Source organism: Ranitomeya imitator, chromosome 4 (assembly GCF_032444005.1).
Source record: "Ranitomeya imitator isolate aRanImi1 chromosome 4, aRanImi1.pri, whole genome shotgun sequence".
Lineage (NCBI taxonomy): Eukaryota > Metazoa > Chordata > Amphibia > Anura > Dendrobatidae > Ranitomeya > Ranitomeya imitator.
Window position 1 is genome coordinate 247053327 of NC_091285.1, and position 72089 is coordinate 247125415.

A 72089-nucleotide genomic window follows, 5' to 3' on the forward strand; every position below is an offset into this window, starting at 1 on the left:
CCAGCCGTAAAGCAGAGCGGTGACGTCACTACTGTGCTCTACTTTACGACCGGCCGGCGCTGACACAGGATGTAGGAGGAGTGCAGGGAAGCGGACGCCGGGGGACGTGACAGGCACCGGAATGTGAGTATGTGTTTTTTTTTTTTTACATTTACAATGGTAACCAGGGTAAACATCGGGTTACTAAGCGCGGCCCTGCGCTTAGTAACCCAATATTTACCCTGGTTACCAGTGAAGACAATGCTGGATCGGCGTCACACACGCCGATTCAGCGATGTCAGCGCGTGATCCAGCGACAAAATAAAGTTCTTCTAGCTCCGACCAGCGATGTCACAGCAGGATCCTGATCGCTGCTGCGTGTCAAACACAACGATATCGCTATCCAGGACGCTGCAACGTCACGGATCGCTATCGTTATCGTTGTAATGTTGTTCAGTGTGAAGGTACCTTTAGGGTTAGGGTTTGGATCACTTTATCACCTTGATGGTGGGGGGTGGCTTATCAGTGTCTAGACTTGTTTTTCTCTATTGAAACGCATGCGTTCAAAAACGCATCCAAACGCATGTGCTTAAAAACGCATGCGTTTACATAGACAGCAATGTGTTTTTTTGACGCAAACCGTGCGCAACCGAACACATGTGTTTCCTTGCGGCAAATAGATGCCTCTAGAAATTACTACATGTTGCATTTCCGCGCCAAGCCGCAAGCGACAGACAGACGCATGCGTCGTCAAACGCGACAAAACGCGAACAAAAAAACGCATGTTTTTAATGTTAAATATAGGAAAACACGACGCATGCGCTTATATGCGGTACAAACGCTGCGGCAAAAAACGCAAATGTGAAACCAGCCTAAATATAAGTGCAATGCCTAGGTGTGCATTTACTCCGCAGTGCTTTGACGACATCATTAACACTGTCCCCAGAAGAGAAGTAGAGAAGTGGCATCAGACTCATGAGAGCAGATCCTGCCAAGGTTTACTGCAGTCATAATCCAAACTAGCAGTACACTTTTTAAAATATCAAGACGTTTGTGATCATATTTAATATTTGATACTCCCCAAAAATGTATATATTTTTTAATTAAAGAATAACATTTAACATTTTTACAATTGTTTTATTTTTGGGGGAAGATACATACTGTTTAATTACAACAGCTATATGTTTGGGGTTGTTGCCTTACTGCTAAATATATTTAGATCCAATCAGATGCTTCAATGACGCTATTGCATGATGGATAAGTATCTGCAGGGTCAGACTGGCCCAACGGAGAGCCTAAGCATTCTCTGGTAGGCCCAGGCACTGACATCTGCTGGCATACAGGGCCGGCAGCTGCCTAGGGCCCCCCCTGCCCCAGGGGTTACAAGCCACTGATGTGTCACTAATAGCGGCACACCACGTAGCTGCTGGGGGGCCCGCTCGGAGCAGCGGGTGACAGGAGGCAGGAGCCGGCTACTGCAGCTGAAACCTGTGCTCACTGCTAAAGAGAAATTAGTATTCTCTGCTCTCCATGCCTATGGGCATGGAAAGCAGTGAATATTCATTTCACGTTAATAGCGGGCAGTGTTAGCCACAGCCGACGATTCCTGCAACAGCTTGGCGACCATGTGTGCCCGCTACTAAAAAGAATAAATATTCACTGCTCTCCACACACATGGGAGTGGAGAGCAGTGAATATGCATTCCCTTTAGTAGTGGGCACAGGTGACCTCCCAGCAGCACGAAGCCTAGGCATTAGGGGGCTAGCATAAGGGACAGGCAGACTATGACCTCTGCTCCCCCAAGGGCCCACAGCCATGGCCGCACATAGATGCTGATATAGTTGGAAGTCATAATGGAGGAGAGTTCATCAGATGACACTTCCTCCCTGATCATTCCCCTCTGACACAGTGGATACACAATTACATCACTTTATTGCGCACTTTGCTGTGTGTCAGGCAGACGGCAGTGCAGCTGCTGAGACCGGAGCAGGGCCAAGATCAGAGGGGGAATGCGAAGGAGAGAGGAGTTTTGTTTTATATATATATATATATATATATATATATATATATATCAGTGACTGAGTAGTGGTAGCCATAATACTGTGGGGATGGATTATACTCTAAGGAGGGGGCTACATTATATTCTATAGGTGGGCTGCATTATACTACATGAGGGGGCTACATTATACTCTATGGGGGGCTACATTATATTCTATGGGGGGGCTGAATTATACCCTATGAGGGGACTACATTATATTTTATGGGGGGCTGCATTATACCCTATGAGGGGGCTGCATTATATCCTATGAGGGGGCTACATTATATTTTATGGGGGGGTTACATTATACTCTTAGGGGCTGAATTATACGTTATGAGGGGGCTGCATTATAATCTAAGGGGCTACATTATATTCTATGGGGTGGCTGCTTTATACCATATGAAAGGGCTGCATTCTAATCTATGAGGGGGCTACATTATATTCCACTGGGGGACTGCATTATACTATATGAGGGTGCTACATTATATTTTATGGGGGGGCTGCATTATCCTCTGAGGGGGTTACATTATATTCTATGATGGGCTGCATTAGACTCTGAGGGTCTACATTATATTCTATAGCTAGGCTGCATTAAACTATAAGATGGTGCTGCATTATACCCTATGGGGGCTACATTATATTCCATGGGGGCTGCATTATACCCTATGAGGGGGCTCCATTTTTTTATGGGGGGATGAATTATACCCTTTAAGGGGACTGCATTATACACTGAGGGGGCTACATTACATTATATTCTATGAAGGGGCTACATTATATTCTATGAGGGCTGCATTATACCTTAAGAGGGAGCTGAATGATACTCTATGAGGGGGCTACATTATATTCTATGAGAGGGGCTACATTATATACTATGAGGTGGGCTACATTATATTCTATGAGAGGATCTACCCAAACCCTTGCTTTATCATTAAGATGCCTACTACCTTATATTATACCCTAATATTAGCATGTTGTACTGCACAATTGGTAGTCTTGTATTTTTTTCTATGTAGCTACATATTGGGCTCCAAGAATGATTTTCTCTGGTGAGCCCAAGGTGCTACAGTCTGACGCTGAGTACTATATTTCTCAGCCTTGACCAGATTCCCAACTCAATTTGCTGAAACACACCCCCAAACTTGCAAGGAACATCCACCATGCTTCAGTACAACTGTCCAGCCCTTACACAAATAAGCTGAGTATCTTTTTGTGAATAGCTGAGTCACTTGGTCTTGTTTCCTTGATAAAAGGTATTATTTTTTACCAAAATTTTTCCATACGAACCACTTTAGGTGAGACTAGTTGTTGCCAGTTCTGAGCTGATGACTCTACTGGACATCTTCCGATTTCAAAGGGACGTAAGCTTGACATGTTTTTTATCTACTAAAATAAGTTTCATTGGTTGACAACTACAGTACAGACCAAAAGTTTGGACATACCTTCTCATTTAAAGATTTTTCTGTATTTTCATGACTATGAAAATGGTACATTCACACAGAAGGCATCAAAACCATGAATTAACACATGTGGAATTATATACTTAACAAAAAAGTGTGAAACAACTGAAAATATGTATTATATTCTAGGTTCTTCAAAGTTGCCACCTTTTGCTTTGATGACTGCTTTGCACACTCTTGGCATTCTCTTGATGAGCTTCAAGAGGTAGTCACCGGGAATAGTCTTCCAACAATCTTGAAGGAGTTCCCAGAGATGCTTAGCACTTGTTGGCCCTTTTGTCTTCACTCTGCGGTCCAGCTCACCCCAAACCATCTTGATTGGGTTCAAGAGAATGCCCAGTCATCAAAGCAAAAGGTGGCTACTTTGAAGAACCTAGAATTTAAGACATAATTTCAGTTGTTTCACACTTTTTTGTTAAGTATATAATTCCACATGTGTTAATTCATAGTTCTGATGCCTTCAGTGTGAATGTACAATTTTCATAGTCATGAAAATACAGAAAAATGTTTAAATGAGAAAGTGTGTCCAAACTTTTGGTCTGTACTGTACTTCTATAGTCCTCAACGTTGTCCATTTTTTAGTGTTCTCAATTATTATAAATATAGACAGATATGTATCCCTCATCTAATATCAACAGAGAGATATCTGTTTAGCTTCAAATTTATCCTGCAGCATGACAACGACCTCAAACATTCAGCTAATGTCATTAAGAACAATCTTCAGCATAAGGAAGAAGTAGTCCTGGAAGTGATAATATGGCCCAACAGATGTCTGATCTCAACATCAAATTTGAGATTACATGAAGAATCAAAGGGATTTCCACAAGGTTATATTTACAGAAGATCTGTGGTTAGTTCTCCAAGATGTTTGGAAAAAATCTCCCTGTCGGGCTGTTTCAAAAACTAATATTAAGAATTTATTTTATATAATTCCATAATATTTTGTGACAGTTTACAATTAAGCCAAAAATGTACAAGATAACCTAAAAGAATTTATGTTTTGATGCTGTTCTGTTTTGAAGGCAAAAAAAGTGATCACTTCAAATATTGATTTGATTTAGATTTATCTTATGTTCATTCCCTTTGCAATTTGTGAATTGATAAAAAAAATAAACTATGAACATGATTAATTTTTGAAAATTCAGCAAGACACATTCAGCTTCAGTACATGATACAAAACAGCTGCCTACACAGTACAAACAATGTCATGTGTCCCAAACAGCCTCAGGTGGAATCACAGCTCTTAAATGCAGCTCAATCTGTGACAGTGCCAATTAACTCGCACTTACAGGAAGCGCATCACAAAACCTGCCCATCAGCACCTCTGTCGCATGATCACCGGGCGCTGATGGGTTGACTTGATAACCTGGGCTCCGCAAAAGACCCCCGTGCTTGTAATTGCAGACTTCCTATGAAGGCTGGCCCGTGGCCGGTGTTCACATCTACAAATCACCCCCTTTTTGCCCCATTCAAAACAAATTTAAAAAAATCAAAACTACACATGATCCATAAATGGTAAATATAATAGTAATTAAATAAGTCTAAAAAGAATAATAAACAAGATAAATTGTGGAGTGTGGTTTAATAGGCAGTGGAGACCACTAAAATACAAAGTACAAAACACAGAGAAAGGAATTCATGGAAAGAGAAAGATACAAGCAAGGAGTTCATATAAATGTATCTTTATTTAAGCAGCAGCAAGACAAAATACAGGAGTCAATAATATAAAAAGTAAATCAAAAAATTATTATAAAAGAAGTGCAACACCAGACAACCAATAGAGGTACAATAATTAATCTATATAGAGAAGCCAGATGTTTTATATATTATATATATATATATATATATATATATATATATATGCCATATGTTCGGAGTAGAAATTTATAAAAAGATCACAGGACGTGCACAATAAAAAAGTGAAACAAGGATTACTTAAAATATATATATGTTTTAAAAATAACTGTATAGTGCAATACCTAAAAGTAAATAAAGTGCATAGGTGCCACAAAAAAAGTGGGAAGAAACAGTCTATGTTGATAAAGCATAGAGTCCCATAATGTGCTCTAAAAAATGAGTACTGAGGTATATATATAACAAAGTGGATAATGTGTCACAAAACAACCGCTATAAGTTTAGCAGTGCCAACAAAATCAATATAGTCCCATAGTGTCACAATTTAAACGGAAGGGGATAGGGGAAATAGCGATGTAAATATAACAAAGCTATCCCAGACGTGCCGCCAATCTTGGGATGGAAAAATAGTTATAGTGGTCCGAACATATAGAGTACCTTGTAGAGTGGGTGTCTGCATGCACTCGCGCCCCGACGCGCGTTTAGGTAAGATTCCTTCGTCAGGCATATGGCACTTTATTGATTTTGTTGCCACTACTAAACTTATAGCGGTTGTTTTGTGACAATTGTCACACACATTATCCACTTTGTTATATATATACCTCAGTACTCATTTTTTAGAGCACATTATGGGACTCTATGCTTTATCAACATAGACTCTTTCTTCCCCCTTTTTTTGTTGCACCTATGCACTTTATTTACTTTTAAGTATTGCGCTATACAGTTATTTTTAAAACATATATATATTTTAAGTAATCCTTGTTTCACTTTTTTATTGTGCACGTCCTGTGATCTTTTTATCAATTTCTACTCCGAACATATGGCATTTTTAATATATAAAACATCTGGCTTCTCTATATAGATTAATTATTGTACCTCTATTGGTTGTCTGGTGTTGCACTTCTTTTATAATAATTTTTTGATTTACTTTTTATATTATTGACTCTTGTATTTTGTCTTGCTGCTGCTTAAATAAAGATACATTTATATGAACTCCTTGCTTGTATCTTTCTCTTTCCATGAATTCCTTTCTCTGGGTTTGGTGTTTTTACTCGGTGCAGAAAAAGAAGCTCTCGCCCAGCCCCAGATCATGTTTTGGTTTTTTTACCACTTAAATAAAAAAGAACCTATACATGTTTGGTATCTACGAACTCGTAATGACCTGGAGAATAGTAATGGCAGATCAGTTTTCTCAGTTTGTGAACATGGTAAAAAAAACAACTTAAAAACAATTGTTGAATTGCACTTTTTATAATACCAGTTTTCCCGTACACTATATGGTAAAATTAATGGTGATATTCAAAAATACAACTTGTCCCGCCAAAAAAAGAAGCCTTCATACAGCCATACTGGAGGAAAGTAAAAAAAAAAAGTTATGGATCTAGGCAGAAGGGGAGCAAAAAATAAAAGTGCAAAAACAGGAAATCCCAAGGTCGTGATGGGGTTAAAATAATTGCACTGGTCTATAGAGGTGAAACTATGAAAATCCTGTTATTGTGCAAGACACTTCTTCACATAACTATATATTAGTGAATTTCTCAGCATTCGGGACAATCTTGAATATATATCATGAAGACCCAATATTTTTCTGTTTTTTTTTCAACCTGAATCTATATATTTTGCTATTGCAAATCTAGTTTACAGATGAAAGACACCTGCCTCACCACTATTCAGCAGTTATAAGCAATTACACTTCCGTCTGACTGAGCTACATTGCAGGTGTATGTCTCTATGCCATAAACTGAGTGGCCTAAGCAGAATGTAATATAACTGCTAACCTCACAAGTTAATTCAATGTCTGTATAAAGCTGCCACCATTCCTTGAGATAAATTTCTCCATAGTTCAGTATGCAAATTGCCTCTCCAGAGAGAAAGAGAACTTAAACTCTATAGCGCCACCTGTTGGAAGTAGCGATCCTACAAGTCACAATCAACCCTTTAACGAGTTGTGCAATATGACTTAGGATAAAAGCCAAATCAGTTTCTCAATTTGCAGACACGGTGTTTCGGGCTGTTGGTTCTCGTCAGTGCTAAGCAATAGAACTAATTTGGCTGGGTGGGTGAGAGGCTCTGGACCGAGGTCTAAGAGGTAAGGTTTCTCCTTGTGGAGAGTGACACACCAGCTCTGGCTTCTCCATAGTACAGATAACTTTAGGGTTACAGGGTAACTTTGGCTATGACAGGTCGAGCAGCCAAAGATTGATTGCTACTGTTGCTACAGCACAGAGAAATGCTCAATGAATGAGGTTTCATTGTAACCTGCAAAGTACTGTGAAAAGCAGCAAGCAAGTTGCACAAAATCAAACTAGTTCTGACTTTTTGTTGTTAAGAACAAATGTAATTTCCACTTGCATTGCAAGATCCATGTTTCAGTGGCTAATCGTACTTAACTGTAGAATAGGCACTCCTAGAAAATATTTTATAGCCTCTATGCCTCATCTCCAGAAAGCCACAGGATTCCGAAATGATGCATTTGCTGAATCAAAGTAGCTGCCATATCTTCGGCACTGTCAAATACAACAAGATGAGCTCCGTAGCTAAAGATAAAGAACGGAGATGAAGTTTACAAATAAAAAGTTTGCGCTATTCGATTCCAAGAAGAATATAAGTTCATTCCAGGCTAAGGCAGGGTTCACATTGTGTCAATGGCAATGCGCTGATGGCATCTGTTACACAGCGGCACTAACGCTATGTAATGGATGCGTTAGCACACCCATTGGCTGCCATTATGTAGTGCATCGCTAACGCATGTCATAATCGGCATGCGTTAGCGTTGTGCCGTCATTCTGTGACGGACCCTCGGATGTGGTCTGCAGCATTTCCGGGTCCATCACTGATAGTGTAGGTGGAGCATCTGCGCTATCGCGATCGCATAACGTGATCTTTAAAAGGCACTATCGTTGGTGCAGTACATTTAACGCATGCGTTGAACATACTGCACCAATGCAATGTAAACCCAGCCTTATACAAGTACTGGAGAAGGCATCAAACCAGAAGAATTATTGACTGAAGCAAAGATCTTCAAAAAAAGTAATTCTTTCATCTGCCATGAAACCAAGGGAAAGGGAATAATTGGACTCTAGATCTATTCAAAAAGAGGAAAGGGTAGAAACATTTTGCTCACTCAAAACCATCACCAAAATAAACTATAACCCTAAAACAATGGGAGACAGACTCTCCAAATGTGTCTCCCAACGGCAAAACTTTTCTTCATACCAGAGGGTTATGGAATCAGTCACAGAGAAGCTGAAGATCGTATTCTCCTCCTACCCTCATGGAGAATCTAAAGATAACTTTTATCTCCAAAGTTACAAGATGTCCTGATGTCCAGTCTCCAAAACTTGCAGTCTTTGGGGGGTTTTTCTCTGGTCCCCAAGATAGAACAACACAACAGTCATTATTCTGATCTATTCTTCACACAAAAAACAAATGGAACATACAGTCTAATTAAAAAATTGAAACGGTTCCCTTGATAGCGAGAAACTTTGATATGGCTTGGCTACCATCAACTAACAGTACATTTACTACCACATCAAAATCTATCCATTTCCAATTCACAGTTCTACCATACGGAATATCCTCAGCACAATGTATTTTTACAAAAATCATGGGAGATATGGTGGCATTTATCAGAAAGCAAGACATTTGTATCATTCCTTATCTAGATGATTTGACTAGAAAGAATTCACCAAATCCTGACATGTCTAGGGTGGCTAATCAATCTTCAGAATTCAGACTTTATACCATCCACCCAAAATACCTTCCTAGGTATTCTTTGGGATTCTCAGGAGCATACATCCTCTTTCTAATAAAGAAAAACAGATGAAGTTCAAATATCTATTCTACAAAAACAGGAAACTAAGCGCTTGAGGTTTGCAATGTCCTTCCTGGGTTTCATGACTTCCTTTATCCAGATAGTAGCCTGGTCTCAGGTCCAGAAAAGGATTTTACAAACTCACATTCTTTCATGTTGGCACAGATCCCCCGGGTTTCTGAATAAGAAGATTATTTTGCTTAACCAAGTGAAATCTTCAATCCTTTGACTAATTCCAAGAAATCTAAAAAGATCAATACCATGGAATCTATTTCCTCTAATAATAATTAACAAGGGACACCAGCAAGAGAGGATAGGGAGCCATGGTCTCCTGAACCTCATTCCAAGGGACTTTGCCTTAAAAGCCTTAAGACTTTACCTTAAAAGCCGTGGAACTCTCTCAAGACTATGGAACCATAATTCAAGGGACTCGTAAGGATTTATTTTGACAATATAACTATGGTGGCTTGCCTTCACTATTAAAAAAGCACAAAATACAAAAATCTAGAGTACATTTTCAGTCAGTATCTTCTCTTGCCTATAATGTCATCTCTCAGATTCAGCACTCCATCTAAAAGGCTCTGCCAATATCCAAGCAGACATCCTTAGTAGGAAGTACTTAAATCCAGGGTATTCAGAGCATGGAAACAGCTTGTAAATGCGTGAAGAATACAGAAATGAGGAAAATCCAGCTCTACAAACTGTGATTAATCATGATTAAGAGTGTGCAGACACCTGAAACGCATTGATGCCGCGTGTCATGTAAAGTTGTATTGCTGACTCTGTATGTCCTCCATATATTTCGTGTGAATAAAAGAGTCACAGTTGGTGGAGCTGGATTTTCCTAATTTCTGCACCGTACTTCTCTCCCTGCAGAGGTGACATCACAGGACATTAAATTTAAAAAGGAGCAATGACCAGTTCCAAAGTGACCAATGACCAGTTTTTACGCTTATTTTATTGCTGCTGTGTTCCAATTTTTATTACGGTACTTTGGAATCGTCTATACAATTCCAGAGATATTGGCCTTTTTGTTTAGTGATAGTTTTATAATTTTCACCAAGGGGGTGTGCTACACAGGATTCTCTGAAGCTGTGTTTTTAGGTTAATCTGCATTATTTCCATGTGAGCATCCCATGTTGCTAATGCACATTAAAATAAACATTAAAAATATTGGGAATCGTATGGCGGACTCAAAAAATAAAAAACGGAATACTTAGGGGATCAGCATGGATAGAATAAGAGCAAAAGCTGCGAACATTTGACCTGGTGACAGGTCCTCTTTAGGCAGTTGCTAACAGACTGCTCATTGCTTTTAAGAGGACTGTGATGAGGAAATGAGGAATAAGTAAAGGAGAGTTGTGTTGTGGTTAGAACCTCCCAGGCACTTTATGGAGGTAAGCTGTGGGAGCTTAATACAGACCTCATCTGCAAAAAGGTCAATCAATGCTTAGCATGAAATATCTGCAATGCCTTTCAGAAAATATATTATTATTTTCTATAAGGGTATGTGCAAACGTTCAGTAATTGGCAGCGCACATGTCCGCTGCATCCAAAGCGCTGCCGGCTTTTGAACGCAGGTGATTACACAGGTGTTCATTGAACCATGCGGAATTATGGCATCCAATACATTGTATGGGTGATATTTCTCTTGCGGAGACTCGCATCTTCGCAAGATAAATTGACATGCTGCGGTCTGGAAAGACGTGCCGCATGTCCTTCTCCGCGAGTGAGCCACGGGCGTCGGTGCATGCATAGTGGACATGGGATTTCTTGAAATCCCATCCACTATGCTGCTGTAACATCTGAATGCTGCGGGTTGGACGTTGCGGATGTATGCAGTGTCCAACCCGCAACGTTTACTGACCGTGTGCACGTACCCTTATTGTTTTATATTAGCAATGAATTTGTTGTGTCCTACTAATTACCCTGGAGTGTGCGTCTAGTCTAACATTCAGATAAACTGACCTATTCTCCAATAAACGAGAAATCTGTAGAATATTTTGAAATATAGGTTGTGCTGAAGCTAAAAAGTGAGAGCAGAAAATGAGAATTAGGATGAGAAAGTAATAGCGTATTAGTAAATGGTAGCAATATAAGATTTTCATAACTACAGATGAACATGCTGGAGCTGGTCTGCAGATTATGAGAGAGGAAAAAAGAAGATAATTCAGCTCACCCCTGTTGTAGGCTTGGTAGTCCATATGAAATTTGAGCAGGGAAAACGTCACTGCTCAACGTTCACAGATTCATGTGTAGAAAAGGAAGAAATCCAGCTCCGGAATAAAATTCAAAGTTTTATTTCATCATCCACAGCGTGGATTAAGAGCACTGTGAGTGCTCGAAACGCGTTCAGCGATTATATGGCTGTTCTTTTGTAACAATTTTGTCGGCCACATGCAAGCAGCTTTTAAATTTTTAAAGATGATGAAATAAAACTTTTTTGAATTCTATTCCTGAGCTGGATTTCTTCCTTTTCTACAGATTGTGAGAGTGCAGCAGGCTACTACTGGAAACTAGTGTCTGTGTGGCTGGTGGAACTTGTAGTTGTAAATAAATTTGTATAAAAAAACTATACCCCTTCAAATGGCCCTCAAGTTTCATCACCAACCTAGGGATTAAGATCGGGAGATCGACGGGGGAGCTTCTGGAACTTAATATCATCCCCCTGTTGAAACAAGCTACCTCCACGGTACAGTCCTGGAGAGCCCCCTTCCTATCTTGGATGGGCAGAAAAAACCTCTTGAAAAGTATTATCTTACCCAAATTCTTATATTTATTCCAGATGCTCCCCATCTACATCCCAAAGCACTATCTATCGAAGATAAACTCTTTTTTCATTAACTACATCTGGAATGGCAAACGCCCACGAATCAATGCCAATTCTCTTGCCATGCCGAAGTCAAAAGGAGGAATGGGGGCCCCGGATATCTTCAAATACTACCGAGCAGCGATGCTCACTAGAGTAGTAGATTGGATTAGAAATCCTTCAGAAAAAGTGTGGATACCAATTGAAGAACATCTAGCCCCTATTCCCCTTAGGACATTAGCCCTTCTGCATAACCACACAAACCTAGACCAACTGCTACTCAACGAAATTACAACTGCTATTCTCAAAATTTGGAGAACAGAATTTCCCAAATTAACCCCGCCTACCTCCCCAATTCTGACGATACAAGACATCGCGGGCCCCATCTCCTTTAAATTACCTAAAGATCCCCCCAGCTCCACCAGTGACTTTCTTAACTCTCCTATACCACTTGACACTCTTTTTATCGACGGGTCCCTAATGAGCCTCGCTGAATTCCAGGCCTCGAAACCACAATTAAATATTTCTTTTCTTCACTACAAAAGATTAAAAGATTACTGCCATAAGCACAAAAGACAGTTAGATTTGCTCCGCCCACTGACTCCCTTCGAACAATTGTGCGCCCACAAAAACCCACCCAAAAAAGTCCTATCAAAAATTTACAACCTTCTGTTGATGGACGGCGCCGATGTCAAAAGAGCCTTCATAGGTCTCTGGAAGAGAGATCTCACCATCTCTTTCACGGACGACCAGATTGCCTCTATCTACAACAAATCTCACGGACCCTCACAATGCGTAAAAATACAAGAAAACTCATATAAGGTAATATCTAGGTGGTACCGCACTCCAACCCAACTCCATCATTGGCAACCCTCCACTCCCGATCTGTGCTGGAGATGCCGTTCAGACTCAGGCTCCTATCTGCACATCTGGTGGTCTTGCCCAAAAATTGTCCCCTTTTGGCAAATGGTCTCGAACGTAATCTCTAAGGTGCTAGATCAATACACTCTCTTACTTCCTCAATCTACTCTCCTTAACCAACCCCTATGGCCCGAGAATTCCCCGGCCTCGAAACTAGCAAGCAACATAATAGCAGCCGGGAAATATCTAATCCCCACTTTCTGGAAATCTACTCTCACTCCCACCAAAAAACAAGTACTAGATAAAATTGACCTTCTATACCACACTGCTGAGTTAGTTGCCAATACACAAGAATCCCTCACCTCGTTTAGACTTACTTGGAAACCGTGGATTACCTTCCGCTCCAGCCCTGACTTCTTATCAACATTACTGGAGGATACCTGAATCCACCTCAACCCATCAGATCCTATATGCCGAGCCCCCCTTCATTATCATTCTCGACTTCTTCTTTTAATTTCATCTCCACCATCGGTCCTTTCTTCCCCCTCCCCCTCCCTCTCCCTCCCCTTTCTTACCTCACCCCCCCCCCTCTTTCCTATAACCGTCTCAATCTTTCTATTCCTATCTTAAAACTTTACTCATGTTTCTAATGTTTCCACTGTTTCTCTAATCACCTTTGCTAGTTTCCCTTTCTTCTGAATCTATGTCAAAGTTTGATCCAGAATCCTTTTCCAGTTCTTCAAATTTATCGTATCCTTACATCTTGTTGGACTTTTGTTATTGTCCCATTGGATACCTAATGTTGTTTGAAACTTCCTCTGGCTATTTTTCAATTCCTGTTCAATTGTGATTCCTTTTTCTTCAATAAAAAGAAAATTGAAAGAAAAGAAAGTAAATAAATTTGTAGAAAATGATTCCAAGGACTTCCCAGCTATGCCGAAGAGCTTCCCAGCTATGCTACCACATTGGAGTATGGAGGAAGCGGTTTACCTCCACATCACAGTCTATACAAGACCTGGGCAAGATGCGGCCCGCGGGCCGCATCCGGCCCACCTGACGATTGTAAACGGCCCGCTGCCCCCCCCGGCACCGCTCGGCCAGCCGCCAGAGACAGTGCAGCTGCTGCGCGCCGCTGGTTCCCCTTCCCTTCAGCCACGCTGCGCCTGTGCGCCCTGCATTCAAACCCCTGACCGCTGAGAGGCGCTAACCGCCGCTGGCACTTCCGCATCAGGGAAGCGCCAGCAGCGGGTGACGTCACTCAGCGTGACACAGGCTGCTGCGCTGCTCTGCTCCGTTGCGCCGGTGTTCTGTGCGTGCGGCTGTACTGAGGTCACTTGTGGAGTCGGACGGTGCCGGTGGTCGGTGGTAAGTGCTCCATGCCGCGGGGACCGGGTGATGGAGCTGCCTGGCGCCTGCCTGCCTGCATGCATGATAGGGGGGGAGGGAGCAGCGGCCAGCCCTGGGGGGAATGCGGATGGGGGCAGCACAAACAGGACATTATGGGGCTGTGGGGCACAATTATCAGGAGTCAGGACAGTATGATGGGGGCACAAGTGACAAATCAGGACAGTATGGGCCCCATACTGTCCTGATTTGTCACTTGTGCCCCCATACTGTCCTGATTTGTCACTTGTGCCCCCATACTGTCCTGATTTGTCACTATGGGGGCACAAGTGACAAATCAGGACAGTATGGGGGCACAAATGAAATCTGGACATTATGGGGGCACAAATGAATGAAATCTGGACATTATGGGGGCACAAATGAAATCTGGACATTATGGGGGCACAAATGACTGAAATCTGGACATTATGGGGGCACAAATGAAATCTGGACATTATGGGGGCACTAATGAAATCTGGACATTATGGGGGCACTAATGAAATCTAGACATTATGGGGGCACTAATGAAATCTGGGCATTATGGGGGCACTAATGAAATCTGGACATTATGGGGGCACTAATGAAATCTGGACATTATGGGGGCACAAATGAAATCTGGACATTATGGGGGCTGTTATGATACGGTGGTTTAGGAGCAACATGGAACGAGCTCTGAAGAAAGTGGTAACTGTACTGACCGCAGTCCCAAAGCTGAACACAACACTAGAAGTAGCCATGGAATGCTCCTAACTCTCCCTAGGCATCTCGTCACAGCCTAAGAGCTACCCCTAAAGATAGAAGCAGGAAAACTATCTTGCCTCAGAGAAAATCCCCAAAGGATAGATTAGCCCCCCACAAATAATGACTGTGAGTGGAGAGAGAAAAGACATACACAGAATGAAACCAGGATGAGCACAGGAGGCCAGTCTAGCTTGATAGATAGGACAGGATGGAATACTGTGCGGTCAGTATAAAACACTACAAAAAACCACGCAGAGTTTACTAAAAATCTCCACACCTGACTAAAGGTGTGGAGGGTAAATCTGCTTCCCAGAGCTTCCAGCAAGACAGAATTAATTCATACTGATAACGCTGGACAAACATAGAAGCACTGAACGGATAAGTCCACAAACTGTGAACAGAAAAGAGCAAGCAAAAACTTAGCTTTGCAGAACTGGTCAGGATAACAGGGAACTCCAAAGAGATGTGAATCCAACCAGGAACATTTACAAGTGGCACTGGCTGAAGGACAGAACCAGGCATAAATAGCCGAGCAGAAAAGACGATCAGTGGAAGCAGCTGAAGACAGCTAACTCCAAGTAGCAGCCATACCACTTGAAACCACAAGAGGGAGCCCAAGAGCAGAACTCACAAAAGTGCCACTTACAACCACCGGAGGGAGCCCAAGAGCGGAATTCACAACAGTACCCCCCCCTTGAGGAGGGGTCACCGAACCCTCACCAGAGTCCCCAGGCCGATCAGGACGAGCCAAGTGAAAAGCACAAACCAAATTGGTGGCATGGACATCGAAGGCAACAACCCAAGAATTATCCTCCTGACCATAACCCTTCCACTTGACAAGATACTGAAGCCTCCGCCTCGAAAAACGAGAATCCAAAATCTTCTCAACCTCATATTCCAACTCTCCCTCAACCAACACCGGGCCAGGAGGGTCAACCGAGGGAACAACGGGCACCACATATCTCCGCAACAAAGATCTATGGAAAACATTATGAATGGCAAAAGAGGCTGGAAGAGCCAAACGAAAAGACACCAGATTAATAATTTCAGAAATTTTATAAGGACCAATAAACCGAGGCTTAAACTTAGGGAACGAAACCTTCATAGGAACATGACGAGAAGACAACCAAACCAAATCCCCCACATGAAGCCGGGGACCAACACACCGACGGCGGTTAGCAAAACGTTGAGCCCTTTCCTGAGACAACGTCAAATTGTCCACCATATGAGTCCAAATCCGCTGCAGCCTGTCCACCACAGAATCAACACCAGGACAATCAGAAGGCTCAACCTGCCCAGAAAAAAAGCTAGGATAAAAAACAAAATTACAAAAGAAAGGTGAAACCAAAGTAGCCGAACTAGCCCGATTATTAAGGGCAAACTCAGCCAACGGCAAGAAAGACACCCAATCATCCTGATTAGGGTTGAGCGATCTTTACTTTTATAGGATCGGGTCGGGTTTCACGAAACCCGACTTTTTCAAAAGTCGGGTCGAGTGAAATCGGCCGATCCTATAAAAAAGTCGGGGTCGGGGTCGGCCGAAACTCGAAACCCAATGCAGTGCATTGTGTTTCCAATGGTTCCCAGGGTCTGAAGGAGCGGAAACTCTCCTTCAGGCCCTGGGATCCATATTTAAGTGTAAAATAAAGAGTTAAAATAAAACATATCGCTATACTTACCCTCTGACGCGCCCTGGTACTAACCGGGAACCTTCTTTCCTTCGAATCAGCGCTTGCAGGACCTTGCGGTGACGTCGCGGCTTGTGATTGGTCGCGCGGCCGCCCATGTGACCGTTCGCGCGACCAATCAGAAGCCGCGACCACGCAAGGTCCTGCAAGCGCTGATTCTTAGGAAGGAAGGCTGCCGGAAAGAAGCAGGGCACGTCCGAGGGTGAGTATATTCCTATTAGGTATATACTCACCCTCGGACGCGCCCTGCTTCTTTCCGGCAGCCTTCCTTCCTAAGAATCAGCGCTTGCAGGACCTTGCGTGACGTCGCGGTGACGTCGCGGCTTCTGATTGGTCGCGCGAGCGGTCACATGGGCGGCCGCGCGACCAATCACAAGCCGCGACGTCACCGCAACGTCACCGCAAGGTCCTGCAAGCGCTGATGCGAAGGAAGGAAGGTTCCCGGTTAGTATCAGGGTGCGTCAGAGGGTAAGTATAGCGATATTTTTTATTTTAATTCTTTATTTTACATTAAATATGGATTCCGATACCGATTTCCGATATTGCAAACATATCGGAACTTGGGATCGGAATTCCGATACCACATTCAGAAGATCGCCGACTTCATGGCCGACCCCACACAGGGGTCGGGTTTCATGAAACCCGACTTTGCCAAAAGTCGGCGACTTCTGAAAGTGGCCGACCCGTTTCGCTCAACCCTAATCTTGATCAGCAGACACAAAGCATCTCAAATAGGTCTCCAAGGTCTGATTAGTTCGCTCAGTTTGGCCATTAGTCTGAGGATGAAACGCCGAAGAAAAAGACAAATCAATGCCCATCCTAGCACAAAAGGCCCGCCAAAATCTAGAGACAAACTGAGAACCTCTGTCAGACACAATATTCTCCAGAATGCCATGCAAACCAACCACATGCTGAAAAAACAATGGAACCAGATCTGAGGAGGAAGGCAACTTAGGCAAAGGTACCAGATGGACCATCTTAGAGAACCGGTCACAAACAACCCAGATAACAGACATCTTCTGGGAAACAGGAAGATCCGAAACAAAATCCATGGAAATATGCGTCCAGGGCCTCTCAGGGACCGGCAGAGGCAAAAGCAACCCACTAGCGCTGGAAAAGCAAGGCTTGGCTCGGGCGCAAGTCCCACAGGACTGCACAAAAGCACGGACATCGCGCGACAAGGAAGGCCACCAAAAGGACCTAGCAACCAAATCTCTGGTACCAAAAATCCCAGGATGACCAGCCAACACAGAACAATGAACCTCAGAAATCACCTTACTCGTCCATCTATCAGGAACAAACAGCTTCCCCACAGGACAGCGGTCAGGCCTATCAGCCTGAAATTCCTGAAGCACCCGCCGCAAATCAGGGGAGATGGCAGAAAGAATCACCCCTTCCTTAAGAATGCCAACCGGCTCAAGGACTCCAGGAGAATCAGGCGAAAAACTCCTAGAGAGGGCATCAGCCTTAACATTCTTAGATCCCGGAAGATACGAGACCACAAAATCAAAACGGGAGAAAAACAGAGACCATCGAGCCTGTCTAGGATTCAGCCGCCTGGCCGACTCGAGGTAAACCAGATTCTTATGATCAGTCAAGACCACAACGCGGTGCTTAGCTCCCTCAAGCCAATGACGCCACTCCTCAAACGCCCACTTCATAGCCAACAACTCCCGATTGCCGACATCATAATTGCGTTCCGCAGGCGAAAACTTTCTGGAAAAAAAGGCACACGGTTTCATCAAAGAACCATCAGACTCCCTCTGAGACAAAACGGCCCCTGCCCCAATCTCAGAAGCGTCGACCTCAACCTGAAAAGGAAGAGAAACATCCGGCTGACGCAACACAGGGGCAGAAGTAAATCGGCACTTAAGCTCCTGAAAGGCCTCAACAGCCGCAGAGGACCAATTCGTCACATCAGCGCCTTTCTTCGTCAAATCAGTAAGGGGCTTAACCACACTGGAAAAGTTGGCAATGAAACGACGATAGAAATTAGCAAAGCCCACAAATTTTTGAAGGCCCTTCACAGATGTGGGTTGAATCCAGTCATGAATAGCTTGGACCTTAACAGGATCCATTTCTATAGACGAGGGAGAAAAAATAAAACCCAAAAAAGAGACCTTCTGAACTCCGAATAGGCACTTAGACCCCTTCACAAACAAAGCATTATCATGAAGGATCTGAAATACCATCCTGACCTGCTTCACATGAGACTCCCAATCATCGGAAAAAATCAAAATATCATCCAAATATACGACCATGAATTTATCAAGATAATTGCGGAAAATATCATGCATGAAAGACTGGAACACAGATGGAGCATTAGAGAGCCCAAATGGCATCACAAGGTATTCAAAATGGCCTTCGGGCGTATTAAATGCAGTTTTCCATTCGTCACCCTGTTTAATACGAACAAGATTATATGCCCCTCGGAGGTCAATCTTAGTAAACCAACTAGCCCCCTTAATCTGAGCAAACAAATCAGTAAGCAGAGGCAAAGGGTATTGGAATTTAACTGTGATCTTATTAAGAAGACGATAATCAATACAGGGTCTCAAGGAGCCATCCTTCTTAGCAACAAAAAAGAAACCCGCTCCCAATGGTGACGAAGACGGCCGAATATGCCCCTTCTCCAAAGACTCCTTAACATAACTCCGCATGGCAGCATGCTCTGGCACAGACAGATTGAAAAGTCAGCCCTTAGGGAACTTGCAACCAGGAATCAAGTTAATAGCACAATCACAGTCCCTGTGTGGTGGAAGGGAACTGGACTTGGGCTCATCAAATACATCCTGGAAATCCGACAAGAACGCAGGGACCTCAGAAGAGGGGGAAGAGGAAATTGACATAAAAGGAACGTCACTATGTACCCCTTGACAACCCCAACTAGTCACAGTCATAGTTTTCCAATCCAGGACCGGATTATGTTCCTGTAACCATGGAAAACCCAGTACAACAACATCATGCAGGTTATGCAACACCAGAAAACGGCAATCTTCCTGATGTGCTGGGGCCATGTACATAGTCATCTGCGTCTAGTACTGAGGTTTATCCTTGGCCAAGGGTGTAGCATCAATACCCCTCAAAGGAATAGGGCTCCACAAAGGCTGCAAGGAAAAAACACAGCGCCTGGCGAATTCCAAGTCCATTAAGTTCAGGGCAGCGCCTGAATCCACAAATGCCATGACAGAAAAGGACGATAATGAGCAAATCTGGGTCACAGATAAGAGAAATTTAGGCTGTATAGTACTAATGGTAACAGACCTAGCGACTCTCTTAGTACGCTTAGGGCAATCAGAGATAACATGAGTAGAATCACCACAGTAAAAACACAGCCTATTCTGACGTCTGAATTCCTGCCATTCTGTTCTAGTCAAAATCCTATCACATTGCATAGGTTCAGGACTCTGCCCCGAGGACACTGCCATATGGTGCACAGCTTTGCGCTCGCGCAGATGCCGATCAATCTGAATGGCTAGAGACATAGATTCGCTCAAACCAGTAGGCGTAGGGAAGCCCACCATAACATCTTTAAGGGCTTCAGAAAGACCTTTTCTGAAAATAGCAGCCAGAGCCTCCTCATTCCATTTAGTGAGCACAGACCATTTTCTAAATTTCTGGCAGTATAACTCTGCCGCTTCCTGACCTTGACACAAGGCCAACAGGGTTTTCTCTGCACGATCCACAGAATTAGGTTCGTCATACAATAATCCGAGCGCTTGAAAAAATGCATCTACATTCAATAATGCCGGATCCCCTGTTTCAAGAGAAAAGGCCCAGTCTTGAGGGTCACCACGCAGCAAGGATATGATGATTTTTACTTGCTGAATGGGATCACCTGAAGAACGGGGTTTCAAAGCAAAAAACAATTTGCAGTTATTTTTAAAGTTCAAAACTTGGATCTGTCCCCAAAAAACAAATCAGGAGTAGGAATTCTAGGCTCTAAAGCCGGAGTCTGGACAACATAGTCCTGGATACTCTGTACTCTTGCAGCAAGTTGATCCACACGAGAAAACAAACCCTGAACATCCATGCCAGAGCATATATCCTGAACCACCCAGATATCAAGAGGAAAAAAAAGACAAACCAGCGCACAGAAAAAAAAATGGTTCAGAACTTTCTTTTCCTTCTTTTGAGATGCATTTAATTCATTTTTGGCCACTTGTACTGTTATGATACGATGGTTTAGGAGCAACATGGAACGAGCTCTGAAGAAAGTGGTAACTGTACTGACCGCAGTCCCTAAGCTGAACACAACACTAGAAGTAGCCATGGAATGCTCCTAACTCTCCCTAGGCATCTCGTCACAGCCTAAGAGCTAACTACCCCTAAAGATAGAAGCAGGAAAACTATCTTGCCTCAGAGAAAATCCCCAAAGGATAGATTAGCCCCCCACAAATAATGACTGTGAGTGGAGAGGGAAAAGACATACACAGAATGAAACCAGGATGAGAACAGGAGGCAAGTCTAGCTTGATAGATAGGAAAGGATGGAATACTGTGCGGTCAGTATAAAACACTACAAAAATCCACGCAGAGTTTACTAAAAATCTCCACACCTGACTAAAGGTGTGGAGGGTAAATCTGCTTCCCAGCGCTTCCAGCAAGACAGAATTAATTCATACTGATAACGCTGGACAAACATAGAAGCACTGAACGGATAAGTCCACAAACTGTGAACAGAAAAGAGCAAGCAAAAACTTAGCTTTGCAGAACTGGTCAGGATAACAGGGAACTCCAAAGTGATGTGAATCCAACCAGGAACATTTACAAGTGGCACTGGCTGAAGGACAGAACCAGGCATAAATAGCCGAGCAGAAAAGACGATCAGTGGAAGCAGCTGAAGACAGCTAACTCCAAGGAGCAGCCATACCACTTGAAACCACAAGAGGGAGCCCAAGAGCAGAACTCACAAAAGTGCCACTTACAACCACCGGAGGGAGCCCAAGAGCGGAATTCACAACAGGGGGCACTAATGAAATCTGGACATTATGGGGCACAAATGAATGAAATCTGGACATTATGGGGGCACAAATGAATGAAATCTGGACATTATGGGGGCACAAATGAAATCTGGACATTATGGGGGCACTAATGAAATCTGGACATTATGGGGGCACAAATGAAATCTGGACATTATGGGGGCACAAATGAAATCTGGACGTTATGGGGGCACTAATGAAATCTGGACATTATGGGGGCACTAATGAAATCTGGACATTATGGAGGCACAAATGAATGAAATCTGGACATTATGGGGGCACTAATGAAATCTGGACATTATGGGGGCATAAATGAATAAAATCAGGCCATTATGGGGGCACAAATGAAATCTGGATATTATGGGGGCACAAATGAAATCTGGACATTATGGGGGCACTAATGAAATCTGGACATTATGGGGGCACAAATGAATGAAATCTGGACATTATGGGGGCACAAATGAAATCCGGACATTATGGGGGCACAAATGAGATCTGGACATTATGTATTGTAAATCTCTGCATTGTTTAACATACTGCTTGTTTATGAAAATATAGCATATGTATACTACAGTATTGGGTAAAAATGAGTTAATTATATTAGTCCGGCCCTCTAAAACCATCCAAATTTCTCATGCGGCCCCATGGCAAAATTAATTGCCCACCCCTGGTCTATACAATGAGGCTTCTTTCTATCAAAATTCATAACTTCTTTCATTGGAAGGATGCAAGAAGTATCGTTTCTCCTTGCAGAGAGTGACATGATAAGCATGTCGAGGTGAGGAGACTTAAAGCCGCAATGTTCCTCTGGGAAATATGCAAATTGTCTCTTCAGAGAGGAAGAGGACTAGAACTCTAGTGCCACCTATTGGAAGAAGTAATGCTAACAGTCAGTGTCGACCCTTGAACGAGCCTTGTCACATGACTTAGGATAATAGCCAAACCAGAATCTCAATTTGCAGACACTGTGTTTCGGGGTACTGCCCCTCGTCAGTGCAAAGTTGAGATCTGGTTTGGCTGATTGAGAGGCGTCTGACCGGGATCCAAGAAGTATAATTTCTTCTTGCGGAGAGTGACATGATAAGCATGTCGAGGTGAGGAGACTTAAAGCCGCAATACTCCTCTGGGAAATATGCAAATTGTCTCTTCAGAGAGGAAGAGGACTAGAACTCTAGTGCCACCTATTGGAAGTAGCAATCCTAACAGTCAATGTCGACCCTTTAATGAGCCTTGTCACATGACTTAGGATAATAGCCAAACCAGAATCAGACGCCTCTCAATCAGCCAAACCAGATCTCCACTTTCCACTGACGAGGGGCAGTACCCAGAAACAGTGTCTACAAATTGAGATTCTGGTTTGGCTATTATCCTAAGTCATGTGACAAGGGTCGACATTGACTGTTAGGATTGCTACTTCTACTGGAAGGATGAAAACAGTAAAGGGATAAAACACTGCCACTAGATGTAGTGTCTATACACTGTGGGGCAAATTTATCAAATTAAAAATGCCAGAATTTTGGCAGAATTTGCACCGAAAAATAATCTATAAAGGGATTATCCCCCTACCAAACTTCCTATTAATTAATAGATTTTAAAATGAATGTAAGTTCCACAATTGGATGTTATTAAAAAAAAATGTTCATTACTGTGTAGTAGCTGTGTCTCACCGTACTGGAACATGGTCTCTGCACACATCACAGCTCCTGAGCAGGGGAGCAAGCAAAATAGAGTATACAGACAGTACAGCAAGGTATCGCAAATGATTCTTTATTTGAGGTAAAACATTGCTTAAAAAGAGGGAAATATTTTACTTTTCAAAAAGAATCATGTCACGATCACGATCCATTTTTGGATTTGTGGCAGATCTGGTTTCCCTCACTTTAAAACCTTTTTCCTTTCAGGTCATCAGGGGTTAATGCAGTTTCCCCGGTGGCCTGCTGGTGTATTGCATTGCATTGCATTGCTGCTGGGTCAGCTGATGTGGGTGGCGACCACTCCCACCATCCTTTAAGCTGACTGTTGGTGTTAGTTCATTCTGCAGCGACCAAGCTGCGAGTAGGAGCTTGCTGGGAACAGTTGTTCTTCTGCTGAGTCAGGTGTATCTTGTGTTTCTTTCCTACTGTGCTGTTCTTTGCAGCAATAAGCTATGTGTTGTTTTCCTATATCTTGTCTGTCATACCTTCCCTTTGTGTTTTATTAGTGCAGCGGTGGGACCAGTGTTCTCGCTTACCAATTCCCTACCCAGGGATAGGTGCAGGGCAAGCAAGGGCTTAGGTATCTTAGTCGGCGACAGGTTAAAAAAACCTGTATAGGGACGTCAGGGCACATTCATAGGAGAGTGCAGGAGGTGTCCATTTCCCCGTTCTCTTTCGCAGGGCCCATCATTGTAATTGTGTCCCCAGTGTTCCCTTGTTTGTTGTGCTGTTTGTGACCGACCTACGGTTGGGTTGTTTCAGGGTATGTGCACACGTTGCGGATTTAGCTGCGGATCCGCAGCAGATTTGGCCCTGTAAACCATGGAAAACAAAAACTGCTGTGCACATGCTGCGGAAAATTCCACGCAGAAACGCAGCAGATTATTTTCCGCAGCATGTCAATTCATTGTGAGGAAACGCAGCGTTTCTGCACCCATGACTATACATTGAGTAAGGTAAATCCGCAGATCAAAAAACGCAAGACAATCTGCAAGTAATCTGCATGAAATCCGCATCAATTCCACATTAAATCCGCAACCATTTTGGCCTGCGTTTTCTGCCAAGAGATTATTATTATACATTTTTATAGCGCCATTTATTCCATGGCGCTTTACATGTGAAAAGGGGCAAATATAAACAAATTAAACATGAGCTAAAGACAAGGCACTAACAGGTACAGAAGGAGGGAGGAACCTGCCCACGAGGGCTCACAGTCTGCAGGGGATGGGTGAGGATGCACTAGCAGTGGGTATAGCTGGTTGTGCGATGGTTCAGTAGGTTGAGGATCACTGCAGGTTGCAGGCTTGTCAGAAGAGGTGAGTCTTCAGGTTCTTTTTGAAGGTTTCTATGGTAGGTGAGAGTCTGATGTGTTGAGCAGAGAGTTCCAGAGTATGGGGGAAGCACGGGAGAAGTCTTGAATGTGGTTGTGGGAAGAAGAAATGAGAGGGGAGTAGAGAAGGAGTTCTTGAGAGGATCGGAGGTTGCGTGTAGGTAAGTACCAGGAGACCATGTCACAGATGTATGGAGGAGACAGGTTGTGGATGGCTTTGTATGTCATAGTAAAGGTTATCAACTGGAGTCTCTGGACTGTATGAAACCAGTGAAGGGCTTGGTATAGTGGAGAGGCTGGGGAATAGCGGGGGGACAGGTAGATTACTTAGGGCAGCAGAGTGTAGTATGGATTGGAGTGGTGCCAGAGTGCTAGAAGGGAGGCCAGAGAGTAGGAGGTTGCAGTAGTCAAGGCGGGAGATGATAAGGGCATGAACTAGTGTTTTTGTGGTGTCGTGGTCAAGGAATGCGGGGATCCTGGAAATATTTTTGAGTTTGAGATGGCAGGAGGAGGCAAGGGCTTGGATATGTGGCTTGAAGGAGAGGGCAGAGTCGATGATCACCCCGAGGCACTGGGCATGTGGGACTTGGGAAAGTGAGCAGCCATTGACATAGGTCTGGTGGAGGGGTGAAGTGAGATGGAGGAAAGATGATGAATTCTGTTTTGTCCATGTTCAGTTGTAGAAAGCGAGCAGAAAAGAAGGCCAAGATAGCAGACAGACAGTGTGGGATTTTGGTAAGTAAGGAGGTGAGGTCAGGTCTGGATAGGTATATCTGTGTGTCATCATTGTAGAGATGATACTGCATACCGTGGGATTCTATGAGCTGTCTCAGGCCAAAGGTGTAGATGGAGAAGAATAGGGGTCCTAGAACAGAGTCTTGAGGAACATAGACAGACAAGGGGCAAAGTGAGGAAGTGGTGTGGGAGAGGGAGACACTGAATGTTCGGTCTGTTAGATATGACGAGATCCAGGATAGGGCCAAGTCTGTGATGCCAAGAGATGAGAGGATCTGTAGCAGAAGTGAGTGGTCCACAAAGGCAGAAGACAGGTCCAGGAGGAGGAGGACAGAGTAGTGTCGCTTGCTCTTGGTGTTAGTAGGTCAATGGTGACTTTACTTAGGGCAGTTTCAGTTGAGTGATGGGGTCGGAAGCCAGATTATAACCGGTCAAAGAGGGAGCAGGAGGAAAGGTGGGAGGACAGTTCAAGATGGACATGTTGTTCCAGTAGTTTTGAGGCATAAGGGAGAAGAGATACCGGGCGATAGCTAGACACAGAGGATGGGTCGAGGGAGGGCTTTTTGAGAATGGGTGTGATATTGGCATATTTGAAGGATGAGGGGAAGACACCTGTTGTGAGTGAGAGGTTGAAGAGGTGTGTTAGGGTTGGGATGAAGACTGTGGCAAGGTTAGGGATAAGGTGGGACGGGAGCGGGTCAAGTGTGCAAGTGGTGAGGTATGATCTTGACAGGAGGGTGGAGAGCTGATCATCTGTCATGGTGGAGAAACTGGTTTTGAAGGAACAGGGTTGAGCAGCTAAGAGGGGCATTGGGCGCTGTGGGCCAAAGCTTTCTCTGATCGTATCGATTTCCTGTTTAAAGAAAGAGGCAAAGTCTTCAGCCGAAATGAGCGGGGAGGGAGGAGGTGCAGGGGGATGGAGTAGAGAATTGAAAGTGTTGAAAAGCTGTTTAGGGTTGTGAGACAGGGAGGATATGAGAGATGAGAAGTAAGTTTGTTTGGTGGCAGTGAGCATGGACTTTAAGCTGGCGAGGGACTGCTTGTATGCAGTGAAGTGGTCAGCAGAGCGGGATCACTTCCATCTCTGCTCAGCGACCCTGGAAGCCCGTCTCAGTTCTTTGGTCAGGCTGGTCAGCCAGGGCTGCCTGTTGATTGTACGAGTTTTACTATGCATGAGCGGGGCAGCCGAATCGAGTGTTGCTATTATTGTGGTGTTATAAAAAGTGGCAGCAGCATTTGTGTCATGAAGTGAGGCTATGTCTGTAAGAGGGAGAAGGGACTCAGAGAGTGATTGTAAATTGAGGTGTTTGTGATTTCTGTGAGGGTGATGCGGATGCAGATGTAAGAGATGCAGATTCTGTGCTGAAAAATCCGCAGCCAAATCCGCAACGTGTGCACATACCCTCATACCGGGTCAGTCACATCGTGACAAATCAGTTGCAATCCCATGCTGTTCTGTCTGTATACTCCTTGGCTTCCTCCCCTGACCAGGAGATGTGGTATGATCACACCATATTCCTGCACGGTCAGACACAGCCATTACACAGTACACAGCAGGGGCACAGTTATAAGATTATCTCAGCACAGGAACTTTTTATTTTTTTAAATTGTGGAACTTATTTTTATTCCAAGATCTAGTGAATAAAATGTACTTTATTTGTGGGAAAACCCCTTTAATGATGCTGGAGGCATGTCACAACTCTTTGGTGGCTATGTTTTACAGTGGGAGGGTACATAATTGTTGTATACAGGAACAGATGCATATTGCCCTTGTAGGACTAGAAAATAAAATATAAATTTGTCACCTAATTTTGTTTATTGATATCCATATCCAACCTAATCTTCTTCCCTTGGCTACTCATGTGGGTAAGTTCTGGCCACATTCTCCTTAAAACATGCTGTTCAGGATGTCCCTCCCCAAGTTCAGATGTTCTCTGCAGAGATAATATAATATAAATGCATAATAATAATCTTTATTTATATAGAGCCAACATATTCCGCAGTGCTTTACAATTCAGAGATTAACCCCTTCATGACCTTGGGATTTTTCGTTTTTCCGTGTTCGTTTTTCACTCCCCTCCTTCCCAGAGCCATAACTTTTTTATTTTTCCGTCAATTTGGCCATGTGAGGGCTTATTTTTTGCGGGACGAGTTGTACTGTTGAATGACGTCATTGGTTTTAGCATGTCATTTACTAGAAAACGGGAAAAAAATTCCAAGTGCCGTGAAATTGCAAAAAAAGTGCAGTCCCACACTTGTTTTTTTTTTGGCTTTTTTGCTAGGTTAACTAAATGCTAAAACTGACCTGACATTATGATTCTCCAGGTCAGTACGAGTTCATAGACACCTAACATGACTAGGTTATTTTTTACCTAAGTGGTGAAAAAAAATTCCAAACTTTGCTAAAAAAAAAAAATGTGCCATTTTCCGATACTCGTGGCGTCTCCATTTTTCGTGATCTGGGGTCGGGTGAGAGCTTGTGCTGAAATGACATTTTTAATGATAGCATTTTGGTGCAGATACGTTCTTTTGATCGCCCGTTATTGCATTTTAATGCAATGTCGCTGCGACCAAAAAAACGTAATTCTGGCGTTTCGATTTTTTTCTTGCTACGCCATTTAGCGATCAGGTTAATGCTTTTTTTTAATTGATCAGGCGATTCTGAACGCGGTGATACCAAATATGTGTAGATTTGATTTTTTTATTGATTTATTTTGATTGGGGCGAAAGGGGGGTGATTTAAAGTTTTATATATTTTTTATTTTTTTCACATTTTTTTTAACTTTTTTTTTTCACTTTTGCCATGCTTCAATAGCCTCCATGGGAGGCTAGAAGCAGGCACAACCCGATCGCCTCTGCTACATAGCAGCGATCTGCTGTTCGCTGCTATGTAGCAGAAAATCAGGTGTGCTGTGAGCGCCGACCACAGGGTGGCGCTCACAGCTACCGGCGATCAGTAACCATAGAGGTCTCAAGGACCTCTATGGTTACAAGGTACAAGCATCGCCGACCTCCGATCATGTGACGGGAGTCGGTGATGCCGTCATTTCCGGCCGCTCGGCCGGATGCGGTGGTTAAATGCCGCTGTCTGCGTTTGACAGCGGCATTTAACTAGTTAATAGGCGCGAGAAGATCGCGATTCTGCCCGCACCTATTACGGGCACAAGTCAGCTGTTCAAAACAGCTGACATGTCCCGGCTTTGATGCGGGCTCACCGCCGGAGCCCGCATCAAATAGGGGCTTCTGACCTCGGACGTACTATCCCATCCGAGGTCAGAAAGGGGTTAATAAACAACAGTCATAAGTAACATAGATAAAGATAATACAATAATTACAGCAAAAATAATGACAACCCTGCTCGTAAGTGCTTACAATCTACGATGAAGTGGAGGTGACAAAGTACGTGCTTATTTACAATGATGGTCCAGCCATTTTGAGGGAATGGAGAATAAATGAATTTTTGCATGAGATAGTCACCAGCCAATATTTGTAGTGCTTTTGGGTGTGGTGGAGTTTGATGGAGAGTTATGTTCAGAGAAGTAGTGAATGGGCTATATGTCAAAGGACTTCAATTAGGGAATGTGATAGGTCGCCCTAAACAGATGTGTTTTTAGGGAGCGCCTAAAACTATGTAAGTTGTGGTTAGTCCTGATTTCTTGGGGAAGAGCATTCCAGAGAATTGGTGCAACTCGTGAGAAGTCTTGGCGCCAGGAGTGGGAGGTACGGATTAGTGCATATGTTAGGCTAGAGTCACACATAACGTACAAAAATTGGTCCGTTTTTCACGGCCGAGAATCACACAAATGTTCCCAAACAGTGATCCATATGTCATTCGTGTGCAGTGCGAGGATGCGATTTTATCGCATCTAAGCATCCGTGTGACATCCGTATGGCGAAATTTTCTCGCCGGCTTGCAAAATGGACATATAATGGATCCTGGCCCAGAAAATCATAAATAAATAATGTGGAAGCCTATTTATTGGCTTCACAAGTTCCATCCTAGAAGCAAAAATAAATTGTGTGGTTTCCCATGCAATTTTCTACGCCAGAGAGGGAAAGCTGACGCAGGGGCCGATATTCATAGCCTGGGAAGGGTTTAATACCCATGGATCTTCCCAGGCTATGAATATCAGCCCGCAGCTGTATATTTAGCCTTTTCTGGCTATTCAAATAGAGGTCCTCCTATAATTAAAGGGAACCTGTCACCCCGTTTTTTCAAGATGAGCTAAAAATAGCGTTAAATAGGGGCAGAGCTGTGTTTTACATTAGTGTATTTTGTGAGCCTTTATTCCCCACCTATGCTGCCGAAATACCTTTGTAAAGCCGCCGTTTTGGGCTGTCACTCACGCTGGTCTGGTCAGGTGGGCGTGGTGACAGCGCTGTTTCTCCCCCAGATCTCCGTTGGTGGCGTAGTGGTGTGCGCATGTCCAACTGGCGAATCCACTGCGCAGCTTGAAGGAAAAGAGCGCGATCTGCGCTATTCAGCCGTTTATCGGTGGGCGCGGCCATCTTCCTGAGGCTGCGCGTGCGCAGATGGTTTTTCTCGGCTTCCCGGGTCTTCAGGAAAATGGCCGAGGGATGCCGCGCGTGCGCAGATGGTGATCTCGGCGGCCATTTTCCTGCAGCCAAGATGCAAACTGAGAATGATTCACTGCACCTGCGCAGGCGCATTAAATCAGACTGCCACCATCTTTGTGCAGACAGATAGCGGTGGTCACATTAAAACTGTGCATGTGCTCCTCCTGTACAAAGATTGCGTCAGTCAGTGAAGCATTCGGTTGATCCCGGCGGCGGCGTGTTCGCGATGGTGTTCCACTGGTAGCTGCATGACTTTGGGTGTGGTGCGTATAGAGTATGTGTGCGGTGCGACTGTTTTCCCCTGGTGGTACCGCACAATAGGTTGCTACCAGCAGCAGTTCCCATATTGAGACACCCATCACTTGGCCTAGGACTGATCCTTGAGGAACCCCAACAGTAAGGGGAAGGTGAGAGGAGGAGGAACCAGCAAAAGATACAGTGAAGGAGCGGTCAGAGAGATAGGAGGAGAACCAGGAGAGAACAGTGTCCTTGAGGCTGATGGAGCAGAGCATAGTGAGGAGGAGCTGATGATCCACAGTATCGAATGCTGCAGAGAGTTCCAAGAGAATTAGCATGGAGTAGTGACCATTAGATTTAGCTGTTAGTAGGTCATTAGAGACTTTAGTGAGGGCAGTTTCAGTAGAGTGTAAAGAGAGGAAACTATATTGAAGAGGGTCTAGAAGAGAGTTATCTGAGAGATAGCTTGTAAGACGGGAGTGGACCAGGCGCTCGAGGAGTTTAGAGATGAAGGGAAGATTAGAGACAGGTCTATAATTAGCAGCACAGTTTTGATCGAGGGATGGTTTTTTAAGTAATGGATGTATGATGGCATGATTAAATGAGGATGGAAAAATACCGGAAGTGAGAGAAAGGTTGAATATTTTTATTAGGTGAGAGGTGACAGCCGGGGAAAGGGACTGGAGGAGATGTGACGGAATGGGGTCACTGGTGCAAGTGGTTGGGCGAGAAGATGCAAGGAGCCTGATTACTTCTTCTTCGGTAACTGGCTCAAAGTCAGAGAGTAAACTAGATGCAGTGGGGGAGGGAGGACAGTGCATGGTATGAAGAGATTGGGAGATGATTTCCTGTCAAATGTGGTCAATTTTTTCTTTGAAGTAATTGGCCAGATCGTCAGCGCGGAGATCTGTGGTTGGAGCCTGCACTCTTGGGTTGAGTAGGGACTGGAAAGTGTCAAAGAGACGTTTAAGGTTATTGGACAGCGAGGTGATGAGGGTGTTGAAATAGGTTTGTTTGGAGAGGTGAAGGGCAGAGTCGTATGTTTTTAGCATGAACTTATAATGGATGAAATCTTCGGGTAGATTAGATTTTCTTCACAGACGTTCGGCGCACCTGGAGTACCGCTGCAGGAAACGTGTTTGCAGCGTGTGCCACGGTTGTCGCCATCTGTGCCAAGTTGTTTTATGCATAGGAGGAGCAGCTTCATCCAGGGCACTTTGCAGGGTTTCATCGTAATGCTTCAGAGCAGAATTAGTACATGAGATGGAGGAGATTGGGGCCAATGAGGACTGCAAGTTCTTCATAAGTTTCTGGGTGTTAATGGCCTGTATGTTTCTATAAGTGTGGAAAGTGGGGGTGACCTGAGCTGGATGGCAGTTCTTGATAGAGAATGAAAGAAGGTTGTGGTTAGAGAGCGGGAGAGGGGAGTTTGTGAAAACATCCACTGAGCAAAGCCGGGAGAAGACCAAGTCGAGGGAGTTTCCATCTTCATGCGTTGGAGAGTTTGTATGCTGCGAGAGGCCGAAAAAGGTTGTTAGAGATAAAAAGTGAGAAGCAGATGGGGAGAGGGGAGAAGCAATGGGGATGTTGAAATCACCCATGATGAGGGTGGGGGTGTCACAGGAGAGAAAGTGTGGAAGCCAGGTGGCAAAGTGATCCAGGAACTGATGAGAGGGTCGGGAGGACAATACACCACCGCCACTCGCATGGAGAAGGGGATGTAGAGTCTGACAGCATGGACCTCAAAGGAAGGGAAGACAAGTGAGGGTACTTGGGGATAACTTGGAAGGTACATTTGGGTGAAAGGAGCAGACCAATTTCTCCACCTGCTCTGTTGTCTGATCTTGGGGTATGAGAGAAATGTAGTCCACCATATGAAAGAGCAGCAGCAGCAGCGGTGGTGTCTGACTGCTGGATCCAGGTTTCAGTAAGGGCCAGGAGATTAATAGAATTAGAAAGGAAGAAGTCATGGATGAAGGAGAGTTTATTACACACAGAGCGAGAATTCCAAAGGGCACAACTGAAAAAGACAGAAGGCATGCATGGAATATTAATAAGGTTAGAGGGGTTTCTGAGTGTAGCAGTTGGGAGGTTTGACTGCCTATAACATGGCGGGCCGGGGTTGGGAGAGATATCTCTAGCGACTAGGAGAAGGAGGATAGAAAGAGTGAGCAGATGGTTAAGTGATTTGTGAGAGCGTCTCCTGTGTTTGATGTTGGGACTGAATGGATCTGCGCTGTTAAGCAATGTGAACAGAGCATGAGTGCTATACCTAGGAGAGGCAAGGACAGAGGGGCCAATATGGATGGAGTGTAGAGAGTTAATGCAAGGGCGGTGAATGTGAGTGAATGCGGCAGCCAGGATATAGAATTTACAAATACATGTGGTGAATATTTGTTCTGTTCCAAATGAACAGGGAATAGATTTAGATTGTCTTACCTGTCTCCTGCCCTGTCTAACTGCCATGTTATCACTGCCAGCACTTAGAAAAAGTACTTTGAATAAATGTGCACGAATGCACCCCTGCACGAATGCATCCCCAAAGTATGTCTATGTATATATATACTAGATTGTGGCCCGATTCTAACGCATCGGGTATTCTAGAATATGCATGTCCCCGTAGTATATGGACAATGATGATTCCAGAATTCGCGGCACACTGTGCCCGTCGCTGATTGGTCGAGGCAACCTTTATGACATCATCGTCGCCATGGCAACCATTATGACATCTACGTCGATACTGTGCCTGTCGCTGAATCAGAAACGTGAGATGTCTACGTCCTTTATGACATCATCGTCGCTGTGCCCGTCGCTGATTGGTCGAGGCCTGGCGGCCTCGACCAATCAGAGACGCGGGATTTCTACGTCCTTTGACATCATCGTCGCTTTGCCCGTTGCTGATTGGTCGAGGCCTGGCGGCCTCGACCAATCAGAGACGCGGGATTTCTACGTCGATGCTGTGCCGGTCTCTGATTGGTCGAGGCCTGGCGGCCTCGACCAATCAGAGAGCCGGGATTTCCAGGACAGACAGACAGACAGACGGAAAATCCCTTAGACAATTATATATATAGATATATATAGATATATATATATATCTATATATATATATACACAGTACAGACCAAAAGTTTGGACACACCTTCTCATTTAAAGATTTTTCTGTATTTTCATGACTATGAGAACTGTACATTCACACTGAAGGCATCAAAACTATGAATTAACACATGTGGAATTATATACTTCACAAAAAAGTGTGAAACAACTGAAAATATGTCTTAAAGTAGGCACCTTTTGCTTTGATGACTGCTTTGCACACTCTTGGTATTCTCTTGATGAGATTCAAGAGGTAGTCACCGGGAATGGTCTTCCAACAATCTTGAAGGAGGTCCCAGAGATGCTTAGCACTTGTTGGCCCTTTTGCCTTCACACTGCGGTCCAGCTCACCCCAAACCATCTCGATTGGGTTCAGGTCTGGTGACTGTGGAGGCCAGGTCATTTGACGTAGCACCTCATCACTCTCCTTCTTGGTCAAATAGCCCTTACACAGCCTGGAGGTGTAATTGGGGTCATTGTCCTGTTGAAAAATAAATGATGGTCCAACTAAACGCAAACCGGATGGAATAGCATGCCGCTACTGGTTCAGTATAATAATAATAATCTTTATTTTTATATAGCGCTAACATATTCCGCAGCGCTTTACATTTTTTGCACACATTATCATCACTGTCCCTGTTGGGGCTCACAATCTAAATTCCCTATCAGTATGTCTTTGGAATGTGGGAGGAAACCGGAGTGCCCGGAGGAAACCCACGCAAACACGGAGAGAACATACAAACTCTTTGCAGATGTTGTCCTTGGTGGGGTTCGAACCCAGGACTCCAGCGCTGCAAGGCTGCAGTGCTAACCACTGCGCCACCGTGTCTTCAATTTTGAATAAATCCCCAACAGTGTCACCAGAAAAGCAACCCCACACCATCACACCTCCTCCTTCATGCTTCACGATGGGAACCACGCATGTAGAGTCCATCCGTTCACCTTTTCTGCGTCGCACAAAAACACGGTGTTTGGAACCAAAGATCTCAAATTTGGACTCATCAGACCAAAGCACAGATTTCCACTGGTCTAGTTTCCATTCCTTGTGTTCTTTAGCCCAAACAAGTCTTTTCAGCTTGTTGCCTGTCCTTAGCAGTGGTTTCCTAGCAGCTATGTTACCATGAAGTCCTGCTGCACAGTCTCCTCTTAACAGTTGTTGTAGAGATGTGTCTGCTGCTAGAACTCTGTGTGGCATTGACCTGGTCTCTAATCTGAGCTGCCGTTAACCTGCGATTTCTGAGGCTGGTGACTCGGATAAACTTATCCTCAGAAGCAGAGGTGACTCTTGGTCTTCCTTTACTGGGGCGGTCCTCGTGTGAACCAGTTTCTTTGTAGCGCTTGATGGTTTTTGCCACTGCCCTTGGGGAAGCTTTCGAAGTTTTCCCAATTTTTTGGACTGACAGACCTTCATTTCTTAAAGTAATGATGGCCACTCGTTTTTCTTTACTTAGCTGCTTTTTTCTTGCCATAATACAAATTCTAACAGTCTATTCAGTAGAACTATCAGCTGTGTATCCACCAGACTTCTGCACAACACAACTGATGGTCCCAAGCTCATTTATAAAGCAAGAAATCCCACTTATTAAACCTGACAGGGCACACCTGTGAAGTGAAAACCATTCCCGGTGACTACTTCTTGAAGCTCATCAAGAGAATGCCAAGAGTGTGCAAAGCAGTCATCAAAGCAAAAGGTGGCTACTTTGAAGAATATAGAATATAAGACATATTTTTAGTTGTTTCACACTTTTTTGTTAAGTATATAATTCCACATGTGTTAATTCATAGTCTTGATGCCTTCAGTGTGAATGTACAATTTTCATAATCATGAAAATACAGAAAAATCTTTAAATGAGAAGGTGTGTCCAAATTTTTGGTCTGTACTGTATATATATATATATATATATATATATATATATATATATATATACACATACATGCACACACTACTGTTCAAATGTTTAGGGTCACTTCGAAATGTCCTTATTTTTTATAGAAAAGCACAGTTTTTTCAAATGCAGCTAAGATCAAATGATTCAGAAATACACTCTATACATTGCTAATGTGGTAAATGACTATTTTAGCTGCAAACGTCTGTTTTGTAATGCAAAATCTTCATAGGTGTATAGAGGCCCATTTCGAACAACCATCACTCCAGTGTTCTTATGGTACTTTGTGCTTGCTAACTGTGTAAGAAGGCTAATGGATGGTTAGAATACCCTTGAAAACCCTTGTGCAAGTATGTTAGCACAGCAGACAACAGTTTGGCTGATTAGAGAACCTATAAACCTGACCTTCCTTTGAGCTAGTTGAGAATGTGGAGCATTATGTTTGTTGGTTCCATTAACCCCTTCATGACCTTGGGATTTTTCGTTTTTCCGTGTTCGTTTTTCACTTCCCTCCTTCCCAGAGCCATAACTTTTTTATTTTTCCGTCAATTTGGCCATGTGAGGGCTTATTTTTTGTGGGACGAGTTGTACTTTTGAACGACATCATTGGTTTTAGCATGTCGTGTACTAGAAAACGGGAAAAAAATTCCAAGTGCCGTGAAATTGCAAAAAAAGTGCAATCCCACACTTGTTTTTTGTTTGGCTTTTTTGCTAGGTTCACTAAATGCTAAAACTGACCTGTCATTATGATTCTCCAGGTCATTACGAGTTCATAGACACCTATCATTACTAGGTTATTTTTTATCTAAGTGGTGAAAAAAAATTCCAAACTTTGCTAAAAAAAAAAAAAAAATTTACCCATTTTCCGATACCCGTAGCGTCTCCATTTTTCATGATCTGGGGTCGGTTGAGGGCTTATTTTTTGCGTGCAGAGATGACGTTTTTAATGATAGCATTTTGGTGCTGATACGTTCTTTTGATCGCCCGTTATTGCATTTTAATGCAATGTCGCGGCGACCAAAAAAACGTAATTCTGGCGTTTCACATTTTTTTCTCGCTACGCCGTTTAGTGATCAGGTTAATGCTTTTTTTTATTTGATAGATCGGGCGATTCTGAGCGCGGCGATACCAAATATGTGTAGATTTGATTTTTTTTTTATTCATTTATTTTGATTGGGGCGAAAGGGGGGTGATTTAAACTTTTATATTTTTTTTATTTTTTTCACATTTTTTTTAACTTTTTTTTTTACTTTTGCCATGCTTCAATAGCCTCCATGGGAGGCTAGAAGCAGGCACAATGCGATCGGCTCTGCTACATAGCAGCGATCATCAGATCGCTGCTATGTAGCAGAATTGCAGGTGTGCTGTGAGCGCCGACCACAGGGTGGCGCTCACAGCTGCCGAGGATCAGTAACCATAGAGGTTTCAAGGACCTCTATGGTTACCATTCTGAAGCATCGCCGACCCCCGATCATGTGACGGGGGTCGGCGATGACGTCATTTCCGGCCGCCCGGCCGGAAATGGTAGTTAAATGCCGCTGTCTGCGATTGACAGCAGCATTTAACTAGTTAATAGGTGCGGGCAGATCGCGATTCTGCCCGCGCCTATTACGGGCACATGTCAGCTGTTCAAAACAGCTGACATGTCCCGGCTTTGATGCAGGCTCACCGCGGAGCCATTCATCAAAGCAGGGGATCTGACCTCGGATGTACTATCCCGTCCGAGGTCAGAAAGGGGTTAAACTCTCAAAATGGCTAGAAAAAAAGAATTTTCATGTGAAACTCGACAGTCTATTGTTGTTCTTAGAAATGAAGGCTATTCCATGCAAGAAATTGCCAAGAAACTGAAGATTTCTTACAACGGTGTGTACTACTCCCTTCAGAGGACAAACACAAATAGGCTCTAACCAGAGTAGAAAGAGAAGTGGGAGGCCTCAAAGTACAACTGAGCAACAAGACAAGTACATTAGAGTCTGTAGTTTGAGAAATCGACGCCTCACAGGTCCTCAACTGGCAGCTTCATTAAATAGTACATGCAAAATGTCAACATCTACAGTGAAGTGGCGACTCCGGGATGCTGGCCTTCAGGGCAGAGTGGCAAAGCAAAAGCCATATCTGAGACTGGCTAATAAAAGGAATATATTAATATGGGCAAAAGAACACAGACATTGGACAGAGGAAGATTGGAAAAAAGTGTTATGGACAGACGAATCCAAGTTTGAGGTGTTTGGATCACACAGAAGAACATTTGTGAGTTGCAGAACAACTGAAAAGATGCTGGAAGAGTGCCTGACGCCATCTGTCAAGCATGGTGGAGGTAATGTGATGGTCTGGGGTTGCTTTAGTGCTGGTAAAGTGGGAGATTTGTACAAGGTAAAAGGGATTTTGAATAAGGAAGGCTATCACTCCATTTTGCAATGCTATGCCATACCTTGTGGACAGCGCTTGATTGGAGCCAATTTCAACCTATAGCAGGACAATGACCCAAAGCACACCTCCAAATTATGCAAGAACTATTTAGGGAAGAAGCAGGCAGCTGGTATCCTATCTGTAATGGAGTGGCCAGCGCAGTCACCAGATCTCAACCCCATTGAGCTGTTGTGGGAGCAGCTTGACCGTATGGTACGCAAAAAGTGCCCATCAAGCCAAACCAACTTGTATGAGGAGCTTCTGGAAGCATGGGGTGAAATTTCTCCATATTACCTCAACAAATTAACTGCTCAAATGCCAAAAGTCTGAAATGCTGTAATTTCTGCAAAGGGAGCATTCTTTGACGAAAGCAAAGTTTGTAGGAGAAAATTATTATTTCAAATAAAAATCTTTTTTTCTAACTTGTCAATGTCTGGACTAGATTTTCAATTCATTTGGCAACTCATTTGATTAATAACAGTATGAGTTTTCATGGAAAACACAAAATTGTCTGGGTGACCCTAAACTTTTGAACGGTAGTGTATGTCATCTATAGGTTACACTGAGCTCAGCCTTATTGCATAGCCCGAAACATAATGTATGTCATCCATAAGTTACACTAAGCTCAGCTTCACTACAGAGCTTGAAACATAGGTTATACTAAGCTCCGTTTCACTACACAGCTCGAACCATAATGTATATGTCGTCCATAGGTTACAGTGAGCTCAGCTTCACTATACAGCCTGAAATATAATGTATATGTTGTCCATAGGTTGCACTAAGCTCAGTTTCACTACACAGCTTGAACCATAATGTTTTTGTCGTCCATAGGTTACACTGAGCTCAGTTTCACTACACAGACTACACTACACGAGCCTTGTCAATGTCTGGACTAGATTTTCAATTCATTTGGCATCTCATTTGATTAATAAAAGTATTTTCATGGAAAACACAAAATTGTCTGGGTGACCCTAAACTTTTGAACGGTAGTGTGTGTATATATATATATATATATATATTTTTTGTATCGCATAGCACTCGTCCGTATTCCTCTCTAGTGTGTCTTCGGCCTTAGTTGAAAGTCGTTGCGGAGCATAATGAGCGGGAAGGCTGATAAACAGAAATGAGAGAGGAGATGCAGGGAGGTGGTGCACTGTGGAGAGCTTTATGGGTGAGGACAAGCAGTTTTAATTGGATCCTATAATGCGGTGTTCCCCAAGTCCGGTCCTCAAGAGCCACCAACAGGTCATGTTTTGAGGATTTCCTTAGTATGGCACAGGTGATTGAATGCTTGCCAGTCCAGGTGATGCAATTATCACCTGTGCAATACTAAGGAAATCCTCAAAACATGACCTGTTGGTGGCTCTTGAGGACCGGACTTGGGGAACACTGCTATAATGTATGGGCAGCCAGTGCAATGACTGGCACAGAATGGAAGCAATAAGATGCAGTATAAATGCTGAGGCTATTCATTGAAAAATAATTTTGTTTGAATCAGAGTTGCCAACCATCCGGAGATTCCAGGACAGTCCGTAAAATAAATGCACTTTTTTGTCCTGTCCTTAAAAAAAAATTTCAGATGCTCATGATTTTTTGCAAGCTGAAGAAGATTATATAGGTTATTTTGACTGTAATTCTCATCATCGTACAGTTTACAGTTAATGCAGTTGATGTCTTTATATCAGAATTATGGGCTACAGACATGGATCACTTATAATTATAATGATTTATTAAGATTTTACAATGTGTAAAAATATTGTCTGTCTGTGATTTTTTTTTTGTCCAAATAAAGTCAAGTTGGTAACCATGGTTTGAATGCACAAATGCAAAAGGTATCCATATTGTTCTCACATTTTACTAGCAAATGTGTGGCCAAGTATAATATATGGCTCTTTAATATATTGTTATATCAAAGATATCATGAGAAATTCAATAAAAAACAGCATAATGTTGGTTATTAGGACCTTTGTTTGTTATATTTATTAAAGACAAAATGTGGTGTTTCTCCTTTAATGATTTAAAGCCTGTTCTCATGTAAACCCCCAAGGCTATGATTATGTGCTGTGCTACACAGCATGAGGTCAGTGGGGAAAGCTACAAGACCCTAAGGCTATGTGCACACGTTACGGATTAGCCTTAAGGCCCCTTCACATTAATCGACGCTGCAGCGATACCGTCACCGCTCTGCTTTCCGGCTGATCGACGCTCACAGCCAGTGCAGGAGGAGTGCAGAGCACAGCGCCGGGGACAGACAGCGGTAGGTAAGTATGTAGTGTTTGTTTTTTTTACTTTTAGGAAGGTAACCAGGGTAAACATCAGGTTACTAAGCGCGGCCCTGCACTTAGTTACCCGATGTTTACCCTGGTTACCAGTGAAGACATCGCTGGATCGGTGTCACACACGCCGATCCAGCGATGTCCACGGGAGATCCAGCGACGAAATAAAGTTCTGGACTTTGTTCAGCGACCAACGATCTCCCAGCAGGGGCCTGATCGTTGGTCCCTGTCACACATAACGATTTTATTAACGATATCGTTGCTATGTCACAAAAAGCAACGATATCGTTAACAATATCGTTATGTGTGAAGGTACCTTTAGGAATTTCTGGTGCAGATTCTGCATGTCTTGGCAAAAAACGCAGCTGCGGATTTGTCGCGTTTTTTGGGCGGATCCACAGCGTTTTTTGTGCGGTTTTGCTGCAGATATTTTGCGGATTTTCAGCGGTTTTTTACCCCTGCAGATTTCTATTATGGAATGGGTACAAAAACGCTGCAGATCCGCAAAAAAGAAGTGACATTCTACTTATTTTATTCCACAGCGTTTCCGCACTGAATTTTCCGCACCATCTGCACAGCGTTTTTTTTTCTCATTGATTTACATTGTACTGTAAATCAATTGCAGATCTGCAGCGTTTCTGCACCGCAAAAAACGCTGCTGATCCGCAGAGAATCCGCAACATATGCACATACCAGGGCATATAAGACAATTATAGGTTCTTTATAATGGTAACATTATTTTTCTGCAAAACATTTTCCAAAGTCATGCTATACTCAAATGGTTAGTCACACTTTTTTACCATTAAGCTATAAACTCTTAGAGGGTTATTCTCATCATACAAACCTCCTTACATGTAGGAGATCAAATAGATCTCCTGAAACATCTGATGAGCAGCTGCAATTGTCAGGGAAAGCTATGTCCATCTAGGTATTTCCTGTGCAGTAAGGGGTGGCAGCATGGTGGTTCAGTAGTTAGATGTGAAGTCATCCTGCAGTACTGTAGAAAGTGCATGGAGCATCCATGCTCTTCCTCCATTTGCGTAGGATTTCTCCCGCATTGCTATTTATTGATTTATTTAGTTTGCTCATAATGTAGCGCCATTATTTACACAGCGCTTTACAGACATCATCATCATCACTGTCCCCATTGGAGCTCACAATCTAAATCCCCTATCAGTATTGTCTTTGGAATGTGGGAGGAAACCGGAGAACCCGGAGGAAACCCATGCAAACACGGGGAGAACATACAAACTCCTTGCAAACGTTGTCCCTGGTGGGATTTGAACTCATGACCCCAGTGCTGCAAGGCTGTAGTGTTAACCACTGAGCCACCATGCTGCCCTGCACTGTTGAAGAATAATAAGTTAATACCATAATGCTATTTACACTACTTATTTCATAATCATGCAGTTTTAACAGGTTGCCGGTCATCAGACGAATAAGCAAAATATTTGATCATCAGGTGAAATGATCAAGTTTGCACAAAAGCTCATCGTCCTCCGAAGCTCATTGTCCTCTATAAATAGGAATTATGCTGTCGTGACTCGTGAGCAATGACAGCCTATGTGCACTGAACGATCTATTACATATCATTCAGAGTAGATCTGAAGCCCTGTCTGTCTGCATAAAAAGACTAAAATATGGCCGCCAACCAGCAAACATTGTCAATCAGCAGAGGTTTAATACTGAGCTTTGTAAAGGAACCATAGCTCATACTTTAAAGCTTTCATAGCTCAGATTTTAAAGCGAGTCTGACACCCCCATAGTGCAAACTAAAGCATAACCCCTTCTCATTCCTCATGTTTGACCCTGGAAAAGTAAAAACACTGATTCTCACCTCCCATGTCAGCGCCGTTCCAGCGGTGTCATCACTTGAGTTCCCGACACTCACATGCAGTTGTTATGACACGTGAGCCCTGCGCCCAATCAGCACTAGCTTCACATGTCCCCACCTTCGGACGTATAAGTAATCATGAGGCAGTGAGAGCTGTGGCTGGCCTCCCACCCCCTATTAAATACTTATACACTCAAGGGAGGTGAGTATAAGTGCTCTTATTTTAACAGGGGCAAACAATTAGAGTGAGAAGGGGTTGTCCTAATAGTGGACAACCCCTTTAAGCCTATTCAACCGCTAGTTACCGAAGCTCAGTTCCCTGGATTTCATACATTCCCCAGTCTTTTACAGCCGGGAGCGGCTGCATTAGCAGCGCTCCTGGTTGTAAATGTATTTAACCCCTAGAGATGGATTTACAGCATGGGACTTGACTGTATGGCGGACGGGTATGGGATATTGTTGCTTTTTTATTTTGGAAATTTTTACAGGAGAACGAAGGTATTTAGTTGGATTGAGCGTACAATAAAGATAATAAAACCTGTATGTTTATTTCATTAACCCCTTCATGACCCAGCCTATTTTGACCTTAAAGACCTTGCCGTTTTTTGCAATTCTGACCAGTGTCCCTTTATGAGGTAATAACTCAGGAACGCTTCAACGGATCCTAGCGGTTCTGAGATTGTTTTTTCGTGACATATTGGGCTTCATGTTAGTGGTAAATTTAGGTCAATAAATTCTGCGTTTATTTGTGATAAAAACGGAAATTTGGCGAAAATTTTGAAAATTTCGCAATTTTCACATTTTGAATTTTTATTCTGTTAAACCAGAGAGATATGTGACACAAAATAGTTAATAAATAACATTTCCCACATGTTTACTTTACATCAGCACAATTTTGGAAAAAAATTTTTTTTTTGTTAGGAAGTTATAAGGGTTAAAATGTGACCAGCGATTTGTCATTTTTACAACGAAATTTACAAAACCATTTTTTTTAGGGACCACCTCACATTTGAAGTCAGTTTGAGGGGTCTATATGGCTGAAAATACCCAAAAGTGACACCATTCTAAAAACTGCACCCCTCAAGGTACTCAAAACCACATTCAAGAAGTTTATTAACCCTTCAGGTGCTTCACAGCAGCAGAAGCAACATGGAAGGAAAAAATGAACATTTAACTTTTTAGTCACAAAAATTATCTTTTAGCAACAATTTTTTTATTTTCCCAATGGTAAAAGGAGAAACTGAACCACGAAAGTTGTTGTCCAATTTGTCCCGAGTACGCTGATACCTCATATGTGGGGGTAAACCACTGTTTGGACGCACGGCAGGGCTTGGAAGGGAAGGAGCGCCATTTGACTTTTTGAATCAAAAATTGGCTCCACTCTTTAGCGGACACCATGTCACGTTTGGAGAGCACCCGTGTGCCTAAAATTTGGAGCTCCCCCACAAGTCACCCCATTTTGGAAACTAGACGCCCCAAGGAACTTATCTAGATGCATAGTGAGCACTTTGAACCCCCAGGTGCTTCACAAATTGATCCGTAAAAATGAAAAAGTACTTTTTTTTCACAAAAAAATTCTTTTAGCCTCAATTTTTTCATTTTCACATGGGCAACAGGATAAAATGGATCCTAAAATGTGTTGGGCAATTTCTCCTGAGTACACCAATACCTCACATGTGGGGGTAAACCACTGTTTGGGCACATGGTAAGGCTCGGAATGGAAGGAGCGCCATTTGACTTTTTGAATGAAAAATTATTTCCATCGTTAGCGGACACCATGTCGCGTTTGGATAGCTCCTGTGTGCCTAAACATTGGCGCTCCCCCACAAGTGACCCCATTTTGGAAACTAGACCCGCCAAGGAACTTATTTGGATGCCTAGTGAGCACTTTAAACTCTCAGGTGCTTCACAAATTGATCTGTAAAAATGAAAAAGTACTTTTTTTTCACAAAAAAATTCTTTTCGCCTCAATTTTTTCATTTTCACATGGGCAGTAGGATAAAATGGATCATAAAATTTGTTGGGCAATTTCTCCCGAGTACGCCGATACCTCATATGTGGGGGTAAACCACTGTTTGGGCACTCGGCAGGGCTCGGAAGGGAAGGCGCGCCATTTGACTTTTTGAATGGAAAATTAGCTCCAATTGTTAGCGGACACCATGTCGCGATTGGAGAGCCCCTGTGTGCCTAAACATTGGAGCTCCCCCACAAGTGACCCCATTTTGGAAACTAGACCCCCCAAGGAACTTATCTAGATGCATATTGAGCACTTTAAACCCCCAGGTGCTTCACAGAAGTTTATAACGCAGAGCCATGAAAATAAAAAATAATTTTTCTTTCCTCAAAAATGATTTTTTAGCCTGGAATTTCCTATTTTGCCAAGGATAATAGGAGAAATTGGACCCCAAATATTGTTGTCCAGTTTGTCCTGAGTACGCTGATACCCCATATGTGGGGGTAAACCACTGTTTGGGCGCACGGCAGGGCTCGGAAGGGATGGCACGCCATTTGGCTTTTTAAATGGAAAATTAGCTCCAATCATTAGCGGACACCATGTCACGTTTGGAGAGCCCCTGTGTGCCTAAACATTGGAGATCCCCCAGAAATGACCCCATTTTGGAAACTAGACCCCCAAAGGAACTAATCTAGATGTGTGGTGAGGACTTTGAACCCCCAAGTGCTTCACAGAAGTTTATAACGCATAGCCATGAAAATAAAATAAAAAAATTATTTTCTCAAAAATGATCTTTTAGCCTGCAATTTTTTATTTTCCCAAGGGTAACAGGAGAAATTCGACCCCAGAAGTTGTTGTCCAGTTTCTCCTGAGTACGCTGATACCCCATATGTGGGGGTAAATCACTGTTTGGGCACATGCCGAGGCTCGGAAGTGAAGTAGTGACGTTTTGAAATGCAGACTTTGATGGAATGCTCTGTGGGCGTCACGTTGCGTTTGCAGAGCCCCTGATGTGGCTTAACAGTAGAAACCCCCCACAAGTGACCCCATTTTGGAAACTAGACCCCGAAAGGAACTTATCTAGATGTGTGGTGAGCAGTTTGAACCCCCAAGTGCTTCATAGAAGTTTATAATGCAGAGCCGTGAAAATAATAAATACGTTTTCTTTCCTCAAAAATAATTATTTAGCCCAGAATTTTTTATTTTCCCAAGGGTTACAGGAGAAATTGGACCCCAATAGTTGTTGTCCAGTTTCTCCTGAGTACGCTGATACCCCATATGTGGGGGTAAACCACTGTTTGGGCACATGCCGAGGCTCGGAAGTGAAGTAGTGACGTTTTGAAATGCAGACTTTGATGGAATGCTCTGCGGGCGTCACGTTGCGTTTGCAGAGCCCCTGATGTGCCTAAACAGTAGAAACCCCCCACAAGTGACCCCATTTTGGAAACTAGACCCCGAAAGGAACTTATCTAGATGTGTGGTGAGCACTTTGAACCCCCAAGTGCTTCATAGAAGTTTATAATGCAGAGCCGTGAAAATAATAAATACGTTTTCTTTCCTCAAAAATAATTATTTAGCCCAGAATTTTTTAATTTTCCCAAGGGGAACAGGAGAAATTTGACCCCAATATTTGTTGTCCAGTTTCTCCGGAGTACGGAGATACCCCATATGTGGGGGTAAACCACTGTTTGGGCACACGTTGGGGCTCGGAAGTGAAGTAGTGACGTTTTGAAATGCAGACTTTGATGGAATGCTCTGCGGGCGTCACGTTGCGTTTGCAGAGCCCCTGATGTGCCTAAACAGTAGAAACCCCCCACAAGTGACCCCATTTTGGAAACTAGACCCCGTAAGGAACTTATCTAGATGTGTGGTGAGCACTTTGAAACCCAAGTGCTTCATAGAAGTTTATAATGCAGAGCCGTGAAAATAATAAATACGTTTTCTTTCCTCAAAAATAATTATTTAGCCCAGAATTTTTTATTTTCCCAAGGGTAACAGGAGAAATTGGACCCCAATAGTTGTTGTCCAGTTTCTCCTGAGTACGCTGATACCCCATGTGTGGGGGTAAACCACTGTTTGGGCACACGTTGGGGCTCAGAAGGGAAGTAGTGACTTTTGAAATGCAGACTTTGATGGAATGGTCTGCGGGCGTCACATTGCGTTTGCAGAGCCCCTGGTGTGCCTAAACAGTAGAAACCCCCCACAAGTGACCACATTTTAGAAACTAGACCCCCCAAGGAACTTATCTAGATATGTGGTGAGCACTTTGAACCCCCAAGTGCTTCACAGACGTTTACAACGCAGAGCCGTGAAAATAAAAAATCATTTTTCTTTCCTCAAAAATGATGTTTTAGCAAGCATTTTTTTAGATTCACAAGGGTAACAGGAGAAATTGGACCCCAGTAATTGTTGCGCAGTTTATCCTGAGTACACTGATACCCCATATGTGGGGGTAAACCACTGTTTGGGCACACGTCAGGGCTCGGAAGTGAGGGATCACCATTTGACTTTTTGAATACGAGATTGGCTGGAATCAATGGTGGCGCCATGTTGCGTTTGGAGACCCCTGATGTGCCTAAACAGTGGTAACCCCTCAATTCTACCTCCAACACTAACCCCAACACACCCCTAACCCTAATCCCAACTGTAGCCATAACCCTAATCACAACCCTAATTCCAACCCTAACCCTAAGGCTATGTGCCCACGTTGCGGATTCGTGTGAGATATTTCCGCACCATTTTTGAAAAATCCGCGGGTAAAAGGCACTGCGTTTTACCTGCGGATTTTCCGCGGATTTCCAGTGTTTTTTGTGCAGATTTCACCTGCGGATTCCTATTGAGGAACAGGTGTAAAACGCAGCGGAATCCGCACAAAGAATTGACATGCTGCGGAAAATACAACGCAGCGTTTCCGCGCGGTATTTTCTGCACCATGTGCACAGCGGATTTGGTTTTTCATATGTTTACATGGTACTGTAAACCTGATGGAATACTGCTGCGAATCCGCAGCGGCCAATCCGCAGCCAAATCCGCACCGTGTGCACATAGCCTAATTCTAAAGGTATGTGCACACTGCGGAAAACGCTGCAGATCCGCAGCAGTTTCCCATGAGTTTACAGTTCAATGTAGACCTATGGGAAACAAAAATCGCTGTACACATGCTGCGGAAAAACTGCACGGAAACGCAGCGGTTTACATTCCGCAGCATGTCACTTCTTTGTGCGGATTCCGCAGCGGTTTTACAACTGCTCAAATAGAAAATCGCAATTGTAAAACCGCAGTGAAATGCGCAGAAAAAAACGCGGTAAATCCGCCATAAATCCGCAGCGGTTTAGCACTGCGGATTTATCAAATCCGCAGCGGAAAAATCCGCAGAGGACCAGAATACGTGTGCACATACCGAAACCCTAACCCTAGCCCTACCCCTAACCCTACCCCTAGCCCTAACCCTAGCCCTAACCCTACCCCTAACCCTACCCCTAACCCTAGCCCTACTCATAACCCTAGCCCTACCCCTAACCCTAACCCTACCCCTAACCCTAACCCTACCCCTAGCCCTACCCCTAACCCTACCCCTAACCCTACCCCTAACCCTAACCCTACCCCTAACTCTAACCCTATTCTAACATTAGTGGAAAAAAAAAATTTCTTTATTTTTTTATTGTCCCTACCTATGGGGGTGACAAAGGGGGGGGGTCATTTATTATTTTTTTTATTTTGATCACTGAGATATAATCTATCTCAGTGATCAAAATGCACTTTGGAACGAATCTGCCGGCCGGCAGATTCGGCGGGCGCACTGCGCATGCGCCCGCCATTTTGGAAGATGGCGGCGCCCAGGGAGAAGACGGACGGGACCCCGGCAGGATCGGTAAGTATGATGGGGTGGGAAGACCACGGGAGGGGGGGATCGGAGCACGGGGGGGAATCGGAGCGCGGCAGGCGTGGAACGGAGCACGGGGGGCGTGGAACGGAGCACGGGGGGGCTGGAACGGAGCACGGGGGGGTGGAACGGAGCACGGGGGGTGGATCGGAATGCAGGGGGGGTGATTGGAGCACGGGGGGGTGATTGGAGCACGGGGGGAGCGGACAAGAGCACGGGGGGGAGCGGAGCACTGGATGGAGGGGAGCAGTGTACCGGCCAGATCGGGGGGCTGGGGGGGCGATCGGTGGGGTGGGGTGGGGTGGGGGCACATTAGTATTTCCAGCCATGGCCGATGATATTGCAGCATCGGCCATGGCTGGATTGTAATATTTCACCCGTTATAATAGGTGAAATATTACAAATCGCTCTGATTGGCAGTTTCACTTTCAACAGCCAATCAGAGCGATCGTAGCCACGAGGGGGTGAAGCCACCCCCCCTGGACTAAACTACCACTCCCCCTGTCCCTGCAGATCGGGTGAAATGGGAGTTAACCCTTTCACCGGATCTGCAGGGATGCGATCTTTCCATGACGCCACATAGGCGTCATGGGTCGGATTGGCACCGACTTTCATGACGCCTACGTGGCGTCATGGGTCGGGAGGGGGTTAAAATACTTTATTCTTAATGTGTGTGTGTTTTGTTAACCCTTTCAGACTAGTGGCTTAATAATGGATAGGTGTCTTATTGACACCACTCCATTAGTAACCAGGCTTAATGTCACCTTACAATAGCAAGGTGACATTAACCCCTTATTACCCCATATGCCAATGCCACAGGGCAGTGGGAAGAGAGAGGCTAAGTGCCAGAATAGGGACATCTTACAGACGCGCATTTTCTGGGGTGGCTGGAGGCAGATATTTTTGGCTAGGATGGGGCAATAACCATGGTCCCTCTCTAGGCTATTAATATCTGCCCTCATTCACTGCCTTTCCCTCTCTGACAGAGAAGATTGCGTGGGGGCTTACAACAGTTTTTTTCTGTAAAATAACCCTTTAGCTTAATACCTAGAGCTCCCAAATATTGCGCACACACACACACACACACACACACACACACACACACACACACACACACACACACACACACTACTAACGTTATTAGTGAGGGATATATAAAAATATAATGGATATGCAATTGTTTACTGTATGTAAACCATGTCTCATATCCTGTCAGGTTCAGTAAGGATTTAGCAAAAGCCGACAATTGAATTACCAGCTTTTTTGCTATCTAGCTCTGTATGAAATATATATATGTGTCACTAACATTATATATATATATATGTATATATATATATATATGTTTTCACGAATATTTGAGCCCATGGATCCATTATATGTCCATTTTGCAAGCCGGCGAGAAAATCTCGCCATATGGATGACACACGGATACTTTTTGGAGAAAAAAAATCGTATCCTCGAATTGAATATGGATGGCACACAGATCACTGTTCATGAACATTTCTGCGTATCTCATCCGTTAAAAAAGGACCGTAGTTTTATACATTTGGTGTGACTCCGGCCTAAGATATCATATGATTAAAATCTGACTAGCTGAATGTACTAAGATCTATGTAGAAAATAGGAGGTCAATTTGTTTTCCCTGTTTGAGTAATGACTCACTGCAAAAGTCCCTGACAGGGGAGGAGCGGAACAGCTGAGTCAGAAGTTGGAGAGGGGAATGATAAATACAGGGACAAGAGACTTCCTGTTTCTACAGAGAGAAGAATTAACTGGGTAGAAAGACAAAATGAGCAATCCGAAGTACACAGGGCTATAATATGATGATTGCAGTTGGATGAACTTTTTATATTAAGAGGATAAAATCTTTAATAAGAGTGAGTCTTTAACAATGAAAACAATGGAAAGTATAGGAAGTTTTGTAATTAATTTATTTCTTTATCCATCCGTGATGACATTGATGGTAAAAACAAACACACGGACTGTACGCTGATGCACAACATTGATGACACTGGGACCATTTTTTCATATATGTGTTTAAAACACAAATATGTGATTGAGAAATTTTCAATGCCTTATCCACTTACAGGTGGCAGTGCACAGGCAGGATCCAGGTATCAGAACTCACCCGCAGCCACATTGTGTGCCTGACTGCACTGACACTGTGAGCCAGGGGCGAACATAGAGAGCAGAGGACATCTGTGCAAGAACAGTATATGGGCCCATTGTAGTCCAGTATGTCATCATAATGCACAATTCTACACTCTTTGGAGGTAGAAGTGAACCCCCATACCCATTGGGCCTCTATGCGGCTTCACGGGTTGTATGAATGGTATGTTCGCCCCTGCTGTGAGATCTTCCCTGGGCTCCTTCGTTTTTAGATGTTTGCTCTTACCAAGTGGTACTGTCAATCAAGAAAAGGCTGTCCCAGAGAGTCCTCATTTGCATATTAGATTTTTGCAAACAGAACATTAAAATGTGTATGCCTGTTGTGGTCGACTTAATTTTGCATTTTAGGGGTTACAGACTCCCTTTATCCCCTTTCCCACCCCAGTCATATCCATATGACCCTGTGACCTGGGCCTTATTTACGTGGGACGCATGTATACGTCCTGGCGATTTTGTGCACACAGAAGCTGTCAGATGATTCTGACAGCTGACACCCAGGACTCAATGCCAGGAGTGGTTCTGCACTACTCTTGGCAGTTTAACCCCCTAAATGCTGTAATCAAACTCAATTGCAGCATTTCGGGTGCAAGCATAGGGAAGACAGCCTATCTGTCCTTGGATCAGAAACCACGCAACGTCATCGCGGGGTCCCGATTATTGTCATAGTGACCCGATGTCGTCATAACAACATCCTGGTCACCAGAGCTAGCAAAGATGCTAGATCATGCTCTTTGTCCGTCAGTGCAGCATTGACAGTTTGCATAGCATAGGGATGCTGCTGCATTCCCATCAGGCCCAAACTGCTAATCTGCCCTTTTGGTTGCCTGGTGGGCTGCGGTGTGCCACCTCTTGGGGGGGCGCCATCCCATTTTTCAGCTGCCAGTCCCTTTAATTTTTCAGACACCTGGTGTAGGGACACAGGTGTAGGGACGTGCAATGTGCACAAGTGGCCATCCGTGGCCAGCTCTAGCAATGTGCATGCTCCACTACCTGGCACACAACTAAAAAAAGAAGAAGAAAAGAAGAGGAGGGTACATTATTTACACCATGATCGCACACAGCATCCTCCTCTTCTCAGTGCGCAGATCTGCTTCCGATGTCTGATAAACCATGACGAGAAGGGGAGGGGTGTTAGCATGCAGAGCAGCAGCACAGCACAGGAAGATAAGGTGAGATTATTATTATTATTTATTTATATAGCACCATTTATTCCATGGTGCTGTACATGAGAAAGGGGTTACATACAGAGTTATAGATATCGTTTACAGTAAACAAATTTACAGTGACAGACTGGTACAGAGGGGATAGGACATAAGAGAGATAAGTGCCCTGTGCACCCACTGCCCAGCACACTCCAAGTAACCTCTCCAGCTGCCCATCTCAGGTTTTACTGTGCTGAGATAAGTTTCAGGGGGAGGGGGCATTTGACAAATTAAACATGGCAGGTTAGAGTATGTGTGTTTTCTTGAGTATATATTTTCCTATGCGTGTGAGCGCGCATGTGTGTTCAACTATGCTTGTGAGAGGGATTGTGTCATTTCCTGTGCATGTGCATTGTGTGTTTTCCTATGCTTGTGAGCATGTATGTGTGTTTTCCTATGTGTGTGAGTGTGCATGTGTGTTTTCCTATGCGTGTAAGCATACATGCTCGGGTTGCTAGGTTGCAGTCGTAAATCATGCAGCTGCGTAGACAAAAACTAAATCTCCAAGCACTAACAAATACTCAGAGACCACCCGAGCGTGCTCGGGAAAAACCCGAGAAACGAATATGCTCGCTGATCACTACTCCTAAAATCTAAGGTGTGGAATTTTTCTTCTTTCCTATTTTTGGGTTTAGAACAAAAAGAAGGGAGGACTACCTCTTGGGACCTGTGGAACCGAGATGCTACCGTGGGTAGGGTAAGCGGGGTCAGGTTTTAAAATAATCCTATCCTCTAAGATCTTAGTAAAGGGAGGGCCTGCAGATAAGGCCTGTATGGTTGCTTACTCCGGGGATGATGTTCGAGCCACTAGAAGGACTGTTTTAAAGGGACAGAACCTTGAGAGGGATCAAATCCAGAGGTTCAAAAGGAGGACCTGTTAGGTCTGATAGGACTAAATTTAGATCACATGGCACTAATTTCTGGCTTAAAATGGGCCTAGATCTTGCAGAGGCTCCAATAAATTGCACTACCCAGGGGTTGCCTGATTATTTAAGGCCCCCAGAGCTGCTACCTGAAATTTTAAGGTGCTGGTCACTAGGTGGATTCTCACCTCTGAGGAGGATAAGAATTTCATTCAGTTTTACCGTAGGCTCTAGTGGTGACAACTTTCCTACTCTTGAGAAGGGTGGAGACCAAATTTGGTGAAAACTCTCTATCCCTCAACAGCATCCTTTCAAATTCCATGCTGTCAAATGCATGTTCGCTGCCTGAGGGTGAAACACCGGTCCCTAAGAAAGAAGGTCCGGTATTTCCAGTGGAAGTCAAGGATCGGTGATAGACATCATCCTCAGCCATGAGAACCAACTTCTTTGTGGCCAAAAGGGGGCCATCAGTATTACTCTTGCCCTGTCCTCCCCGATCTTTCTTAGGACCGATGGTATGAGAACATCCGGGGGAAAGGCATAAGCCAGGCTCTGATTTCATGGGATCATAAAGGCTTCTAGAACATGAGGGTTCTCCCTGGGATCTAGGGAGCAAAAGGAGTCTACCTTCGCGTTGTCGATATTGGCGAAGAGATCTATGACCGGGAGACCCCACATTTTTACAATCTAATTGAAACAGAAACTTTCAGTACCCACTCCACTCGTCTTGTCTTAACTGAGTGCAGCTCAAAAAGTCTACGTTGTGATTCTCTATTCCCCGAATATGTAGCGCCGACAGGGATAGGAGATTGCTTTCAGCCAACCTGAAAATCTGAGATGTTGTGTTCATCAGGGCCTGGGACCTGGTTCCCCCCTGATGGTTTAGATAGGCCACCACCTGGTTGTCCAAAAATATTGGTAGATGAGGACCTCGCAGGGTATCCAGGAATTCTCTCAGGGCACAATTCACTGCCAGTAACTCTTTTTGGTTTGAGGACCCATTCAGCACCTGCCTCTTCCAGATCCACTGAGTAACTTTGTTGCCCATGTGATCCCCCCACCCAGTGGGGCGTGCATCCGTGGTTACTACTGGGACACTTTTGTTACCCAAGGGACCCCTTTGGTAAGAGTGCTCATATTTTCCCACCAACTCAGGGAACGAATAGTAGCTGAAGATAGAGTCATGCGCCAGTCCAAATTACCTTTTAGTGAGATTTGTTTTGTTTTTTTATCTCCCCCTGGAAGTCTCTGGTGTGTATCTGGGCCCACAGGGTCCACATGGGCTATAGGCCCAGAACACAGCAGCAGCTCCGCACCATTAAAGTGGAGCCTAGCCATCCACAGCAGAAGGAAGAAAATACAGCAGGCTTGTACAGCAAAGTGACCGAGGAAACATCAGGATGTGGCAACTCCTGGCGTGGGTGGAAACTCTGAGGACCGGGACAGAGCGGTCGGGGAACCTCACAGAAGCAGTGACTACAGACAAAAGGAACCTGGCACCTACCCATAGTGCAGCACAGAAGGCAGTTTACTCTCCCTAGTGGCAACTGTCTTCAGTAGGGTTGAGCGAAACGGGTCAGTCATTTTCATAAGTCGCCGACTTTTGGCACAGTCGGGTTTCATGAAACCCGACCCGATCCCTGTGTGGGGTCGGCCATGCAGTACGCAACTTTCGCGCCAAAGTCGCGTTTCAATGATGCGAAAAGCGCCATTTCTCAGCCAATGAAGGTGGACGCAGAGTGTGGGCAGCGTGATGACATAGGTCTCAGTCCCCACCATCTTAGAGAAGGGCATTGCAGTGATTGGCTTGCTGTCTGCGGCGTCACAGGGGCTATAAAGGGGCGTTCCCGCCGACCGCCATCTTACTGCTGCTGGTCTGAGCATAGGGAGAGGTTGCTGCCGCTTCGTCAGAAGCAGGGATAGCGTTAGGCAGGGTCCATTAACCCCCAAACTGCTTGTGCTGTAGCGATTTCCACTGTCCAACACCACCTTTTGTTTGCAGGGACAGTGGAGGCTACATTTTTTTCCTCAGCGCTGTAGCTCATTGGGCTGCCCTAGAAGGCTCCGATAGCTGCATTGCTGTTTGTACACCGCTGTGCAAACCAACTGCTTTTTTCAAAGCACAAATCCTGTTGTTCCTTCCTTTCTGCACAGCTATCTTGTTTGTTTGTCCACACTTTTTATTTAATTTGTGCAGCAGTCCACTCCTTGTTATTGCTGCCTGCCATACATTGCTGAGATTACTGCAGGGAGATAGTAATTGTAGGACAGTCCCTTTTTTTTTTTTTTTTTCATTACATCTGTTCAAGCCACTTTCTGCCACAGAAAATATACTCTAATACAGTGGCCCAGATTTATTCACTAGTCTCCCTGAATAAAAAAAAAAAGGGTGCAGATTAAAATTGGCAAATCTGCATCAGTGGCAGTCCTGTGTGTGGCATCTGTGTCTCATTTTCTGGCACAGAAAACATACAGTCTAACAATAAAAAAAAAGTGGGAGATTAATATAGGGATTTGTGCTTCAGTGCCAGTCGTGTATGCCATCTCTCTCAAATTGTGGGCAACAGAAAGCCTAGTGTCTGTTTTTTTTTTATTTTGGTTTTTAAATTCTACCTGAAAAAAAATAAATAGTGGGAGATTAATATTGGCATTTGTGCTTGAGTGCCAGTCGTGTGTACCATCTCTCTCAAATTGTGGGCCACAGAAAGCCTAGTGTCTGGTTTTTTTTTATTTTGGTTTTTAAATTCTCCCTGAAAAAAAAAAAAATAGTGGGAGATTAATATTGGCATTTGTGCTTGAGTGCCAGTCGTGTGTGCCATCTCTCTCAAATTGTGGGCCACAGAAAGCCTAGTGTCTGTTTTTTTGTTTTTTGGTTTTTAAATTCTCCCTGAAAAAAAATAAATAGTGGGAGATTAATATTGGCTTTTGTGCTTCAGTGCCAGTCCTGCGTGTGTGGCATCTGTCTCATTTTGTGCCACAGAAAACCGAGTGTAACATTGTGCCTGATTTTCCTTGCAGTCTCACCCACCTATAAAGGGATATCTAAATCCTACAGAAGTTTGAGTTCACCTTGTAAGTTGTTTTACAGTAACAAAAACCGTTACTTTGGTTACGTTTTTAAAACAATGAGGAAGTCTGGTGGAAGAGGTCGTGGCCGTGGGCGTTCATTGCCAGCTGGTAATGATGGTAGTGGTGGTGGAGCATCAGGTGGTCGTGGGAAAAACAATATAGCACCTAAGTCTCGAGCTGTGGAGCCAGGTTCGTCGTCTGGCTACACAAGGCCTCGAACGCTCCCTTTTCTGGGAGTAGGAAACCCGCTTTTAAAGCCGGAGCAGCAAGAGCAAGTTTTGGCATTCCTTGCTGACTCAGCCTCTAGCTCTTTTGCCTCCTCTTCTGAAACTGGTAAATGTAAAAGCAGCGCGTCGTTAGTGGATGTTCATGCTCAGGGACAAGTCGCTCCATTGTCCTGTTCAGCAAAAACAACAACAGAGAAGGAAGCGTCAGGCGACACAACGGGTTACTCCATGGAGCTCTTTACACATACTGTTCCTGGGTTAGAAAGTGAAACAGTTAACAGGCCATGCCCATTACAAGTTGAATTGGACATGGAGTGCACAGATGCACAGCCACAGTCAGATTACTATGCTGTTCCTTTGACTCAGACCACAACATTGCCCTCGCAGTGTACTGATCCAGAATCAGACCCTGATGAGACTATGGTGCCCCGTCACGAACGCTATACCACCGGCTTACACGGTAACACAGACGAAGTTGCACATGAGGTACAAGAGGAGGTAATAGATGACCCAGTTGTTGACCCCGATTGGCAGCCATTGGGGGAACAGGGTGCAGGCAGCAGTAGTTCTGAAGCGGAGGAGGAGGGGCCGCAGCAGGCATCAACATCGCAACAGGTTCCATCTGCCGGGCCCGTATCTGGCCCAAAACGTGTGGCAAAGCCAAAACCAGTTGGAGGACAGCGTGGCCATCCGGTTAAAGAAGCTCAGTCTGCAATGCCTGAAAAGGTATCCGATGCTAGAAAGAGTGCAGTCTGGCATTTTTTTAAACAACATCCAATTGATCAGCGCAAAGTCATCTGTCAAAAATGTTCAACTACCTTAAGCAGAGGCCAGAATCTGATAAGTCTAAATACAAGTTACATGCATAGACATTTAACCACCATGCATTTGCAAGCCTGGACTAACTACCAAACGTCCCTTAAGGTTGTACCACCCTCGGCCAATGAAGCTAGTCAGCAACGCTACATCCCTTCCGTCACTGTAAGGCCACCATTTTCCGCACCACCTGCAGTATCTGTGCAGGTTTCGTTGCCAGGCCAAAGCAGTCAGGGTCAGGGAATCACCAGTTTCGTAGTAGGAAACACTGCATGTAGGGCACCGGCAAGAATACCGTCTCCAACCGTCTCTCAGTCTGCCATGTCCACCGGCACCCCCGCTAGTTCCACGATCTCCAGCTCTCCAGTCCAGCTCACCCTACATGAGACTCTCGTTAGAAAAAAGAAGTACTCATCCTCGCATCCGCATACACAGGGTTTGAACGCCCACATAGCTAGACTAATCTCGTTAGAGATGATGCCCTACCGGTTAGTTGAAAGCGAAGCTTTCAAAGCCCTGATGGACTATGCTGCACCACGCTACGAGCTACCCAGTCGACACTTCTTTTCGAGAAAAGCCATCCCAGCTCTCCACCAGCATGTTAAAAAGCGCATCGTCCATGCACTCAGGCAATCTGTGAGTACAAAGGTGCACCTGACAACAGATGGATGGACCAGTAGGCATGGCCAGGGACATTACGTGTCCATCACAGCACACTGGGTGAATGTGGTGGATGCAGGGTCCACAGGGGACAGCAATATTGGGACAGTTCTGCCTAGCCCACGGTCTAGGAAACAGTTGGCTGTAGCCGTTCGCCCCCCTCCTCCTCCTCCTCGTCCTCCTGCAGAAGCGAGAGCTCGTCCACAGACCGCAGTTGCACAACCACTCCATCCGCAGCTGCCACTGTTGCACACCAGGTGTCCCATTATGGGGCAGCTACTGGCAAGCGTCAGCAGGCTGTATTGGCTATGAAGTGTTTGGGCGACAACAGACACACCGCGGAAGTTCTGTCTGAGTTCTTGCAGAAAGAAACGCAGTCGTGGCTGGGCACTGTAGATCTTGAGGCAGGCAAGGTAGTGCGTGATAACGGAAGGAATTTCATGGCTGCCATCGCCCTTTCCCAACTGAAACACATTCCTGGCTCACACCTTAAACCTGGTGGTGCAGTGCTTCCTGAAAAGTTATCCGGGGTTATCCGACCTGCTCCTCAAAGTGCGCGGACTTTGCTCGCATATCCGCCGTTCGCCGTACACTCCAGCCGTATGCAGACCTATCAGCGGTCTTTGAACCTTCCCCAGCATCGCCTAATCATTGACGTTGCAACAAGGTGGAACTCAACACTGCACATGCTTCAGAGACTGTGCGAACAGAGGCGTGCTGTTATGTATTTGTGGGAGGATACACATACACGGGCAGGCAGTAGGATGGCAGACATGGAGTTGTCAGGTGTGCAGTGGTCGAAGGTACAAGACATGTGTCAAGTCCTTCAGTGTTTTGAGGAATGCACACGGCTGGTTAGTGCAGACAACGCCATAATAAGCATGAGCATCCCCCTAATGCGTCTGCTGATGCAAAGTTTGACGCACATAAAGGAGCAGGCGTCTGCAGCATAGGAAGAGGAAAGCCTTGATGACAGTCAGCCATTGTCTGGTCAGTGCAGTGTACTGGACGAGGTAGCGGCGAACAGGAGGAGGAGGACGAGGAGGATGATGGGGATGAGTATTTTTTTAATGAGAAAGCTTATCCGGGGCCACTGGAAATTGGTGGCGTGGCAAGGCCGGGTTCTGGTTTTTTGAGGGACACAAGTGACGTAGATTTGCCTGTAACTGCCCCTCAACCCAGCACAACCGCAGATTTGACAACTGGAACTTTGGCCCACATGGCGGATTATGCCTTACGTATCCTCAAAAGGGACCCACGCATTATTAAAATGATGACCGATGACGATTACTGGTTGGCCTGCCTCCTTGATCCTCGCTATAAAGGCAAATTGCAAAATATTATGCCACATGAGAACCTGGAGCAAATATTAGCAACCAAACAATCAACTCTTGTTGACCGTTTGATTCAGGCATTCCCAGCACACAGCGCCGGTGATCGTTCTCACACGAGCTGCAGGGGGCAGCAGACCAGAGGTGTTAGAGGTGCACAAATCAGAAGTGGCGTTGGACAGAGGGGTTTTCTGACCAGGTTGTGGAGTGATTTTGCTATGACCGCAGACAGGACAAGTACTGCAGCATCAATTCAAAGTGACAGGAGACAACATTTGTCCAGTATGGTTACTAACTATTTTTCATCCCTTATCGATGTTCTCCCTCAACCGTCATTCCCATTTGATTACTGGGCATCCAAATTAGACACCTGGCCAGAATTGGCAGAATATGCATTGCAGGAGCTTGCTTGCCCAGCAGCTAGTGTGCTATCAGAAAGAGTATTCAGTGCTGCTGGTTCAATATTAACCGAAAAAAGGACTCGTCTGGCTACCCAAAATGTTGATGATCTAACCTTCATTAAAATGACCCACTACTGGATTTCAAATTATTTTGCCCCACCTTGCCCGGCTGACACCTAGCTTTCCAATGAAAAGGTCTTGCTTCTGGACTGCTCTGACTGAGTTTTCCAATCTCGTAATTTGCAGCAGCTGTTTGTCCAGCATACGACATGTTTACACCTCCCTAAAAGGCCAAACTCCTCCCACGGGGCCGTGGTTTTGCCACTTGGCGCAAGCACCCGTGAGAGTGCCGTTTGTCTGAAGAGGTGGGTGTGCACGCTTTTGGTCAACGGCACTGCCACTGGGTCCCTCATAGTACAATAAAGTGTCCCTGGCGGTGGTGGCGCGCAACCAACATCAGACACACCGTTGTAACATGAGGGGCCCTGGGCCTGTACCGCCGGCCACAAGACAGTTCCCCCCCCCAGCTCAAACAGTGCTCTACGATTTGTAAAATTATCTCTCACAGCTCCACCAATGTTTAGTCTATGCGCTGACATCCTTCAATGCCTGGCACTGACAATACCAATGTGTTGACATGTATGATGCTACTTAAAATAGTCAGGGGCAGTGTCCTATATTTATACCAGTAAATACTTTGTGCCAAATTACTAGGTCTGAAACTCAGCAGAGGAGCCCACCCCTGTACCTAAGTATGCCACCCTTTTGTTTTTTGGTTTTGTTGTATTGCGAGACATTAACATCTATTTATTTTTTGGGAGTACTAACTGCCCGTGTACCCCTGGAACCTATTTTAAAGTGCCTACAGCCTTCTTTTGTTATGTTAGGCCTACAAAGCCTGTCTGCGGTCCCTCCTTCCAATAGTCTTCCACTGACCACACCACTGCTGCCCATGTACCCCTGGAAGCTATTTTAAAGTGCCTACAGCCTACTTTTGTTATGTTAGGCCTACTAAGCCTGTCTGCAGTCCCTCCTTCCAATAGTCCTCCACTGACCACACCACTGCTGCCCGTGTACCCCTGGAACCTATTTTAAAGTGCCTACAGCCTACTTTTGTTATGTTAGGCCTACAAAGCCTGTCTGCGGTCCCTCCTTCCAATAGTCCTCCACTGACCACACCACTGCTGCCCGTGTACCCCTGGAACCTATTTTAAAGTGCCTACAGCCTACTTTTGTTATGTTAGGCCTAATAAGCCTGTCTGCGGTCCCTCCTTCCAATAGTCCTCCACTGACCACACCACTGCTGCCCGTGTACCCCTGGAAGCTCTTTTAAAGTGCCTACAGCCTACTTTTGTTATGTTAGGCCTACTAAGCCTGTCTGCGGTCCCTCCTTCCAATAGTCCTCTGTTGTGAATTCTGTGGCCAAACTCCCTCCTGTGGTCGAGAGTGGTACTGCGGCTTCTGAGTTTCCTTCCTCAGGTGATGAGGTTAAGTCGTTAGGTGCTGCTCTATTTAACTCCACCTGGTGCTTTGATCCTGGCCTCCAGTACTGTTATGAACAGGTAATTTAGAACCACAATGGACATAGAAGTACAGAGCACACAAAGTGACCTGACAATTACCAAAAACAAAGGACGAGCTCTGAGACGTGGGAACTCTGCTGACCGCAATCCCTAATCCTAACACACCACACTAGAGGTAGCCGTGGATTGCGCCTAACGCTCCCTATGCAATTCGGCACAGCCTGAGAAACTAACTAGCCCTGAAGATAGAAGAATAAGCCTACCTTGCCTCAGAGAAATTCCCCCAAAGGAAAAGGCAGCCCCCCACATATAATGACTGTGAGTAAGATGAAAATACAAACACAGAGATTAAATAGATTTAGCAAAGTGAGGCCCGACTTACTGAATAGACCGAGGATAAGAAAGATAGCTTTGCGGTCAACACAAAAACCTACAAACAACCACGCAGAGGGGCAAAAAGACCCTCCACACCGACTAACGGTATGGAGGTGCTCCCTCTGCGTCTCAGAGCTTCCAGCAAGCAAGAAAAACCAATATAGCAAGCTGGACAGAAAAAATAGCAAACAAAAAATAACACAAGCAAAACTTAGCTTATGCAGGATAGACAGGCCACAGGAACGATCCAGGAGGAAGCAAGACCAATACTAGAACATTCACTGGAGGCCAGGATCAAAGCACCAGGTGGAGTTAAATAGAGCAGCACCTAACAACTTAACCTCATCACCTGAGGAAGGAAACTCAGAAGCCGCAGTACCACTCTTGACCACAGGAGGGAGCTTGGCCACAGAATTCACAACAGTCCTCCACTGACCACACCACTGCTGCCCATGTACCCCTGGAACCTATTTTAAAGTGCCTACAGCCTACTTTTGTTATGTTAGGCCTAATAAGCCTGTCTGCGGTCCCTCCTTCCAATAGTCCTCCACTGACCACACCACTGCTGCCCGTGTACCCCTGGAACCTATTTTAAAGTGCCTACAGCCTACTTTTGTTATGTTAGGCCTACAAAGCCTGTCTGCGGTCCCTCCTTCCAATAGTCCTCCACTGACCACACCACTGCTGCCCGTGTAACCCTGGAACCTATTTTAAAGTGCCTACAGCCTACTTTTGTTATGTTAGGCCTACTAAGCCTGTCTGCGGTCCCTCCTTCCAATAGTCCTCCACTGACCAGACCAATGCTGTCCGTGTACCCCTGGAACCTATTTTAAATTGCATAGAGCATCCTTTTTTTAATTGTAGGCGTACTAAGTCTGTCTGCGGTCCATAATTGAAATTGTCCTCCACTGACCAGCGCAATGCTGCCTGTGTACCCCTGTAACTTTTTTAAATTGCATTGAGCCAAATTTTTTGTTTATGGCCTACTACCTGTGTCTGTCTGCGCCACTCAATACAGCTGTCCTCCTCTGAAAAAAGCTGAGCGTCAATAGTCTGGTTTTCAGCCTATAGGAATTTGAAAACTGCATTGGGGCTACTACTTCAGTAGGGCCTACTAACGGTGTCTGATGCTCCAAGGTGTTCTCCAGGTTGCCTCTCCATAGCTTCTATCTTCTAGCTCTCGTTAAGTAGTTGTTGAAACAACACTGCATTAGGCCTACAAGTTGGGTCTGGGTTGTAGAGATGGTGTCTGCCGCTCCAAGGTGTTCTCCAGGTTGCCTCTCCATAGCTTCGATCTTCTAGCTCTCGTTAAGTAGTTGTTGAAACAACACTGCATTAGGCCTACAAGTTGGGTCTGGGTTGTAGAGACGGTGTCTTCCGCTCCAAGGTGTTCTCCAGGTTGCCTCTCCATAGCTTCTATCTTCTAGCTCTCATTAAGTAGTTGTTGAAACAACACTGCATTAGGCCTACAAGTTGGGTCTGGGTTGTAGAGACGGTGTCTCCCGCTCCAAGGTGTTCTCCAGGTTGCCTCTCCATAGCCTCTATCTTCTAGTTCTCGTTAAGTAGTTGTTGAAACAACACTGCATTAGGCCTACAAGTTGGGTCTGGGTTGTAGAGATGGTGTCTGCCGCTCCAAGGTGTTCTCCAGGTTGCCTCTCCATAGCTTCGATCTTCTAGCTCTCGTTAAGTAGTTGTTGAAACAACACTGCATTAGGCCTACAAGTTGGGTCTGGGTTGTAGAGACGGTGTCTTCCGCTCCAAGGTGTTCTCCAGGTTGCCTCTCCATAGCTTCTATCTTCTAGCTCTCATTAAGTAGTTGTTGAAACAACACTGCATTAGGCCTACAAGTTGGGTCTGGGTTGTAGAGACGGTGTCTCCCGCTCCAAGGTGTTCTCCAGGTTGCCTCTCCATAGCTTCGATCTTCTAGCTCTCGTTAAGTAGTTGTTGAAACAACACTGCATTAGGCCTACAAGTTGGGTCTGGGTTGTAGAGACAGTGTCTTCCGCTCCAAGGTGTTCTCCAGGTTGCCTCTCCATAGCTTCTATCTTCTAGCTCTCGTTAAGTAGTTGTTGAAACAACACTGCATTAGGCCTACAAGTTGGGTCTGGGTTGTAGAGACGGTGTCTGCCACTCCAAGGTGTTCTCCAGGTTGCCTCTCCATAGCTTCTATCTTCTAGCTCTCGTTAAGTAGTTGTTGAAACAACACTGCATTAGGCCTACAAGTTGGGTCTGGGTTGTAGAGACGGTGTCTTCCGCTCCAAGGTGTTCTCCAGGTTGCCTTTCCTGAGCTTCTATCTTCAGGCTCTTGTTAAATAGGTGTTAAATGGAACAACTGCATTTGGCCTACTAGTTGGGTTGAGGCCTACTAACAGTGTCTGCTGCTCCTTGCTGTTCTCCTGGTTTACTGTCCTGAAATTCCATTTTCAGGCTCTCGTTAAGTAGTTGTTAATGTTAGACTGCATTTGGCCTACCAGTTGGGTTGGGGCCTACTATCGGTGTCTGCCGCTCCTTGCTGTTCTCCTCCACTGAACAAAGCTGTGCCGCCTGTCTACTACTGTTGCCAATTTTGAACTGCATATAGACTACTTACTGATTTGGGCCTACTCTCTGTGTCAGCCTCTCATTACAGTTGTCCTCCACTGAACAAAGCAATGCCCCCTGGTTAGTCCTGTTACCAATTTTGAACTGCATTTAGCCCACTTTATTCTTTGGGCCTATATCTGTGTTTCCTCCTCATCCTGCCCATTGCCCAGCCAGTGATAGATGAGTCTGCTTGTACATTGACCCATAACGCAACATTCCCGTGCACGCTACACAGCAAGATTGTGACCCTGCTGAAAGTCAGGTTCCTCTTCCCGCATACCATACCCCCTTACACGGGGACAAAGAGGAAGGTGCAGATGAAAGTGCAGGTTCCTTCATCAGGTGTGGGGAGGAATACTCGTTGGCGACGTCACTGGCACAGGGCCCCTCATAGTACTCAAAAGTGTCGCTGCCGGTGGGAGGCGCCCCCGCCGTGCAAACACCGCCGTGCTTTGAGGGGCCCTGTGCCAGTGCCAATGCCAACGAGTGGGCCCCCCCTGCTTGCTCAGGATCACAGCACTTGCAAAGTTGAAATACTTACCTCTCCCTGCTCCACTGCCGTGACGTGGTCCAGATTTCCTGGGCCCACTAAATACTTGAACCAGCCCTACCCCCCACAACTTTAGCCAAATGACCCCCAATTTCCAATGCCTTACTATTATTATAAGGTAAATTAAGATTGACAAGCTTCAGTAACAAGAAAGGATGATTTTGCCATTAAAATGGGCACTGTACATGTTTTCCTGGCCTCCACTCACTGCCGACTATGCTCCCCCATTGACTTGCATTGGGTTTCGTGTTTCGGTCGATCCCCGACTTTTCACGATAATCGGCCGATTCCACTCGTCTCGACTTTTGAGATAGTCGGGTTTCGCGAAACCCGACTCGACCCTAAAAAACTAAAAGTCGCTCAACCCTAGTCTTCAGTAATTAATGAACTTGTGTCTGGGTCGAAGCAGACCGAGGGAAGCTTAACCGTAGCAGAGCTGTACAGAGAGTATTCAGAGGTGCCTTCAGGGATGGTCTGACCCGAGCCTGCGCTACTTAACCATGAGAGATGTGCAGAGAAAGAAAAGGAACAATGCACTGTGATGGCTGTTGTGAATGCTTTAAAAACCACGGATGTGCTAAGTAAAGATGTTTTCTATCAAGCTACTTTGGACTGTGTCTCAGTTAATACAAATCTGCCTGGAGGATCCAGAAGGAGCTGGATCTGAAGACGTAGGTATGTTGACTAAGGGCAAATATTTTCCTGTGAGGGGAGGCCAGGTCATAGATAGATCTGTGCTGAAATAATGCCGATCTCCATTTTTTTTTTCTTTCCTGCATTTACAGTGGGGTGGTGCAGTCTCTCAGCCTAACAGCAGTTCACACACACAGCAAGGTGCATGTGATGCACACAAGCAAGGGCATGTGTCATTGGCTGTGTATGTCACATGTCCTTGTCCTATAAGAACCAGCCATTTTCCCTGTCGCCACCATTTCCTCACTGCTGCAGCTTAGTGTTAGACGGCACCGCTGTTGCTGTGGGCGCTATACAGTATAAGAGTGTGAATTGCGAGTGAATTTGCAGTTAGTTAGAGAGAAATAGGTTTAGGGAGTAAGAACTAGTTGTAATATCAGCCCTTTTCAGGGTAGGTTACAGCAGTTCATAGCACTTTTTGCCAGTGCTGTGGAAGTGTTTGTCACAGCATTTGGTGTAATCTAACTCAGCCAATCCTTTTGGGCTAGTAGCATTCTCTGGTAGTCATCTGAGTAGCCCGCCTGTGAAGCTAGCTACACCCCCTGTGTATCTAATAATTTTTTACTGCATCTGACCCAGTAAATCCTTTTGGGATTAGTAGCAGTGTCTGAACGTCAGCGGTGTAGCCTGCCTATGAAGCTAGCTACATCGCCTGTGTATCCAAATATTTACTTCATCTAACCGAGTAAATCGTTTTGGGCTTAGTAGCAGTGTCTGCATGTCAGCGGGGTAGCCCACCTGTGAAGCTAGCCTTTGTATCTACTAATTTTTTACTGCATCTAACCCAGTAAATAGTTTTGGGCCCAGTAGCAGTGTCTGCATGTCAGCGGAGTAGCCCGCCTGTGAAGCTAGCTACACCGCCTGTGTATCTAATAACTTTTTACTGCATCTAACCCAGTAAATCGTTTTGGGCTAGTACCACAGTTTGGCCACTCAGCTCAGCTCTGCTCGGTTTCCATCCATCGTTTTTTGTGCCAACAACTACAGAGTTGCCAATTAGTTAAGCACTAAAAGAAGTGGCAAAAGGCCTGCTGCTGGTGGAAAGGGGAATAGGCGTGTTGAAAGGGAAAAAAAGGTTGTATCCGTGGGGTAGGTGGTAAAGCAACAGTAACATCTGCAGAAGAAAGACCATCTTCCAGCCAAAGTAAGATGTCTACTTCTTTTCGTGGACAATCTGATATGATCCCTTTCTTACGACCTCTTTTGCGCTTCTTTTTCTCTCTCTTTACTGCCCTTTCTTACGACCATCGCTATGAGCATCGCTACAAATTCCAGTTGAGGCACAAAAGAGCAGGTGCTTGAACGGATATCAAGTGCTTCTTCAAGTGGGCTCTCCTCCACCTCAACATCACAAATACTTCAGTCCTCAGAGGTGTCACCCCAATCGCACTTGATTCCTCACAGCTCCCAAGTCTCCAGCCGCCCGTCTGAGCATGGGGTAACACAGATGATTGAGTCTGCAGAGCTGTTTACTCATAGTATAGCCTGTGAATCAGAGGTCTGCTCTTGAGCTTCTGTGAATCCAGACAAGGAAATGATCTGCACTGATGCCCAGAATCTTTGTGATTCGAATCCAGGCTCAGATGAAGAAGGTTCTGAGCATAATGTAGACCCTCGTCCCCAAACTGTAACTCCTGTAGGTGTAGAGAATGAGGAAGATGATTGGAACAAAAACTTGACTTTTCGGTCAGGGCAGGAAGAGGTTGGCTCTGAGGAAGACGGGTGTGAGAACATACAGGGTGATGATGACGGGGTTGGAGACCCTACTTACTGCCAACCCACAGTCCCCCAGTCCATGAGGTCAGCAGAGGAGGTGGAGGAGGATGCTATTGAAGAGGTTAGGTTGTGCCTTCCTGGACAGAGACGGAGTACTGGAAGCACGTCAACAACTGCATCCTCAACCACAACTGTGCCTCTGAGCACAAGTTGTGGTGGCTCTTCAGGTCGCATGGACTCTAAGCCTTGCATAGCCTGGGCATTTTTTGAGATCGCAAAGGATGACCCAACTAATGTTGTCTGTAAGATTGGTCACCAAATTCTCAGCAGAGGCCAAAAAATGAATAGTTTGAGTACTTCATGCATGAACCGTCACATGGATATGAGGCATAAGTTGCAGTGGGAAGCTCTGTGCTACAATGCGGCTTAGTGGGCATCCGCGGCCTCTTCATCCTCTGTGACTGTGGGGACAGCAGTCGCACATGGTTTTGGACGCAGACCTTCCACCTCCTTACCCGCAACAGCCAGTGTGATTGGCAGGTCGTCAGTACATTTGCAAGTGGAAACACCTGCTGGTGTTGAGCGCTTTCCGACATCGAGACCACCACATTTTGATCAAGGTAACATAATATCTCCGCCTGCACCTTCCCCACAGACCAGCAGTTTGCCGGGGACACCCTACTCAACCCCGTCTAAGCATGGCAGCCAGCCCTCGGTCCCTCAGATGTGGACAAGTAAAAGACCATTTCCTCCAAGCCATGACAAAGCTAAGAGATTGAATTTTACCATCGGCAAGCTGTTGGCTACAGAAATGCTGCCTTTCTGCCTGGTGGACACAGAGGATTTTCGAGACCTTATGTCCGTCGCAGTGCCCCAGTACCAGATGCCCAGTCGCCACTACGTCTCAAAGAAAGCTGTGCCTGCGCTACACCAGCATGTCGCACACAACATCACCGCTTCCTTGAGAAACTCTGTGTGTGACAGGGTGCATTTCACCACAGACACTTGGACGAGTAGACATGGACAGGGGTGTTACATGTCGGTGACTGGGCACTGAGTAACTATGGTGACAGCAGGAGAAGGGGCTGCTGTCCAAGTCTTGCCATCCCCACAAGTTGCGTGTCGATCCTCTATATCTATAAGTTCCTCCACTGCTTCTGCCTCCTCAACCTCCTCTCTGTCCTGCACCTGCACCCAAAGCCTGTCTGGTAACGCCACCCGCATTCTAACTGCGCAGAAGGAATCCTGCACACCTCCTTACTATGCTGTCACCAGGGCTCAACGGCATCAGGCAGTGTTTACCTTAAAATGTCTGGGAAATGTGAGTCACACAGCTCAGGAGTTGTGGTCAGCTCTGGAGACCGAGTTCCAGCAATGGTTGTCTCCACTGAACCTGCAGCCAGGGAAGGCCGTGTGCGACAATGCTGCAAACCTGGGTGCGGCCCTTCGCCGGGGCAATGTCACACACGTGCCTTGTATGGCTCACAATTTGAACCTGGTTGTCCAGCAATTTTTATCCCGGACTAGATGGGCTTCTGCAGAGGGCACGGTCTCTGTGTGCTCACTTCCGCCATTTGCATCCCGCAGCTCAACGACTTACATCTCTACAGAAGTCGTTGGGCCTGCCAGTTCACCGGCTGAAATGCGATGTGCCCACACGGTGGAATTCAGCTCTGCACATGTTGCAGCAACTGTGGCAGCACCGACGAGCCCTGGTGCAATATGTTATGACGTATAGCCTGGGCCAACGAGATCCAGAGGTAGGGCAAATCACGCCGCAGGAGTGGTCTCAGATCAGGGACCTATGCACCCTTGTGCACAGTTTTGAAATAGCGACAAAGGTGTTTAGTGCTGACAATGCCATTATCAGCATGACTATTCCGGTCATTTACATGCTGGAGCACACTTTAAAGGGAACCTGTCAGCTGAATTTGGCGGGACTGGTTTTGGGTCATATGGGCGGAGTTTTGGGGTGTTTGATTCACCCTTTCCTTACCCGCTGACGGCATGCTGGCCGCAATATTGGATTGAAGTTCATTCTCTGTCCTCTGTAGTACACGCCTGCGCAAGGCAATCTTGCCTTGCGCAGGCGTGTACTACTGAGGACAGAGAATGAACTTCAATCCAATATTTCGGCCAGCATGCAGCCAGCGGGTAAGGAAAGGGTGAATCAAACACCCGAAAACTCCGCCCATATGACCCAAAACCAGTCTCGCCAAATTCAGGTGACAGGTTCCCTTTAAACAGTATTCGGAGTCAGGTGGTGGGACAAGAGGAGGAGGAACAGGAGGAGTCGTATGCGGAAGGGATAATATCTCCAAGGTCCAGACGGTCGGCAGCACCAAGGCAGCTGGCATTGGAGGGTGGGGGAGAGGGATTACCGAGGACGCATGGTAGCAGCCAAACTGTTGAGGAAGGTGCAGGAGCCGAGGAAGAAGTGGAGGACGAACTGGCGCTGGGCATGGAAGACTCATCAGATGAGAGAGACCTTGATCAAATTTCTGTTGTGCGAGGTTGGGGGGAGAGGGCAGAGGAAGGAAGAATGATTCTCACCTCGCCACCACCAAGACAACAAGGACTTGGTCCTCCTGGATGCGCAAGACGCATGAGTGCCTTCTTGCTGCATTACCTGCAACATGACCCTCGGATTGTCAGAATCCGAAGTAATGCTGACTACTGGGTTGCCACACTCTTAGATCCGAAGTACAAAAGTAAATTTGGCAAAATAATTCCTGCCATAGAAAGGGATTCACGCATGCAGGAGTATCAGCAGAGACTGTTACAGAATCTTACATCTGCTTTTCCTCAAAACAACAGTGGTGCACGTAATAAATCTCTGAGTTCTTACTTGCCAACCATGAGACTGTCGAGTCATCACTCAAACCGTAACAGTAACACAGTAACATCGTATCTGGTGGTAACCATAGGGCGTTATTAATAGGCTGTAGCCATATGCTTTGTATTCCTTGTGTGAACACGCCACATACAGAGTATTTTATCTTAGTGCATTGGTGTACCACACGGCCAAACCCTTATTGAAGGCTGGCTGTTTCATTAGGTATTGCACCTGTGCATTTGCTATTTTGTTTGGGTCCGCTGCACCCTGCTTGTGCATTTGTATTGAGGCCTATTTAGACAGGTAAGCATCTTTGCCTGTTTTTGGTGTTTTTTCTTGAATGTGTCCTTTTTTGGTGTTTTTCATGTTAGAGTAGGACTGGCAATACGTATGGACCCTTGGCGTGGCTTGCCAGCTTCCATATTATGGCCCTAATATCATCTAATACCTTACATATATTTATATGTTTTTTTTGCACGTATATTTTTTGCAGGGTGCAGCTGGGCCCAAATTGTTCTGTACACTGTGGCCTCTGTTCACACGGGATGCATTTTAGCACTGGGCAGCCTGCCATAGGGCGTTATTAATAGGCTGTAGCCAGATGCTTTGTATTCCTTGTGTGAACACGCCACATACAGAGTATTTTATCTTAGTGCATTGGTGTACCACACGGCCAAACCCTTATTGAAGGCTGGCTGTTTCATTAGGTATTGCACCTGTGCATTTGCTATTTTGTTTGGGTCCGCTGCACCCTGCTTGTGCATTTGTATTGAGGCCTATTTAGACAGGTAAGCATCTTTGCCTGTTTTTGCTGTTTTTTCTTGAATGTGTCCTTTTTTGGTGTTTTCATGGTAACAGCAATTTTTTCCAATCATTTCAACAATTTTTTAGACCATCCTTTGCAAAGCCACAGGAGACAAGAAGACTGACGCATAGCGAACGCCTAGAGAGGATTGTACAGGAGTATCTCCAAGTCAACATCGATGCCATGGCTGTGGAACTGAACCCTTGCTTATTTTGGGCTTCCAATCTGGAAAAATGGCCTGAGCTCTCCACTCAAGCCTTGGAGATCTTGTCGTGCCCCGCAGCCAGCGTTCTCTCTGAACGTGTGTTCAGCGCTGCTGGTGGTGTGCTGACAGATAAGCACACGCGGCTGTCCAGTGAGAATGTAGACAGACTAACGTTCATCAAGATGAACAAATCCTGGATCCGCAAGGACTTTTCTACCCCTGTGTCATCCTGGGGAGACAAAGCTTGATGATTTTTGAAAGTCACCTCACCAACCATTTTAAGAAACTCTGGGGAAATTGATGCCACTTAAGTGGTGTCTGTGGCCCAATTTTTGGAAAAAATGGAGACTCTTTTAGGAGTCCCCTTGCTGTGTTTTACATGACGTTGGCATCGTCAATTCCAGGTGGGTGGGGTCGCTCCCCCTTTTATCCTTTAGAAACTACATACACTATGGCTTGGGGTAACACAGATGGTTGAGTCTGCAGAGCTGTTTACTCATACTATGGCCTGGGATTCAGAGGTCTTCTCCAAAGCTTCAGTGTCTGCTAGTCAGCAGAGTAGCCCACCCTTGAAGCAAACTACACCGCCTGTTTATCTAATTACTAATTTTTTACAGCATCTAGCCCAGGCAATATTTTGGGCCTAGTAGCAGTGTCTGCTACTCAGCAGAGTACCCCACCCATGAAGCAAGCTACACCGCCTGTAGATCTAATTACTAATTTTTAACTGCATCTAGCCCAGGAAATCCTTTTGGGCCTAGTAGCAGTGTCTGCTACTCAGCAGAGTACCCCACACATGAAGCAAGCTACGCCGCCTTCTTCCTTTCTCAATCTAACCCCTTGGCTCTGGGGTGTCCGCTCTCCCTCCAGCTCTCTCCTTCTCACAGGTGGACTACTGCGTGTATTCACACTGTGGCAAATCTTTTGGGCCCAGGCAAAAGAAGTCGTTGAGGTAATGGATAATATGTTAATATGTGCCTCCTTAGAAATGTCCATGACGACCCATTCGAGGAAGCAACTAAACGCCTCAAATAGTGAGCAGGATATGGAGCACCCCATGGGCAAACAGCGATCTATGTAGTATGCTCCTTCACAGAAGCAGCCCAATAGGCGGACACTATTCTGAGGCATAGGTAGTAACCAGAACGCCCCCTCAATGTCTGTTTTGGCCATTAGAGTGCCCCTTCCCAACTTCTTGACCCACCTGATTGCCTCATCAAAGGAGGTACAGTATATAGTACTGTACTTGGATCCGTGTTGATGTTGTCGTTTACTGACCTGCCCCTTGGATATGACAAATGGTGGATTAGTCTGAATGTATTGAGTTCCTTTTTTGGCACGACTCCCAATGGGGATATTACTACGTCTTCTAAGGAAAGTGTTCTGAATGGACCCGCCATTCTACCTAAAGATATTTATTTTTTAAATTTTTTTGTCACGACGTCTGGGTGTTGGTAGGCTGATTTTAGATTTTTACTCCAGCCTTTCTTGATTTTAGAAGGGCATGACATGCCTATATCTGTGTCTCCTCCTCCTTTTACTCCTCCACCTCTTTTCTTTTCGCATGACTATATGTAGTTGTGACATTACCATATGTTTGTTGTGTCTTCTGAGTAGTTTGTCAGCTTTTGGACACCCTTTAAGGTGTTTTCTATGTGTTTGTATGTGTTTGCCTGCCATTGGTTTCAATGGGGTTCGACAAACATTCGTCAAACACGCCCCAATTCGACAAACCGAACTCGAACACTAGGTGGGTGGCTCAACACTAATATGGAATGTTTCTGTTCTGGTTTCTCAGGGGCTCTGCCAATATGAGGTGGCACGCTCAAACCATTCCAGCAAAATGTAAACTCCAATATGGTGCCTCTTCCCTTCTGAGCTTTGCACCATGACTCAAAGGTAGTTTTCTCCCAGATGTGAGGTATTGGCATACTCAGGAGGAATTGCACAACAAATTGAATGGTGCTATTTCTCCTGTTACCCTTAAGAAAATGCAAAATTTGGGGCTAAAATAAATTTTTTTATGGGGAAAATGTGATTGTTTTTTATTTTCACGGCTCAACATTATAAACTTTTGTGAAGCTCCTGGGGGTTCAAGGTGCTCACCACACTTCTAAATACATTACTTGAGGGGTCTAATTTTCAAAATGGGGTTACTTGTGGGGGTTTCCATTGTTTAGGAACATCAGTGGCTCTCCAAATGGGAGATGGCATCCGCTCCAGCAAATTTTACATTTAAAACGTCAAATGACGCTCCTTCCCTTCCAAGTCCTGCTGTTGGCCCAAACCATAATTTTCTCCCACATATGAGGCATCATCGTACTCAAAAGAAATTGCACAACTTGTATGGTGAAATTTTGCCTGTTCCTCTTATGAAAATGAAAAAATTGGGGCCTAAAAAAACACTTTTGTGGGGAAAGTGTGAATTTTTTTTATTTTCATGGCTCAACGTTATAAACTTCTGTGAAGCACCTGAGGGTTTAATGTGCTCATCACACATATAGATCAGTTCTCTGAGGGGTCTAATTTCCAAAATGGTGTCATTTGTGGG